At 37.7% G+C, this 72,089-nt stretch overlaps 3 protein-coding genes across 5 annotated transcripts in view; all 3 read left to right on the top strand.

Moving 5' to 3' along the window:
* INTU (inturned planar cell polarity protein) overlaps positions 1–4,558 on the top strand; it is an 88,957-nt gene extending 84,399 nt beyond the window's left edge. The window contains exons 15-16 of the mRNA XM_011978237.1: positions 1,708–1,865; positions 4,111–4,558. Coding sequence (XP_011833627.1) covers positions 1,708–1,865; positions 4,111–4,222 — 270 coding nt within the window. The 3' untranslated portion in view covers positions 4,223–4,558. The remainder of the gene's footprint in view (positions 1–1,707; positions 1,866–4,110) is intronic.
* A 13,354-nt stretch (positions 4,559–17,912) lies between these two features.
* SLC25A31 (solute carrier family 25 (mitochondrial carrier; adenine nucleotide translocator), member 31) lies at positions 17,913–50,670 on the top strand. The gene is made up of 6 exons (XM_011978236.1): positions 17,913–18,304; positions 31,742–31,869; positions 42,248–42,365; positions 45,041–45,195; positions 46,641–46,766; positions 49,772–50,670. The coding sequence occupies exons 1-6, from the start codon at positions 18,073–18,075 to the stop codon at positions 49,958–49,960; spliced, it is 948 nt and encodes a 315-aa protein (XP_011833626.1). The 5' UTR covers positions 17,913–18,072; the 3' UTR covers positions 49,961–50,670.
* Positions 50,671–58,472: 7,802 nt separating this feature from the next.
* The window catches only part of HSPA4L (heat shock 70kDa protein 4-like), a 58,601-nt gene continuing 44,984 nt past the window's right edge, over positions 58,473–72,089 (top strand). The window contains exons 1-3 of one of the 3 annotated variants that reach the window (XM_011978233.1): positions 58,473–58,714; positions 59,114–59,311; positions 70,455–70,512. In XM_011978233.1, the coding sequence (XP_011833623.1) occupies positions 59,205–59,311; positions 70,455–70,512 (165 nt within the window). In that variant the 5' untranslated portion in view covers positions 58,473–58,714; positions 59,114–59,204. Of the gene's footprint in view, positions 58,715–58,790; positions 59,312–60,239; positions 60,398–70,454; positions 70,513–72,089 lie in introns of those variants that run through there. The other 2 variants (XM_011978232.1, XM_011978235.1) reach the window with 2 other exon arrangements.

Genomic DNA, 72,089 nt, shown 5'->3' with positions numbered 1-72,089 from the left:
GGGATAGATTTTATCTTCTCTCCAGGCTCATTCAGCAGTAAAATTTTATGTCTTATAGGATTTTTTCTTTGAGTCCTCAGAAATTGTTATTCTGTAGAAATACTGTGTTTGACCATATATTCCTATATGCTTTGGGTTCTTATGCTCCTATTTTCCTTTTTAACATAACTGATAAATGTTATAAAGGAATATTTCATTTACTTATTTGATAATATTTAGTAATATAAATTAGTTTTCCCTATCTTATTTAAACATTGAGGTACCTACTCTGCACCAGACACTATTCTAGGAGCTTGGGATACAACAGTGGACAAAACAAAGTTTCTTCCTTCATGAAGCCTATTTTCTAATGGAGGAAAGAAAAGAATTAGAAAATAGTATGCTAAGAAGAACCAGTGTCAAGCAAAATAATAGAACATGGTAAGGATGAGAGGTGGGAGTGACTATTTTGAAAGGTCTCTGATCATGTCAAGTGATACTTGAACAGAGACCTGAATGAAGTAAGGGAGCAAGTCATGTGGCTCTCTCGGGGCAGAGCTTCCAGCAAGGGGAACAGCAAATGCAAAGCTGCAGAGCATTACTGCCTGAGCTCCGCCTCCTGTAAGGTCAGCTGTGGCATTAGATTCTTATAGGAGTGCAAACCCTACTGTGAACTGTCCATGCAAGGGATCTAGTTGCCCAGTTCTTACGCGATTCTAATGCCTGATGATCTGAGGTGGAACAGTTTCATCCCGAAATCATCCCCTAGGGGCTGGGAGAGTGCTGGAGCAGACTGAGAAGAGAGTGGAGGAAGAGATCACAAAGGTAGCAGGGCCAGCTTATGCATGGCCAGGTAGACTATGATAAGGACTTTAGGCTTTGTTCTGAAAGAGATGATACATTCTTGAACAGTTCTGCCCAAAGAAGGGACATGATCCATAATTTTTTTTAAAGAATCACTCAGGCTACTGTGGGTAGAACAGGAAACAGAATAGCAAGGGTGGAGGCAGGGACCAGTTAGGAGGCTTTCAAAATTCTGAAAGCAAGAAATGATTATAGCTTCTGGATTCTGGATATATTTTGGAGGGCAAACCAAAAGAATTTGTTGAAGGATTAGATAAAAGCTATGAAGGAAAGAAAAGGATCAAGAATCACTCCACTGTTTGGCCTGAAACTTATAAGAAATCTTTATAGTCCAAATGAGTCATTGTTTTGCTAATGCTTTTAATCAGTATGAAATTTAGAGATTATGGGTCAAAGGAAGACAAAATGCTGCTTTAAATATATATTTTTTCAATTTATTACAGAATTATCTGCTCATTTAGAACATATTTATTAAGCACCTACTATGAACCAGGCACTGCTGGTTTTAAAACACACAAAGATTGTATATTGTCTGTGCCCTGGGGAAAAAAGTTTATAATTTTCTATCTTCCACTGTGGAAGACAGGTCTATAAACTGCTAATATAATATAATGCACATACTAATAACATAGGGCTGTGAACAAAGTGTTCCCTAGAAAAGTCAAGGGACACTTTATCCATGAAGCCTCCTTTAGGATATGGTATTTAAATATTGAGGAAGAGTAGAAATTTTCCTGCAGATAAGAAGAATGTCATTGCAGGCACTTAAGTATTTGGATCAGCCAATTCAAATTAATCTGTGAAAACATTTTAAAGTAACACTAGTAATACCAGTTAATACTAACAATACTTATTAATTTACAGAAAAAGCAAGGACTAAATAGTAGAGACCGTTCAGATTCCGCAAAGTCGGTGTCTTCTCTTAACCCTGTTAAAGAACATGGTGTGTTGTTTGAATGTTCACCTGGAAACTGGACTGATCAGAAAAAAGCACCACCAGTTATGGCCTACTGGGTAGTAGGGTAAGTGGGAAAAAAAGTATTTGAAAGTAAAGTGTTAGAAAAATGAAAGAAAACTGATAAAGGAGATTAACATTTTAAAATGTAGGCACGGAATTTTTAATCTAGCTATAATATTTTAATATATTTTATTTTATTTGCTAAGTATCTCCTTTAAATCCCTTCCAAGTATTTTTCTATTAAAAATTACCTTACAAAATTAAATTTTAGTAATACAGTGAAAGAATAATTCCACAGTTTTTCTCCTCTTCCCTTTTTCCCCTGCTTCGTTCATTTCTTCCTCCTCTCTCCTTTCTTTCCCTCTTTCCATCCTCTCCCTTTTCTTCCCTTCCCCTCTCTCTGCCCTGTGCCACAAGACCATGCCCAATCAGGACCCTGCCCACCTTTGTTTCCATCTCCTGTCTTCCTTCCTCTTCTGTCTGCTGTGCACCAGCTGCATGAGTACCAATCAAATCTTGTTTCTGCTGTTCCTTCTGCGTGGGATATTCTATCCCTTGACCTTTGCACTTCTGCATCCTTGGTATTCAGACCAATGCTAACAGGTAGGTCATCTTGTCAGAGAGGATCCATGATCTCTTTCTCTCATCAAAGTGGCTACTCAGTTATTCTCTATATCACTCTTTTATTGTTTATTTTCTTGTCCTTCTCCACCTCCCACCCTCATTACAGTGGCAGCTTCATGAGGTCAGGAATTGTATCTGTCTTGTCCACCACTGGCACCTGCAACAGTACCTGGCACATAATATAGTCACTTGATAAATATATGATGGTTGAGTAGGTGAGACTGTGCCTGGCAAAATGTGGAACTGGTGGTGGGGTTGGTGGGCGGTGGGCGGTATGGCAAACACAGAGACATAGTCATTGCCTCTACGGGCCTTATATCTAGCAAAAGAATTATGAAATATGCTCAAATATCTATATATTTATATATCTATATTATATAGATATAGAGAGAAATCCTATATATGTGTGTGTTGTATATACATATATGTAAAATGAATTAGGTGATACAACCAAATGCTATAGGAATTCTGAGGAGGGGGCAAAATCTAATGAACAAAGACCCAAACAATGGAAATTATACAGCACAGCAGTGAGCAGACTGGTTTGCCAGGGTGGTAGAGGAATGACATATACAAAGATTAAGTGAAAGATCAAGTTGGGAACCTAAGTTAGGACCACTGCAGAAGGTTCTTTGAGTTGGAGTAAAGGTGGGTGGAGGAAAGGGCACAGAATTAGTTGGGAGTAGGGGTAGTGGACATGTACCAGGTAGTATTAAGCTGTATGATACACATTTTACAGACATTATCCAAAGCAGAAATTCCCATATGCTGGTCCATGGGATTTAGAATCACCTGGGTCACTTGTTAAAATCTGAGATCCCTGGGCCCCAGATCTACTAAATCAAAATCTATGAGAGTGGGAATCTGTATTTTTAGTAAGCTCCCTTGTGATTATCATATGAACCAGGCTTGGGAACATCAGTGTGAGCTTAATTCCATGTAGTTGTACTACTGGAAGATTAAACTGGGAGCAGCCAATGGAATGATGTGCACATGAGAGAGACTAGAAATGAGAAGACCAGTTAGGCACACATGTAGCTGTTCAGTGGAGTGTTAACTACGTTCATGACTATAGGAATAGAAAGAATCAAAAGATATTGAATTATGATAACGCAGATTTATGCAGAACAGAAATTTAAGAAAATCAGGCAGAATTATCTCCAGTTTAAATAGATCAATTTATATAAATTAGTATTGATTAAATAGATTCAAATTTTGACTCTTTAAGAAAATCAAATAAAATTTCAATGTTAATTCCAATTCAGTTCTGTTTGCCAAAAAAAGCTACCATATATTTAATGTTTTAATAAAAATTAAATGTTAGAAAGTAAAGAGCAATAAAATATTTAATAACTATTGTGCCTATGATGCTAGTGCTATTGCCTTTATTGTAATAACTAGATTTACTATTTAAAAACTTGGTGGTATTGTAATACATATTGATAAAATAGGATTATTACACTCCAGAACAATAAAAACTAATTGTCCTAAGGCATATATTATTTATTTAGAAATAAATCTAGCTGCTTTCTCCCTAGTATAGATTTAGATTTGTGGATTTTAAATTTACTACTGATACTTTCAGAAACAAAAAATTAATTGGACAGTTAGAGTTTTTGTTGTTGTTGTTGTTGTTGTTGTTGTTGTTTTAATTTCTGAAATGAGTGTGTTCTTTTCTTCTGCAGGAGACTTTTTCTTCATCCAAAACCTCAAGAACTTTATGTCTGTTTTCATGACTCAGTCACAGAAATTGCCATTGAAATAGCTTTTAAATTGTTCTTTGGGTTAACCTTGTAGCCGTGCTTTCTTGATGTGTAGAAATACATGCATAGAGGATTAAACACTGTCAGAATTGCTGAAATCAATACAAAAAGAGATAAAATTTAGCTTCTTTTTACCTTTCAGTATTGAACATAATATTGTTAAATATTGATATGAAATGCTGTTGGATTTGATATGTTAAATCTTAATGTAATATTGTAAGACTTTTGAGAATATACTTGATCAAAATGTGAAAGAAGGGATTGTTAACTTATTGCTATTTTGATATATAATGTTAATTTATTGACTAGTTTGAAATAATGTGAAGTTTTTTTATATAAGATTAATATAGGAAATGTTTACTCTTGAAAACTATCCAATTTGTTTATTTTTCTCAAAATTCATACTGATATCTGGTGAAACAATTATGATTGGGAGGAGGTGACCAGGTGCTGTAGCTAAGTAGTGCTATGACCATGAGCAAGTTTTTGTACCTCTCTAAGCTCAGAGTTTTCATGTAAAATGAGATGATTGCATTGAGGTTTCAAAAGTCCCTCTTAAGTAAAATGTGCTTTTATTTTATTTTAGTTTTAGTTTTGGTTCTGGGGTACATGTGCAGGATGTGCTGGTTTGTTACATAGGTAAACATGTGCCATGGCGGTTTGCTCCACCTATCAACCTGTCACCTAGGTATTAAGCCTAGCATGCATTAGCTATTTTCCCTAATACTCTCCCTACCCCCACAATAGGCCCCGGTGTGTATGGTTCCCCTCCCTTTGTCCATGTGTTCTCATGGTGAGCTCCCACTTACAAGTGAGAACCTACATTGTTTGGTTTTCTGTTCCTGCGTTAGTTTGCTGAGGATAATGGCTTCCAGCTTCATCCATGTCCCTGCAAAGGACATGATCTCATTCCCTTTTGTGGCTGCATAGTATTCCATGGTGTATATGTACCACATTTGCTTTATCCAGTCTATTGCTGATGGGCATTTGGGTTGATTCCATGTCTTTGCTACTGTAAATAGTGCTGTAATAAACATACATGTACATGTATCTTTATAGTAGAATGATTTATATTCCTTTGGGTAATGGGATTGCTGGGTCAAATGGCATTTCTGGTTCTAGATCTTTGAAGAAGCACCACACTGTCTTCCACAATGGTTGAACTAATTTACATTCCCAACAGTGTAAAAGCATTCCTATTTCCCCACAACCTTGCCAGCATCTGTTATTTCTTGACTTTTTAATAATGGCCACTCTGATTGGTGTGAGATGGTATCTCATTGTGGTTTCGATTTGCATTTCTCTAACAATCCGTGATATTGTGCTTTTTTTTTCATATGTTTGTTGGCTGCATGAATGTCTTCTTTTGGGAAGTGTCTGTTCATGTCCTTTGCCCAGTTTTTAATGTGGTTGTTTTTTTTTTTTTTTCTTGTAAATTTGTTTGAGTTCCTTATAGATTCTGAATATCAGATCATTGTCGGATGGATAGATTGCCAAAATTTTCTCCCACTCTGTAGGTTGCCTGTTCACTCTGATGATAGTTTCTTTTGCTGTGCAGAAGGTCTTTAGTTTAACTAGATCCCATTTGTCAAGTTTTGCTTTTATTGCAATTGCTTTTGTGATTGCATCATGGAATCTTCGCCCATGCCTATGCCTTGAATGGTATTGCCTAGATTTTCTTCTAGGGATTTTATAGTTTTGGGCTTTACATTTAAGCCTTTATTCCATCTTGAGTTAATCTTTGTATAAGGTGTGACGAATGGGTCCAGTTTCTATTTTCTGCATATGGATAGCCAGTTCTCCCAGGGCCATTTATTAAATAAGGAGTCCTTTCCTCATTGCTTGTTTTTCTCAGGTTTGTTGAAGATCACATGGTTGTAGATGTGCAATCTTATTTCTGAGTTCTCTATTCTGTTCCATTGGTCTATGTGTCAGTTTTTGTACCAGTAGCATGCTGTTTTGGTTATTGTAGTCTTACAGTACAGTTTGAAGTCTGGTAGTGTGATGCTTCCAGCTTTGGTCTTTTGGCTTAGGATTGCCTTGGCTATACAGGCTCTTTTTTTTGATTCCATATGAATTTTAAAATAGTTTTTTTCTAATTCTGTGAAGAATAACAATGGTAGTTTAATGGGAATAACATTGACTCTGTGAATTACTTTGGCCATACGGCTATTTTCATGATATTGATTCGTCCTGTCTATGAATATGGAGTATTTTTCCATTTGTTTGTGTCCTCTCTGGTTTCCTTGAGCAGTGGTTTGTGTTCTCCTTGAAGAGGTCCTTCACTTCCCTTGTTAGCTGTATTCCTAGGTATTTCATTCTCTTTGAAGCAGTTGTGAGTAAGAGTTTATTCATGATTTGGATCTCTGCTTGCCTGTTGGTGTATAGGAATGCTGGTGACTTCTGCACAATGATTTTGTATCTTGACACTTTGCTGAAGTTGCTTATCAGCTTAAGAAGCTTTTGGGCTGAGACAATGGGGTTTTCAAGATATAGGATAATGTCCTCTGCAAACAAAGATATTTTGACTTCCTCTCTTCCTGTTTGAATACCCTTTATTTCATTCTCTTGCCTGATTGCCCTAGCCAGAACTTCCAATACTATGTTGAATAGTGGTGAAAGAGGGCATCCTTGTCTTGTGCTGGTTTTCAAGGGGAATCCTTCCAGCTTTTGCCCATTCAGTATGATATTAGCTGTGCGTCTGTCATAAGTGGCTCTTATTATTTTGAAATATGTTCCTTCAATAACTAGTTTATTGAGAGTTTTTAACATGAAGGGATGTTGAATTTTATTGAAGGCCTTTTCTGCATCTATTGAGATAATCATGTGGTTTTTGTCTTTAGTTCTGTTTGTGTGATGAATTACGTTTATTGATTTGCATATGTTGAACCAGCCTCACATCCCGGGAATGAAGCCAACTTGATCATGGTGGATAAGCTTTTTGATGGGTTGCTGGATTCGGTTTGCCAGTATTTTATTGAGAATTTTTGCATTGATGTTCATCAGGGATATTGGCCTGAAGTTTTCTTTTTTTGTTGTATCTCTGCCAGGTTTTGATATCAGGATGATGCTGGCCTCATAGAATGAGTTAGGGAGGAGTCCCTCCTTTTCAGTTATTTGTAATAGTTTCCGAAGAAGTGGTATCAGCTTGTCTTTGTATTTCTGGTAGAATTCAGCTGTGGATCCTTCTGATCCTGGGCTTTTTTTTTGGTTTGTAGGCTATTAATTACTGCCTCAATTTCAGGACTTTTTATTGGTCTATTCAGCGATTCAGCTTTTCCTGGTTCAGTCTTGGGAGGGTGTATGTGTCCAGAATTTATCCCTTTCTTCTAGATTTTCGAGTTTATTTGCACAGAGCTGTTATAGTATTCTCTGATGGTTGTTTATATTTCTGTGGGATCAGTGGTAATATCCCCTTCATCATTTTTCATTGTGTCTATTTGATTCTTCTCTCTTCTTTATTAGTCTGGCTAATGGTCTATTTTGTTAATCTTTAAAAAAAAAAAAAAACCATGCCCCCAGATTCATTTATTTTTTGAAGGGTTTTTCATGTCTCTAGCTCCTTCATTTCCACTCTGATCTTGATTATTTCTTGTCTTCTGCTGGTTTTCGGGTTTGTTTGCTCTTGGGTCACTAGTTCTTTTAGTTGCGATACTAGGGTGTCAATTTGAGATCCTTCCAGCTTTTTGATGTGGGCATTTAGTGCTATAAATTTCCCTCTTAACAGTGCTTTAGCTGCACCCCAGAGATTCTGGTACATTATCTCTTTGTTTTCATTGGTTTCAAAGAACTTCTTGATTTCTCTCTTAATTTCATTATTTACCCAGGAGTCATTCAGGAGCAGGTGGTTCAATTTCCATGTAGTTGTGTGGTTTTGAGTGAGTTTCTTACTCTTGAGTTCCAATTTGATTGCACTGTGATCTGAGAGACTTTGTTATTATTTCAGTTCTTTTGCATTTGCTGAGGAGTGATTTACTTCTAACTGCATGATCAATTTTAGAGTAAGTGCCATGTGGCACCAAGAAGAATGTATATTATGTTGTTTGGGGGTGGAGAGATCTGTAGATATTTATCAGGTCTCACTTGATCCAGAGCTGAGTTCAAGTCCTGAATATCTTTGTTCATTTTCTGTCTCGATGATCTAATATTGACAGTGGGGTATTAAAGTCTCCCACTATTATTGTGTGGAAATCTAAGTCTCTTTGTGGGTCTCTAAGAACTTGTGTTATGAATCTGGATGCTCCTATATTGGGTGCATATATATTTAGGATAGTTAGCTCTTCTTGTTGAATTGACCCCTTTACCAATATGTAATGCCTTTCTCTTTTTTTTAATCTTCATTGGTTTAAAGTCTTTGTCAGAAACAAGTATTGCAACCTCTCCTTTTTTCTGTTTTCCTTTTGCTTGGTAGATTTTTATCCATCCTTTTCAGTCTGTGTGTGTCCTTGCATGTGAAATGGGTCTCTTGAATACAGCACACTGATGGATTTTGACTGTTTATCCAGCTTTCCACTCTGCATCTTTTATTTGGGGTATTTAGTGCATTTACATTTAAGGTTAATATTGTTATGTGTGAATTTTATTCTGACATCATGATACTAGTTGGTTATTTTGCTGACTTATTTATTTTTTTGCTTCATAGTGTTACTGATCTGTGTATTTCAGTGTGTTTTTTATAGTGGCTGATAACGGTTTTTCCTTTCCATATTTACTGCTTTCTTCAGGAGCACCTGCAAAGCAGGCCTGGTGGTGACAAATTCCCTCAACATTTGCTTGTCTGAAAAAGATTTTATTTCTCTTTCACTTATGAAGCTTAGTGTAGCCAGATATGAAATTCTAGGTTGGAAATTCTTTTCTTTAAGAATATTGAAAATTGGCCCCCAACCTCTTCTAGCTTATAAGGTTTCTGCTGAGAGGTCTGCTGTTAGTCTGATGGGCTTCCCTTTATAAGTGACCTGGCCCTTCTCTCTGACTGCCCTTAACATGTTGGGCATGATGGATGATTGACGTTCATCCATCTCAGCCTTAGCCCAGGTCTGTGCCCTTGCTGGAGACATGTTGCAATCTTTTGGAGAAGAGGCATTTTGACTTTCTGAGTTTTCCATATCTTTGCATTCTTTCTCATCTTCATGGGTTTATCTATCTTTGATGTTTGAGGCTGCTGACTTTTGGATGGGGTTTTTGTGGTGTCTTTTTTGTTGATGTTGTTGCACTCTGTTTTTCTTTTAGCAGTCAGACCCCTCTTCTGTAGGGCTGCTGCAGTTTGCCTGGGGTCCACTCCAGCCCCTATTCGCCTGGGTCTCTCACATGCCTGGAGATATCACCAGTGGAGACTGTAGACCAGCAAAGATGGCAGCCTGCTTCTTCCTCTGGGAGCTCTGTCCCAGAGGGGCACTGGCCTAATGCTAACCGGAAAGCTCCTGTATGAAGTGTCTGGAGACTCCTGTTGGGAGGTCTCAGTCAGGAGGAGCAGGGTCAGAGACCCACTTAAATAAGCAGTCTGTCTGCCCCTTGACAGGGCGGGTGTGCTACACTGAGGGGAATCCCCCTCATCTGGGCTGCCTTGACTCACCAGAGCCAGCAGGCAGAAAAGACTAAGATCACTGATCCACGATACTGCAGCCATCCCTCCTCCTAGGGGCTTCTCTCAGGGTTGTCAGTGTTTTGTCCATTAACCCCTGGCTGAGGATGCTGAGATTCTCACAGGGAAGCCCTGTCCAGTGAAGAGGAGTGAATCCGGGTCCCACCCCATCTCACCAGTGCCAGCAGCAAGGGAAACTGGCCAATTGGAGCCACAGTGATGGTGGGCTTCCCTACCTCCTTCCCCCACCTCCTCCCCCACTTCCAGAACTCAATCTTCTTAGGCAGTTTCTAGCTGCCGGGGGAGGATTCCAAGCCAGTGGGTTTTAGCTTATGGAGTTCTGTGAGGACAAGGCTGCTTGGCTGCCTGGCTTCAGCCCCCTCCCCATGAGAGTGAACAGATCTCCTGTCTCACGGGAGTTCCCAGAACCAGAATATGCAAATACTCCGGTGTCTCAGTGCTTACTCAAAGTGGCTGCCCACCCAAGCACAGCTTTGTGCTTGGGACCCAAAACTCTGGTAGCATGCACTCAGGAGGGGACCTCCTTATCTAAAGGTTGCAAGGATCTGTGGGAAAAGCCTGGTTTTCAGGAAGGGGAAGCAAAATCCTTTACCATCTCCCTTGGCTGGAGGAGGGAGTTGCCTTTGCCGTGTGCAGCTTCCGGATGGGGTCTTGCTCCACCCTGTTTTTGCTCACTCTCCGTGGGTCAGGCCAGCCACCTAGTCAGTCCCAATAAGAGAACTTTGGTACCTCAATTGAAGATGCAGAGTTCACTCACAGTTTTCTTCCTTCTCGGTGGGAGCTGCAGAGCAGCGCTGCCTCTCTCTGACCATCTTGGCTCTCTGTTCACTCTTTTTTTTTTGCTTCTTGCATATTGGTCACCTCCTAGATTAGCAATGTCCAAGTACTTATTCCTTATCAAATACTTTTCATTAATTTAACCCAGTACGTACCTCACTGTGGGGAAGGGGGGGAAAGATGAAAATTAAACTTTTTATTTATTTGATTCTGTTTAAGTTTCAGGTAAGCTCGATTTTGACTAAGATATATATACATGTATTTTTTTAACTATTTGTCAACTTTCATTGTTTTTGTTTTTGTTAAAATATATTCAGCAGCTGGGCTTGGTGGCTCATGCCTGTGATCTCAACACTTTGGGAGGCTGAGGCAGGTGGATCACTTGAGTCCAGGAGTTCAAGACCAGCCTGGGCAACATAGCAAAAACTCTGTCTCTACAAAAAATACAAAAATTAGCTGGGTGTGGTAGCACTCTCTTGTAACAGTCCCAGATACTTGGGAGGCTGAGGTGGGAGGATCACCTGACCTCAGTCGGTTGAGGCTGCAGTGAGTTATGATCATGCCACTGCACTCTAGCCTGGGCAACACAGTGAAACCCTGTCTCAAAAAAAAAAAAATCACATTCAAGTATATTACACATGCATTTTATATAATTCATGAATTTCAGGAAAGCTGCATGTAAATCTTTTTTTTAAACTAAATCATGTTAAAGACACTCAAAAAGTTAACTGAAATTCTATGGTGACTTCTTTTATAAAATACTAATTTTTGGCCGGGCGCGGTGGTGGCTCACACCTGTAATCCTAGCACTTTGGGAGGCCAAGGCAGGCGGATCATGAGGTCAGGAATTTGAGACCAGCCTGACCAACATGGTGAAACCCCATCTCTACAAAAAATACAAAAATTAGCTGGGCGTGGTGGTGCACACCTGTAATCTCAGCTACTTAGGAGGCTCAGGCAGGAGAATTGCTTGAACCCAGGAGGTGGAGGTTGCAGTGAGCCGAGATCACGCCACTGCACTTCTGCCTGGGGGACAGAGCGAGACTCCATCTCAAAAATATGTATATACTAATTTTCATCTTAGAAATATAGATCATTATGCATTGGGTTTTTTCAAAAGGGGGAACACTTTAGTGAACAATAGTTTACTTGACCTTTAGTTGGAAAAGAAAACTAATGGTGGATAATTTTCTGTGGCTATGAGAATTTGGTAGATTGAGAGAAAGGAAGAACATCAATACTGCATTTTTACTTGACATTTAACCTGTAGATCCTCCTAGAGGTTCGATGCCCCCAAGACATTCCAACACTGAGCTGTTTCTTCTTCAGGTCTTAAGCTTTGAAGACAAGCTATACCAGCACATCTAAAATCGGCCTCTGCATTTTTCTTAAACATGAGCTGTCCAGCTTAATCAAAACTAACTGCAAAACAGTGGGTGTACTGTTTGCAGTACAAATAGTGATTCATTTGGTCTTAAAAGAATCACTATTATCACTCTGTCATACTTTCAGAGATTTTCACCTAAGCATTTAAGTTGCAAACCACTACATATTTGTCCCATTAGTGACTAGTGGGCCTTAATTTTGGCATTCAAATTAGGGTAAAAAACCTTGGTTCTTGAAATGCTATAGAAAATAGATTGATGCCAGGCACAGTTGCTCACACCTGTAACCCCAGCACTTTCGGAGGCTGAGGCAGGCGGATCACTTGAGGCCAGGAGTTTGAGACCAGCCTGGTCAACATGGTGAAACCCAGTCTCTACTAAAAATACAAAAATAAAATAAAATAAAATAAAAGCCAGGCATGGTGGCAGGTGCCTGAAGTCCCAGCTATGTGGGAGGCTGAGACAGGAGAATTACTTGAACCCGGGAGGTAAAGGCTACAGTGAGCCTAGCTCGTGCCACTGTCACTCCAGTCTGGGCAACAGAACAAGGCGCTGTTTAAAAAAAAAAAAAAAAAGCTTGAAATATCCTCCCCTTAAGATCACAATATTGTCACATGCTACCATTTGACCCACAACTGCTGTCTTAGGGCTGCTTGTTTACATATATATGTATTAAGACACTTTGGTCAAAACAATTTATTAAATGTCTTAAATTTCTGGAAATGTCCCTGAAAATACCATGAACTACTTCTAATACTGATAATTATGAATAAATGTAGCTGTTGATCACCTCAGATTTTCATACAAACTGAACTAAGTTAGGGTTTTATCATAGGGTACTTTTTGTTTCATTTAATGAAATTTTGATGTGTTGAACTGCTTTCCTGGTGTCAGAGAAACATGAGACCATCACTCAACAATGGAAATAAAAAGGCAGAGCAGACTACTGATCTTAATAAAAAGAAAATTATTTGCTGTATTGTAGATGTGCACTGTAATTTCCATGTTAAAGAGGCACTGCATTTTTAATAAATAAAATCACACATCTTACTTTTTCATTTCTAAATGGATATTGAACTAAGCTCTGTAGGCAAACTTAGCTGCCTACTTTTCCAAATATGTTCAGAAGCACATCTGAAACATCAAACTGATTATCAGACAATAAAGTGCCTAATACTTTATTAAATAAAGGGGGACAAGATGATAGTGCAGATATCCTAGAAATATGCTTTAGAAGACACAGAAACATTGTTAAGTTGAATTTCATTAGTATCATGCAAATGTTCCCTTCCACCACCGACTATTAATGTGAAAAATGATATATAGCTAGCGTTTTTTAAAATATCAAATTCTCATTATCATGTTTTAGCCCCCCAAAATTACATTTTAGACTCTTACTTTCTCTCCCTCTCCCCTTTCTTTAGCTCTTGTTTTTGTCTTGCCAGAGAAGTGTAGCTAGTAAGGGAATGTTTCTTATTTGTGCCAAGGGACCATTGATGATGCTGTATAATGGCAAGATGGTATTTTGTAATAACTGCTTTTTTATATTTCTAATACAAATGAGCAAAGCTATGAAACCAATTTACTAGGTTTTTCTGCTTTGAACATTATTGTACATGTTAATTCTTTCTAAACAGTGCCTGGCACATATTGCTTGCTATGAAAGTGTTAGCTGCTACTGCTACCATTTATTATTATTATTATTAAATATCCATTGGTTGAAAACCAAGTAGTCAGCTAAATCATACCTGCTACTGTACAAAATGTTGGGGAAAAACTCAGAAAAATCATTTATCAATAAACAGTTTTGAGAACAAGAATTTATACTTTGGATATTTTAAAATTATTAAATGTTATTGAAACTTTATGCACCAAAACTGTATGAAATAATTTTGCAGAGTTGTGTTTCTATATTCTATGTAATTAAAGCTATTTTTATACTACATTGATAGTTTTAAATAAAACTGATTTGGAGGTTTGTTTGCAGTTGTATTGCCTTTTCATGCATTCATCCAACATGTATTTATTGCATATCTACCCTATGCCAAGCGCTGATCTGGATGCAGAGGCTATAGCAATGAATAAAAGAGCTAAAAATTCCTGCCCTCGTGGAGTTTATGTTCCAATGGGAGAGGCATACCACAGACAAGATAAGTAAGTAAAATATGTAAATGCTAAGAGAAAAAATCATGAAGCAAGAGAAGGGGATATAAGATGTGGCAGACAGGGTGACCAAGGAAAGGGTTGCTGAGGTGACTGCAGACCTGAAGTGAGGAAACTAATCATGCTGGTTTCTCCGGAGAGCAAAGTGAACAGAACAAAGGTCCAGAGACTACACTTTTAATATTAACATAAATCACTAGAATTTTTTTTCCTTCCCTTACCAGTAAGTAAAATCAATGCAGTAAATTACTCATTTTCAGCTCCGACCTATTGAAGAGTTGATTTAGTGCTCTTAACAAGGTTAAAAAGCTATTGGGCACAGTGGCTTACTACTGTAATCCCAGCACTTTGAAAGGCTGAGGCGGAAGGAATGCTTGAGTCCATGAGTTCAAGACAAGCTTGGGTTTGTCTTGATAGGGAGACCCCATCTCCACAAAAAATTTTAAAAATTAGCTGGATATGGTGTCTTTGCCTGTAGTCCTAGCTTCTTGGGAAGCTGAGGTGGGAGAATCACATGAGACCAGGACTTCAAGGCTTCAGTGTGCCATGATCTTGCCATTGCACTTCAGTCTGGGTGCAGAGTGAGACCCCGTTTCAACAAAAAGTTTTTTAAAAGGTTACAAAGCTACATTTCTAAGTTGATACTTTCACTTTTGTCTGTCTTCTACCGATGCATACATGTCAGAAATAAGTTTGATATCATAAAGGAATATGATATAAACATTGGCAACTATCAAATCAAATGTTAGAGGAGGGTAGAAAGAGAAAATTGCCCTGGGGAGCCGCAGAGCACTTCCTTTCTGTCCTCGGAGATGGTTCCTTTGACCTTTCTTGGCATCTTAAAAAGACACTCTTACCTGTAGTGATTCAAGTAATTTCCCCCTTAAATTTCTCCCTATGTGCCTGATAATGCTTCAAATTCCCTTGAAGGAGAATGAAACCTTTCATTTTTCAGATGTTTGCTAATAAAAAGCCAATTGTTTATTGAATTTACAATGAATTTGACAAAAGATTTTGAAGTCAATGCAATGGAAAGACTTTGTTTTGTTTAAGCCTAGGAATTAATTAATACTTTAGACACATTAACCTGGCTGCTGCGTGTGAAAGAGAGAGACAGAGATTTGAGTTGAAAAACCCAGTTAAGAGCTGAATAAGCCGGTCGGGTGCGGTAGCTCACGCCTGTAATCCCAGCACTTTGGGAGGCCAAGGCGGATGGATCACTTGAGGTCAGGAGTTTGAGACCAGCTTGGCCAACACGGTGAAACCCTGTCTCCACTAAAAATACAAAACTTAGCTGGGTGTTACGGTAGATGCCTATAATCCCAGCTATTTGGGAGGCGGAGGCAGGAGAATTGCTTGAAACCCGGGTTTCAGTGAGCCAATATTGCACCACTGAATTCCAGCCTGGGCAACAGAGCGAGACTCTGTCTCAAAAAAAAGTTGAATAAGCCACCATGGAAAGGAAGTAGCACCAAACATATGATATCAGTAGGACTTGCCAATTGATTTTATGTGAAGTAATCAAAATATTGACAACATTCCTGGTCTGGAATCCTGACCTAAATGGTTTTTTACTAGTGACAAGTACTAGTAGAAGGGTTATAACACACTTAAGACAAAGGAAAAATTAGAACCTAACATTCAAAAAAAGCTAAAAACTCATCTCACATTTTATAGACGTGTTGTAAGGCTCTGCAGGTCCTACAGAGTAAGAGGTGATAAGATGGGATCTCCATTTATTTAAAACCACCAAACAAGCTGTAAAAAGGGATATATTAAATGTTATTATAGAAGGATCTCCACGATATATTAAGTGAAAAAAGTGAGGTAGAAGAAAAAGACAAATGTTATGTACAGGCTAGATGTACCTCTACTGAGTATTTTTGCCAAAAGAAGTCAAACCTAAATCTGCCAACCGCCTCTAAATGAGTTCTCAAAGTGCAGTGTGGAAAACCCCTCTGTGTCACGGAGACAGGAACACCGTGAGGTCAAAGGTATTTTCTTAAACGATACTATTATTTGCCTTTTTCACTTTCATTCTGTCCTGAATAAACTGGAGTTTTCAGTGGCTACATATGTGATATTGCAACAGACTGAATGCAAAAGCAGTAATGTGAATCTAGCTGCCTTTTATTAAGCCATACATTAGAGATTCAAAAATATAAAACAATACTATTTTTCTACTACATTTTTTATTTAAAAGTCTTACTTATACTATCCTGTAATGGATTATTTTTATTTTAAATAAATTAAATGTTTTTAAATTGTGTTTTAATTTCTGAGTGGTAAATGCCAATATACATAACAAAAACAGAAGGTTCATTGTGTCTTCAATAATTTTTTTTAAGAGACAGGGCCCTGCTCTGTTGCCCAGGCTGGAGTGCAGTGGTGAGATCATAGCTCACGCAGCCTCCAACTCCTGGGATCAAGCAATCCTCCTGTCTCAGCCTCCTGAGTAGCTGTACTTAGGACTACAGGCTTGTGCAGCCATGCCCAGCTTATTTTTTTTTTTTTTTTTTTTTTTTTTTTTTTTGTAAAGGAGGGGTCTCACTATGTTGCCCAGGCTGGACTTGGCCCAAAGTTTTGGGATTACTGGTACCTGGCCTGCAATAATTTTTCAGTGAATAAAGAGGGGTCCCACAGTCGAAAAGTTTGTGAACTACTCTTCTAGATAGGTCATTGGCCCTCAACCCTAGAATTAGTATTACTTCAAACATTAGAATTACCTGGAGAATTTAAATACTGATGCCAGGCCTCACTTCTAGACGTCCTGATTTAATGGGCAGGGCCTAATCCCAAGCATCAATTTGAAAAACAAAACAAAACACCACTCATCCCTTTGAATGTGCAGTCTGGATTGAGAACCACTGCTCTGGATATTATCAATTTAAATACAATATGAAAAAGAAGAACATGTATTATGCTATGGGGGCACAATCAGCAAAATGACACAGAAAGTGACTAGACAAAGGATCCCTGCTTAATTAAAAGAACGGATTAAAGCAATTTCCAAGGGAATTTGAAGGATTAACAGGCACATAGGGAGAAATTTAAGGGGAACATTACTTGAATCACACTACAAATAAGACTGTCTTTTTTAAGATACCAAGAAAGGTCAAAGGAACCATCTCTGGTCAAAGAGAACATAACAGATTAAAACGATTAAGAAAATGAAGGGGATAATACTGGTAACTAAACTAAATTCTGGCCGGTGGCTCACGCCTGTAATCCCAGCACTTTGGGAGGCCGAGGCGGGTGGCTCACAAGGTCAGGAGATCGAGACTATCCTGGCTAACAAGGTGAAACCCCGTCTCTACTAAAAATACAAAATAATTAGCCTGGTGTGGTGGCGGGTGCCTGTAGTCCCACCTACTCTGGAGGCTGAGCCAGGAGAATGGCAAGAACCCAGCAAGAGGAGGCTGCAGTGAGCCGAGATGGCGCCACTGCACTCCAGCCTGGGTGACTATGTCTCAAAAAAAAAATAAACAAATAAAAAATTAAAATAAAAAACTAAATTCTGTTAATCTCACACCGCTGGTTGACTGCTCTGGCCTAGTCTCAGCTACTAAATTTCTTCATACAGAACTGGCTCTCCTGGGTTCCTCCACTCACTTTTCCTGCTCGGTGCTCACCGCCTCCGGACCCCTCCCTCATCAGAAAGCCCAGGCTCCGCTAGTAGAAGTGCGCAGGCATCACCGCGCATCCAGAAGCCACGTGTCAGGAGTCACGTGCCAGGCATCACGTGTCAGGCGCCACCTGTCAGGCGCCTAGTGGCTGGAGGCCGTTGGAGCGCCTGCGCAGCTTTTCCGAACGCCCCACGCCGGCGCGCAGCTCTCCCAGCGTCCCACGAGCCACTTTCTCGCCAGGACGATGCTACAGCGGTTTTCAGCTTCCCTTCATCGTCGCTCCCACACTCATTTTTAGCCACTGCTGCCGGTTTTTATATCCTTCTCCATCATGCATCGTGAGCCTCCGAAGAAGAAGGCAGAAAAGCGGCTGTTTGACGCCTCGTCTTTCGGGAAGGACCTTCTGGCCGGTGGAGTCGCGGCAGCTGTGTCCAAGACAGCGGTGGCGCCCATCGAGCGGGTGAAGCTGCTGCTGCAAGTGCAGGCGTCGTCGAAGCAGATCAGCCCGGAGGCGCGGTACAAAGGCATGGTGGACTGCCTGGTGCGGATTCCTCGCGAGCAGGGTGCGTAAAGGCAGGCCGCCCCGTCAGCCTCTCCCGGCGCCCCCATCAGCTTCCCAGAGAAGAGGGGTGGCTGGGAGGGGCACGATTGTGGGCCCCACAACCATGGTTACAGCTGTCGGTAATGAATTTGCTTCTTACCCTTCCAGAATTTAGTTTCTGAACCTAACAGGTTCTGCTTTTCCAGGGCTGCCTTGGTCCTGACCAAGTCCTGGTACAGGGGAAACCACTGCCTTATCTTTATCTAATCTGCTGCAGCGCGATTTACTCCTTGGTGCACCTGTACCAGGTCCAGAAGGAAAGTGGTTGACCTCCCAGGATTGAGGGAGATGCCCTTAGGCACTCTGCTATAACTAGTGTTGTAAGTTGCTTAAATATTTGTTGGTATAATCACCCCACTATGCTCCAGCGTTGGCAACAGAGCGAGACCTTGTCTCAAAAACTGTATGTGTATTTGTTGAAATAGTACGTCTAAGAGAAGTACAAATATGGAAGCACTGGGGCCTCCCAGTACTCTGAAACCTATTAGTGAAAAGAGGTTCTGCTTATTCTTGAACTACTGAAGACCAAGGAGGCACTTCGTTCTGCCCAAAATTCAAGGGGACGCTAAAACACACACACACACCCCCTTAGTCATCAAGATAAAAAGTATTTTAAGGCCAGGTGCGGTGGCTCGCGCCTATAATCCTAGCACTTTGGAAGGCCGAGGCGGGCAAATCACTTGAACTCGAGCTCAAGAGTTCTAGACGAGCCTGGCTAACATGTTGAAACCCCGTCTCTACTAAATATACAAAAATTAGCCGGGCGTGGTGGCGCACGCGTGTAGTCCCAACTACTTGGGGGACACGATGCGGGGGTTTCAGGGAGCCCAGATGGCGCCACCTCACTCCAGACTGGATGACGGAGTGAGACCCTGTCTCAAAAAAACAAAACTTTAGGGTCCTTCCCTTTTCGGAGCCCCTTTCTTTCACTAGAGAGAGAGCTGTTCTCTTTTCTCTTTATTTTGTCTGTTAAACCTCCACTCCTAAAAACAGAAAAAAAAAAAAAAAAAAACCTTTGAACTATTTTAATACAATCTTTTAAAAAATCAAGTCATGCAAAAAAAATTCATAACCAACACAATATATACAAGTTTAAAACAAAGATGGGATCAGTAGTACCAGCTTTTCTTTTTGCATCAAGTGCTGTCCTTATTTAAAATTTCATTTTTGTTCATCATGAGTTTTTTCTATTAATATTGGAATGATTTAAAGGAATAAATAACAAAAGTGCTTGTGAGCCATAGCTGCAAAATGGCTCCCAAGTTAGCTAAAGGGATAAGTTTATCAGATATTTTTTATAATCCACCCATATAGTTGGGTTTAATAGAAAAATCTGTATGATCTTTTAAAAAGAAATAGACCTATTTATTGTGTATTCTCAACAAGAAATGAAGTGGCTTCAACTCCAGCGCAGACCTTTCTTTTAGTCCTGTTCTAGGGCCAGATAATGTCCCATTCAAAAAAGCACCTTGTCCCTGGGAATGCTAGGGATGTGGTTACAACTTCCAGACCTGTGGCATGGAGTATATGGTGTAAGGGGTAGAAACTTAATGCATCGTCTGGGAGCTAAGCTCGGATCTTTCATAGTTTGCCTCTCTTCACTCTTTCATTTAATTGAAGCAAGCTTCTCATTTCGCCTGAGATTTTTTCAGGAAAAGCAAGGAACCTGTCTCTTCTTCATTTATATTCTAAGACTTCTGAAGAGAAGTAGGGGCCTGTTATTGGCTTTTCTGCTTTAAATATTTTGTCAGGTAAAATGAAGTATTCTGATCAGTTAGGGCTGACTAGTGCTAATTTATTTTATATTTTAAATGTTTTTCACAATATTTAAACCTAAACATATTCAGTATGGCTCTTGTAAGTTCATGTCATTCTCAAATTTATCCTGGTCCCTGCTTTCTTTACCTTCCAAGATGAGAGCATCATTAAGTAGAACTTGAAGATGTTTTTTGTTATATATAAAGCTTTATGAAGGTACCATGGTGTATCCTATGCTAAGAGATCAGTAATTTACAACAAGGATACTATTGCCATCTAGAGGCAATTTTGGAAACTTGTGGGGCAATTTTTTTTCTTTAGCACAAAGATAGAGGGTTGTAATCGTACATTACAATGATATGAAAGGCAAGGGCCAGGGATGTCAAACATCCTGCTGTTATATCCCAGCCAGTCATACACAGTGTATCCTGCAACCTGAATGACTTTTAGATCTCCCCTTGCATATTTGTGTAGCAGTGAAACATGTTTATGATTCTCTAAGCCTAGAAATAACTTAACTCTGATTTCCTTATAAACACACATTGTCTGGGGCATGGTTTTAGTATACACTGATTCCAGTAATGCAGCTACCATATAAGGAAGTAGAGGAAAGATTGTACTTTCTTCTCTTCAGAAGTTTACTAAGAATTGTTCATGGTTGCAAAAACTCATGTCAGCAACTCTGCTTATAGTATTTGGTCATTTATACAGGTTGAGTATCCGAAAAGCTTGGGACCAAAAGTTTTGGATTTTTTTATTTTTTCAGATTTTAGAATATTCGCATATTTACCAGATGAGCATCCCTAATTTAAAATCCAAAATGCTCTAATAAGCATTTCCTGTGCCCATCATGTCAGTGCTCAAAAAGTTTCAGATTTTGGAGAATTTTGGATTTTTGGATTAGTGGTGCTCAACCTATATCATCTGTGTTTGTAGCTATTGAATCTATGATGATTGTATGTGTACTTGTACACGTACTTATTTGACATATTTCAAAATGTCAATATGCAGTTAATTACAAATTATTATTTAAAAGTAGAAGCAAGCTTGACATATTTTGGTATGGTCATGACCTACCAACTTACTTATTTTAAAACATAAATTTCTTGCAATTTGCCTTCTCTTTCTTCTTTGAAAGTCAAGGCACATGCCCGTCTCAAGTGTTCTGAAGATTGTTTTTATGTTTTCTCTAATTTTATTCACAACTTGTCCTTTCTTTAGGCAATGTGAAATGAGCTGGAGGAAGAGACATGAACTCAGAATTCACATATAGGTGCTCTCTAGTTTCTTACCTTATCTCTGCTTTCTTTCCATTACAAGGATAGATCTCTGTATTCTTGCCTTGAGTATAGCTTTAAATATTGCTTTGAGTGTGTTTTGACACTTTTATAAGCTTTTCTTGGCTTATGAAAACTTCTGGATTTATCCTTATGTTATTCTTAAAGATTTATTATATTCTTTAGTTGGTTCTATCACCTTCCAGCTTTGTATGTGTACTTCTATTTAACGCTGTTTAAACCTTTATTATGCAAATAATGCATAATTATTGTAGAAAATTAGCAAATACAAAGAAGCAAAAAAAAAATAACATCACTGCTAAAGTCACCATAGTTAACATTTTGGTTTTTCACTGAGCAAAATATGCATATGTAAATATGTGTTTAATCAAAGAAACTGTCTTATTAGTATATTGTAAGTGTAGCCTTTTAAAGAACTGATCTTCTGGGTGTGGTGGCTCATGCCTGTAATCCCAGCACTTTGGGAGGCAGAGGTGGGCAGATCACTTGAGGCCAGGAGTTCAAGATCAGCCTGGCCGAGATGGTGAAACCCCATCTCTACTAAAAATACAAAAATTAGCTGGGCATGGTGGCGCATACCTGTAGTCCCAGTTACCTGGGAAGCTGAAGCACAAGAATCACTTGAACCTGGGAGGCACAGGCTTCAGTGAGCCAAGACTGTGCCACTGCACTCCAGCCTGGGTGACAGAGCAAGACTGTCTCAAAAAAAAAAAAAAAAAAAAAAAAAAGATCCATACAGTCTCATTGTTACAAGCCTATCAGAACTCTTCTCTTTTAGGAGCTCATGTCATGAGTTTATCAGCTTTCATCTAAGCGTTTCCCAAACCCATTTTTCTGAAGACTTAGAACAGTGAGTTTTTTTAATATCCTATGGTCCATCTTGAAGATGCTATTTTGGAGTATGGGAAGAAAATATTAGGTATTTTACTTATATGTACTTTAAGTAAAATACAAAATAAATTTTACTGATATTTAATATATAAATTGGCATTGTCACCTATGCTTGGGCCCAATGTCAGTTACATATCACAGGACGTTAAGGGATCCTGAAAAAACGAGTGGGAGTTATACAGGGTAGAGGGAATGACAAGCACCCTTCCTCAAGAATATATTATTGGTTATGTTTGCCCAATTAAGTGAATTTATAGATTCTGTTATCAGGTTTTAACTAAATCCTCAAAACATGGACAAAACTTTGAAAAAGATTCTGCCATGAAAACCAAATCAAGGATAACACCAGTATCAAATGATGAACCACAAGAAAAAGACATAGCTGATGCCATTTACTCCAAGAAATGGCGTATTATTTCATCATTCAGATTATATTCAGTGTAGAAACAATGACAGTCTAATTGGACCTGAGACAAGAAGAGTATTTGAAATATAGATTCCTATATACTGTTCTTAAAAATGAACCTCACCCTAGCAATGCCTTGAGATAATAGCAAATGATGGTGTGAAAACATCGTAATTAGCAAGATATTTGAAAATATTGTTTTTCATCTTTTAAATAAATATTTAACTTTGCTCTAGTATCATCTAACATTCAAGTTTCCCTAACAACGCTATCAAAATAGCCTTTTATTATTTCCAATCTTCATATATTGTTTTTTTCTTTACAGTTTTTTATTGCTAACAGACAGTTATTTGCTACCTATCTCCCTGGTCCCTCCCTCTTAAGATGTAAGCTCCGTAAGATCAGGAACATTGTTCCTAGTGCTATCTCCAGCAGGCACAAAATGTCTGCTGTGGAGGAGGTACCAAATAAAAGTTTTTAAATGAAAAATCTTTGTCTCATTCTTTAATTTATATTTTGGGTGTGTTTTACAGATGTACATAATATAGTAGTATAGTTGCAAAGGTATATAATTTATTAATGTATACTATTTGGAAGTCATGCAGACTTTTTTTTAACTGATAGGCATATCATCAAAAGATGTTGAACCTTCTCTGCAAAAAAAAAAAAGTCGGTTTAGACTATGTATCCAAATATGCCTAACGTTCTTGTTCTTGGCAAGGCCAGCCAATAAATGGCCCAGTAACTTTTTCCTGTCCCTTTTATTTCAATTCTTATTTATTTGTTCAAAACTAGGTTCAGAGCAGGTTTTTCTCATCCTTTTTAAATATCGAAGAAATTTTTTTCTTAGGAATTAGGTCAGAAACTTTTAAACTTTTATTTATTTATTTTTACTTTTAACAGAGAAAGAGGTCAACATCACTATATATTTCTGTACCAATTTTGTGATCTATATTAGGAAACCATCCATTTATTCTGTATGACTAGAGAGTCAAAACATTCCTGCCATTGTATCACTTCTGCTTTAACCTTGTTTTATTCTAACCAAAAAGTACTGTTTTATCCAAAATGGATTTTTATATAGCGGCATTAGAAGTGCAGTAACACTAGACCTGGAGTTAAATGGACCTAGAACCAAGTCTCAGCCTTTCCCATACCTTGTAACTTTGAACAGTTTTTATTTAACCTTTCTCAGCCCCAGTTTCCTCAGCGGTATACTGGTATAATAACTATACCTATCTGATATGGTAGTTGTGAGAATTAAGATAATGCATGTAAAATATTCAACGTGTGTCTATACCATAGTTAGTGCTCAAGTAATTGTAACTAATGTGTATGTGTGTGTTCCTGAATTTGTAAACATGTATTCCAGATGTTCATTTGTAAATGAAATAATTTGGGATAAACTTGCATTACACATAGAGTAGATTTTGTAATCTATCCAAGGGAACTGGAACCTATGTAGTACATAGCATATCTAAGTAGAGTTGAATTAAAATGCTGAAACCTGACTCCCAAATATAGTTAGAAATGCATTCAGAATTTTACTTAGGGGCTCCTCCTGCGTTGTACTCTTAGCAGGGACATTGGAGTTTCTAACAGCAAGGTACAGCAGGGGCAAAGAAGGAAATAAGAATAAGATGTTTTAGTGTGATCTATGGCAAAAGAGGTTAAAACATGAGTTCTTAACCTGACACCTGGAGCTTCAGGGAATTCAAGAATTCTGTGACATCTGTTTAAAACTATTTTATGTATGTGAGATTTTATATTTTTTCTGGTCCAACCCATTAAGAATTGCCGCTGTACTACTTTAACAGTTTTCCTATTACACTTCTAGGGATTTGTTTGTAAATTTTCATTGAGATATTGACATTTCTTTTGATATAAATGGTTTTATTCGTGCAAATACAATTTTTCTCGAAGGAACACATTCTTCAGCCAACTCTAGCAAACCTCTTTAGTCATAAATCTGACACTCTGTCATCATGGTTTCATGTTAGTTTCCAGATGTCTTTATCATTAAAACCTTCTGTTTATGTTCAGTACACTAGTCAAAGTTACAAACCTTTCTACTACTTTTTTTTTTTAGATAGGGTCCTGCTCCATCGCCCAGGCCGGACTGCAGGGCACAATCGTGACTCAACTGCAGCCTGGAGTTTTGGTGTTCAAGAACTCCCACCTCAGCCTCCTCAGTAGCAGGGAACACAGGCCATGCCACCATGGCAGCTAAGTTTGTTTGGGGTTTGTTTTTTTTAGAGACAGGGTCTCACTGTGTTACTCAGGCTGGTCTCAAACTTCTGGCCTCAAACAGTTCTTCCTCTTCAGCCTTCCAAGTCATTGGGGTTATAGGCATGAGCCACCATGCCTGGCTTGTACTACTATTATATATGATGCTCATTTTTATATACTCAGCAATATAATCATAATTACAGAATTATAACTAATAACTCCTAGTCTGAAACCCATAATATCTCATACCAGTCAGCTGAATTGGCCATTTCCAAAGTGACCATTAATAGTTAAAAAGTGATGTGTAAAATAGGCTTCAAAAGAGCCAGATTATTAGTTTTTTCCTTTAAACAGCTGATTTCAATTTTTTTTTTTTTTGGACAGGGTCTCACTCTGTCCCCCAGGCTGAAGTGTGGTGGCACAATCACAGCTCAGTGCAGCCTTGGCCTCCCAGGGTCAAGCGAGTCCCACCCCGGATTTAAGCATTTCTCATTCCTCAGCCTCCTGAGTAGCTGAGACTACAGACGTGCACCCCCACACCCAGCTAATTTTTTGTATTTTAGTAGAGATAGATTTCAGCGTGTTGCCCAGGCTGGTCTCAAATTAAGCTCAGGCAATCTACCTAGCTCAGCCTCCCAAAGTGCTACGATTATAGGTGTGAGCCACCATGCCTGGCTGAAATTGTTTAATTTCCATATAATTTATGGTTTTGAGATATCTTCTTGATATTGACTTCTATTTTTATTCTGTTGTGGTCTGAGAGTATGGTTGGTATAATTTAAATTTTGTGTATTTATAGAGACTTGCTTTATGGCTTAGCATGTGGTCAATCTTGGAGTATGTTCCATGTGTAGAAGAGAAGAATGTAATTCTCTGGTTGATGGGTGGAGTATTCTGTAGATGTCTGTTAGGTTCGAATGGTCAAGTGTGGAATTTTATTTGTTTGTTCATTTTCTGCCTTGATGGTCTGATGCTGTTGGTGGGGTGTTAAAGTCCCCCGCTCTTATTGTGTGACTGGCTAAGTCTTTTTGTAAGTGTAGAAGTACTTGTTTTATAAATCTGAGTGGTCCAAATGTTGGGTATGTATATATTTAGGATAGTTAAATCTTCTTGTTGAATTGAACCTTTTTCATTATGTAATGCACATCTTTGTCCTTTTTATTTTTGCTGGTTTAAACTCTGTTATATCTCATATAAGAATAATGATCCCTGCTCCTTTTTGTTTTTTATTTGCATGATCCTTTTCCAACCCTTTACTTTGAGCCTGTGGGTGTCGTTACATGTGAGATTGGTCTCTTGAAGACAGCAGACAGATGCATCTTGTTTTTTATCCAACTTGTCCCTCTGTACCTTTTAAATGGGCTGGTTAGATGTTTACATTGAAGGTTAATATTTGATATGTGAGGTTTTGATCATATTGTGAATTTGTTAGCTGGTTTCTTTGTATTTTATATTGTGTAGTTGCTTTCTAGGGTCTCTTGGCTATGTTCTTAATAGTGTTTTTGTGGTAGCGGATATTTTTCTTTCCTTTCCATATGTAGAGCTCCCTTAAGGATCTCTTGTCACCTGGTCTGGTGGTAACCAAATTCTCTTAGCACTTGCTTGCCTGGGTAAGATTTTATCTATTCTTCATGTATAAAATTTAGTTTGGTGTGATATGATATTCTTGGTTTGAATTTTTCTTTAAGAATGCTGAAAATAGGACCCCAATCTCTCCTGGCTTATAATGTTTCTGCTGAGAAGGCTACTGTTAGCTTGATGGGTTTCTCTTTGTACATGATCTGACCTTTTCCTTTAGCTCTCCTTAAGATTTTTTCTTTAGTGTTGACCTTGGACATTCTGGTGACTATATGCCTTGGTGATGTTCATTTTGTCCAGTATCTCACAGGTGTTCTCTGGATTTCTCATATCTGGACAAAGATTAGGGAAATTTTCTTGAAGTATTTCATCAAATATGTTTTTTGGATTGTTTGCTTTTTCTTTTTCTCTCTCAGGAATGCCAGTATCTTGTAGATTTGGCTGCTTTACATAATCTTATATTTCTCAAAGACTTTGTTCATTTATTAAAATTCTTTTTTTCTGTATTTTTGTCTAACTGGGTTAGTTAAAAAAGACCAGTCTTCAAGCTCTGCATTTCTTTCTTCTGCTTGGTCCAGTCAATTGATAATTTTTTAATTGTATTTTGAAATTTCTTAAGTAAGCTTTTCAATTCCATAAGATCTGATTGATTTCTTTTGAAGATGTTTATCTCTTCTTTCATTTCCCAGATTACTTTAGAAGTTTGTGTCTATTTTCAACGGTCTTCTGGATCTTGTTGAGAGCTTCCTTGCAATTCATGCTTTGAATTCTTAGTCATTTCTGAGTTTCCATTTTGGCTAGAAACCATTGCTTGACAGCTAGTGTGATCCTTTGGTAGTGTTATTACATTCACATTTTTTTGTGGTGCCCGATTTCTTGCCCTGTTCCTTCTCATCTGGGGACACTAGTGCTTCCAATTTTTGTAGTCATTTTAATGCAGGTAGGATTTTTTCTTCTTCTATGGGCTGTGGGATCCCACCTACAGGCCAGTAGATGGCATGTACAGCTAAGTCAACTGAGGCAAACACAGCTACATATATACTTAACCCTTATTTACTGGGAGAAAGGATGGGCCAGGCTGATGATTCAGGTGAGCAGATGGTCAGAATGCCTGGAAATCTGCCTGGTTGTGGAGCAGAGACAGCCCCACTTCACCACAATGTCTGCTCAGGAAAGATGGGGCAGCTCAGACTGCTGATCATGGCAAGTAGGTGCTCTGCCTGCCTGAGTGTGAAGCTGAGAAAGCCCCCTCCACACAGATCTCTGCAAAGGAAGGGTGGGGTGACTCAGGCTGCCAATGCAGGTGAGCAGATTCTTTGAATGCCTGGAGATCTGACTGTGTATGGAGCAGAGAGGGTCCCACGGCACCACAATCTCTGCACAGAAAGGGTAGAGTGGCTCAGGCTGCTCATCTAGATGAGTGGGTGCTCCAGATGCCTGGAGATCTCTTTGGTTTCTTTCATCAATTTTTAAAAACTTTTTGGCATACAGATCTGTCACCTCTTTGGTTAAATTTATTACTAATGTTTTGTTTATGCTATTGTGAATGATATTGTTTTATTACTTTTTCAGGTAGTTCATTGTTAGTATATAGAAACGTGATTGATTTTTCTGTGTTGATTTTATACCCTGAAACTTTACTGAATTATTAGTCTAATAGTTTGTTGGCATATTTAGAGTTTTCTGTATGTAAGATCATGTCATCTGCAAACAGAGACAGTTTAACTTCTTTTCAATTTGGATACTTTTCTTTCTTTTTTTTTTTTTTTTTCTAATTACTCTGGCTAGAACTTAAGGTACTATATTGAAACAAAGTGCAAAAGTGGATCGCCTTGTCTTATTCCTGATCTCAGAAGAAAGTTTTCAGCTTTTCTCCACAGAGTATGATATTATCTGTGAGCTTGTCATATATGACATTTACTGTGTTATAGTACATTGCTTCTATACCTAAGTTGTTGAAAGTTTTTATTAGGTAAAGATAAATTCTGTCAAATGCTTCTTCAGCATTTTTTGAGATGCTCATATGGTTTTTGTCCTTCATTCTGTTAATGTGGTATATCACATTTACCAATTTGTGCATGTTGAGCCATCCTTGCATCCCAAGGATAAATCCCACTTGGTTGTGGTGAATGATCCTTTTATCACTATATTGAATTCAATTTGGTAGTATTTTGTTGAGGATTTCTGCATGTTTGTTCATTGGAATATTGGCCTGCAATTTTCTTTTCTTGTAGTATTTTGGTTGGCTTTGGTACCAGGGTAATGTTGACCTTGTAAAAAGAATTTAGCAGAATTCAGCTGTGAAATCATCAGATCCTGGGCTTTTCTTTATTGTTAAGTTTGTGATTACTGATTCAGTTATTGTTTGTTCAAATATTTATTCATGATTCAGACTTGGTAGATTATGTTTCTATAAATTTATCAGTTTCATCTATATTATTTAATTTCTTGGTATATAATTGTTCATAGTAATCTCTTATGACCCTTTGTATTACTGTAGTATTAGTGGTAATGTATCTTCTTTCACTTATAATTTTACTTACATGAGTCTCCTCTCTTTTTTTCTTAAGTCTAGCTAGAGGTTTGTCACTTTTGTTTATCTTCTTCTAATAAAATACCAACCAGCACTGGATCTGAAAAAAATAAACTCTTAATTTGATTGATATTTCTCTATTACTTTTTATAGTCTCTATTTCATTTATTTCTGCCATTGAAACCAGCTCAATTGGCCCATGGAACTGATGTTTAGTGTTTATCATTAATAAACCAAGAAATTGACCTTCTCAGTCTTAAAACTTGAGAAACTCGTATTTGTCATATCTGAGTTCCTTTCTCAGGAAAACAACCTTTGGGCCTCCCAGATAGTATCAAGGAACAGAAACTTACCAGATCACCACATCTGGACATTGAGACACTGACCCCTCACCTGTCATGATTGCCTGATTGATTACTTGTTGACCAAGTCATTCTTCTTATTCCTCCCTAATTCTTGCTTTCCCACACATAGTTGCATTTATTTTCTGCTATATAAACTCCTAATTTTAGTGTGTGAAAGAGATGGATTTGAGATTGATCTGTTCTCCTCAGACACAGCACCCAAAAAAGCCTTCTTCCCTGGTAATACGCATCGTCTCTGTGATTGACTTTCTGTGCAATGAGCAGCAGGACCTAGACTAAACCCTTGGCATTTCGGTAACACTATTTTTTATTATTTCTCTCCTTCTTCTAACTTTGGACTTAGTTTGTTCTTTTTCTAGCTCCTTGTGGTATAATATTAGGTTATTTGAGATCTTTCTTCTTTATACACATGCATTTATTGCTATAAACTTCTCTCTTAACTGCTTTTGATGCATCTGTAAGTGTTGGTATGTTGTGTTTCAGTTTTATCCCAAGATTTAATTTTCCTATTCATTTCTTCTTTGACCCATTGGTTGTTAAGAGCATGTTGTTTAATTTCCACGTATTTGTGAACTTTTTAATTATCTTCCTGTTCAAAAATTGTTAGAGCAGTTTCTTTTTTAATAAAGCATCTATTATAATAATTTTAGAACTTTTCTGTGATTTGTTTCTCCAGAAATCCAGGCCTAGAGTAGAGTTTTGGAGTCAGACAGAAAGCCTGATTTTAAATCTTGTTTGGCTAGTAATCCTCAGACAGTTTTTCTTTTTTCTTTTCTTTTTTTTTTTTTTTTTTTGTTTTAAAGACAGGTTCTCATTCTGTCACCCATGCTGGAATGTGGTTGTGTGATCATAGCTCACTGCGGCCTCTACATCCTCAGCTCAAGAAATCCTCCTACTTCAGCCTCCTGAGTAGTTGGAACTACAGGCATGTGCCACTGCACATGGCTAATTTATTTTTTTAATTTTTTGTAGAGATGCGGTCTTACAGTGTTGCCCAGGCTGGTCTTGAATTCTTGAACTGAAGCAGTCCTACCATTTTGACCTCCCAAAGTGCTGGAATTACAGGCGTGAGCCACTGTACCTAGCCTAGTTTTTAAACTTTTTAAAGTTTCACTTTGTATATACTTAAAATGGGTGCTGTTAGAGAACCTACATAATAAGCATAATTGATTAAATGATATACATGTAAATTTTTTGCCAGTGACTGGTTCGTATAGTGAATGCTCAGTAAGTAGTAGTTGTTACCATCACATGTTGAATACCTGAGTAAAGATGGAGTCAGCTGTTGGAGTCAGATTATTTCTTTGCCATTAAATATGCTTCTGAATTGTTTTTGTGCAGTCACTTTATATTCAGCCTTGGGTTCACCAAGATTCTTAACTTTTTCCCACAGGGTTAATGTTACTTATTTAACAAATAAGTATCTTTCCCTCTATGTACTTACCTAATCTAACTTTGTTCAATTCTGAGCACTACCCCAGTTAACTGAGATTATTTTCTTCTGAATCTTTATTTTTAAAAGACTGATTCTGGGTATTCTCCAAACTGGTGCTAGAGGTATCCTGTTCAGAACAGCAAGGCCAAAGCATTTTACAATTTGTAATCTAGTGAAAACAACCAAGGCTATTGAAGAGCTAGCCTGCCATGCTCTAGGGCAGCTCTATATCATAAGGATAGTCCTGAATTTTAAGGGGTACACAATGAATTATATTCCCCAAGGTTGGTCAGTCCCTGGAGAATTCAGGTAGGGAGATTACAGGCCTCAAAGATTTCTTCCAATCTCTTCCTCAGTTGTCTAGAAACTGCCTAGAATTGAAATGGATCCCTTTTCTGGATAAGTTTTAACACCCATTCAAAAATGGTTCCAGATCATAAAGATAAGGGCACTTTAGATTCTTTTATCCTGTTCTCATTCTCATAAGTATATGTACAAATCAGTAAGTGGATTTATTCTGTCATACTCATTTGTATAACAGCCTTACCACCATAGGTGTTGTACATCAAGAATTGGGAGTGAGCCTAAGCGTTACTAGCCTTTGACAAATACTACTGAGCTCTGTTTTTCTGCTAGTAAAGAGCCCTATATTCAACTGATACCACTTTCCGTTAGTTTTTAGGTATTCAAAGCTCTTTATTTGAAATTTTTTTAAAAATGGAATGGGGTGCAATAGAGTTAACACTACCTTTTTATTTTTTAATGGAGACACACATTTTAGAAAACTTTTTCTCATAAGAAAGAGTATGTTTTAGATAGTTCATATCGCTAAATTTGTTAAAACTATGGCAATTGTTCAATAATAATACAATGTAGGTTTATGTATTTGTATGTTTCCTTCTATAGGTTTCTTCAGTTTTTGGCGTGGCAATTTGGCAAATGTTATTCGGTATTTTCCAACACAAGCTCTAAACTTTGCATTTAAGGACAAATACAAGCAGCTGTTCATGTCTGGAGTTAATAAAGAAAAACAGGTAATTATATTTTTTTTACTTTTTCCTTGCAATATAGAAATTTTCCATCCAATATAAATTTCCTATCCAATGTAAATAGATTTCACTGTCTCTACAATTTTCTTTAAAATGGTTAGATTTGTCTTAACTGTAATGTTTTATTTAGGGGGAAGGTGCTCAAGTAGTGGGAAAAAATAATGTGTGTATTGTTACAAAAATCGTAAGGGATCTTTTGTCTCAAGGCAGTATTTTTTCAATAAATATTACACTTAATGTAATTTCATCTTATCACTGTTTTGCACTGGGGAAACACAGCATTTTGTCTGCTTATTTTAAGCACAGAAAGAAATCAACAAGTACGTAGTTCCTATTACTGAGGTAATTTATATCCTGAAGAAGTAAATTATTTCTTCTTTGAGAATAAAGATATATTTAGGTGAGATTAAAGCATATAGGAAGTCCAAATTGAGCAAAACTGGAAAATGATAAATTTAAACTAGAGAATTCTTTTTATTGCAAGGATAATTTTTGGTTTTCAAAGTAATTACTCCCTTGGTTACAAAATCTCAATTTCAAACTTTCCTACTCATATAAACTACATGTCATTTATTCTGATTTCTATTTGTTTGGTTGTATCCAATACACTATACTATCTACATTACTCCCGAGATCTTCCCCTCACTCTTACAAAATCTCCGTTCCCCCTCATCTTTTGTCTTTTTCTCCCTGTCATTCCTCACCTCCCACTCCTGCCTCAGCCAACTAAGCTATCTTAGAAGGTTTTTTAAAAGCAAGTCTTTGTAGAACATTTCTTTGTTGCTGCTTCATTAAATTTCCTTTTATGCTCTGTATTCCCTTTTTTCACAGTTCTATTTTATTAAGTTGTTCATTGAATGCTTTGCGCTTTGGCCAGGGTGGTGGGGCGGGGTGAGGGGACGCAGGTAGAAAGGTAACCAGGAAAATTCCCTAGACTTAGAATTGGAAGGTTTAAGATTTGGATCTTATGTAGCTACATGAGGTTTTTTTACTTTTATTTTAGGTTTGGGGGTACATGTCAAGGTTTGCTTTATAGGTAAACTCGTGTCACAGGGGTTTTTTGTACAGATAATTTCATCACTCAAGTATTAAGCCTAGCACCCAATAGTTATTTTTCTTGCATCTCTCCATCCTCCCACCCCCCACCCTAAAGTAGATCCCAATATCTGTTTTTTTCCTTCTTTGTATTCATAAGTTCTCATCATTTAGCTCCCACTTATAAGTGAGAACATGTAGTATTTGGTTTTCTGTTCCTGCATTAGTTTGCTAAGGATAATAGCCTCCAGCTCTGTTCATGTTCCCACAAAAGATATGATTTTTTTTTTATGGCTGCATAGTATTGCATGTTATATATGTACCACATTTTCTTTATCCAATCTGCCATTTGTGGGCACTTAAGTTGATTCCAGGTTTTTGCTATTGTGAGTAGCGCTACAATGAACATTCGCATACATGTGTCTTTATAGTAGAATGATTTATGTTACTCTGGGTATATACCCAGTAATGATACTTCTGTTTTTAGCTCTTTGAGGAATCACTATACTGCTTTCCACAATGGTCCAACTAATTTACACTCCCACCAACAGTATATAAGTGTTCCCTTTTCTCCACAACCTCGCCATCTATTATTTTTTGACTTTTTAATAGTAGCCATTCTGACCATGAGACAGTATCACATTGTGGTTTTGATTTGCATTTTTCTGATGATCAGTGATACTGAGCCTTTTTCATATGGTTGTTGGCCATGTGTATGTCTTTTTTAAAAAAGTGTCTGTTCACGTCCTTTGCCCACTTTTTAGTGGGGTTGTTTTTCTGTTGCAAATTTTTTTTAAGTTCCTTGTAGATGCTAGTTAGTAGACCATTGTCAGTTTGCAAATATTTTCTCCCATTCTGTAGGTTGTCTGTTTACTCTGTTAATAGTTTCTTTTACTTTGCAGAAGCTCTTAAGTTTAGATCCTATTTGTCAATTTTTGCTTTTGTTGCAGTTGCTTTTGGTGTCTTTTTCATGAAATCTTTGCCCATTCCTATGTCAAGGATGATATTGCCTGGGTTGTCTTCCATGGTTTTTTTAGTTTTGGGTTTTACATTTAAGTCTTTAATCCATCTTGAGTTGATTTTTATATATAGTGTAAGGAAGGAGTCCAACTTTAATCTTCCGTATATGGCTAGCCCACCACTATATATTGAATAAGGAGTCCTTTCCTCATTACTTGTTTTTGTCAGCTTTGTCAAAGATTAAATGACTGTAGGTATGCAGTTTTATTTCTGGGCTCTCTATTCTGTTCCATTGGCCTTAGTACCATGCTGTTTTGGTTACTTTAGCCCAGTTCTATAGTTCGAAGTTAGGTAAAATGATACCTCTAGCTTCATTCTTTTTGCTTAGGATTGCCTTGGCCATTCGGGCTCTTTTTTGGTTACATATGAATTTTTAAATGGTTTTTTCTAGTTCTGTGAAGAATGACATTGGTAATTTGATAGGAATAGCATTGAATCTGTAAATTGCTTGGCGTGGTGGTGCATTCCTGTAATCCTAGCTACTAGAGAGGCTGAGGCAGGAGAATCGCTTGAACCCAGGTGGTGGAGGTTGCAGTGAGCCGAGATCGTGCCATTGCACTCCAGCCTGGTGACAGAGCAAGACCCCGTCTCAAAAAAAAAAACTAAAAATAGAACTCCCACAGTATTCAGCAGTCCCACTACTGGGTTATATATCCAAATGAGTTGAAATCAGCATGATGAAGAGAGATCTGCACAATCTGCAGTCTTGTTTATTGCAGCATTATTCACGATAGCTAGGATATGGAAGCAACCTAAGTGTCCACGAGCAGATGAATAGATAAAGAAAATGTATGTATTCAGTGGAATATTATTCAGCCTTATAGAAGACAGAAATTCTGTCATTTGTGACGTGGAATAACCAGCTAAGTGAAGTAAGCCAGGTGCAGAAAGACAAATACTGCTATTGACTTTTGTACATCCCACTTATATATGGAATTTTAAAATGTTGATCTCATAGAAGCAAAGTAGACTGGTAGTTTCTGGGGTGGATGGAGGGTCGGGAGATGAGGAATGGGGAGATGTTGCTCAAAGGGTACAAAATTTCATTTAGACAGGAGGAATAAGTTTTAGGGCTCTGTTGTACACCATAAGACTGTAGTCAATAATAATGTATATTTCAAAATTGCTAAAAGAGTAGGTTTTAAATGTTCTCACCACAAAAATTTAAGTATGCGATATATATGTTAATTAGCTTGGCACTCAACAATATAAATATATATCAAAATTCCACATTGTACCCCATAAATATATGCAATTGTCAACTAAAAAAATTTTTAAGTCATTGATACTTTTAGCCATTGTACCTAAAAAATTTTTAAGTCATTGATACAACACAGTAAGATATCACTAAATACCTACAATAATGACAACACCAAATTGGTCACAGTGCAGAGAAACCAAATCACTCTTACATTGCTGGTGGAATGTGAAATGACATTGCCACTCTGGAAAAAAGTATGGCGATTTCTTAGAAACTACATGCACCCACCATATGATGCATGTTTACACTTTTGGGTGGGAATTTATCCTGAAGAAATGAAAATTTATGTTTATACAAAAACCAGTGTACACAATGTTCAATAGCAGCTTTTCTTGCAATAGGCAAAATCTAGAAACAACTCAGATGTCCTTCAGTAGGCAAATGGTTAAACTATGGTAAATCACATCATGGGATATTACTCAGCAATAGAAAGGAAGAAAATTTTAAAATAATTGATTCAGGGGATACATGCACGTTTGTTTCATGGGCATATTGTGTAATGCTGGGGTTTGGGCATCTGTTGAACCCATCAACCAAATAGTCAACATACTACCCAACAGGTAGCTTTTTAACCCTTCCCCCCTTTCCTCCCTACTTTTAGAGTTGCCAGTGTCTATTGTTTCTACCTTTATGTCCACATGTACCCCCTGTTTAGCTCCCACTTACAAGTGAGAACATGCAGTATTTGATTTTTTGTTTCTGTATTAATTCACTTAGGATAATGTCCTCCAGCTGCATCCATGTTGCTGCCAAGGACATTATTTCATTCTTTTTATAAAGCTGCATGGTATTCCATGGTGTATATATATACCACATTTTCTTTATCCAGTCAACCGTTGATGGGCACTTAGGTTGATTCTATGACTTTGTTATTGTGATTCGTGCTAAGATAAACATACAAGTTCAGCTGTCTTTTTGATACAACAATTTCTCTTCTTTTGGATAGATAGCCAGTAATAGGATTGCATAGTAGTTCTATTTTTAGTTCTTTGAGATATTTCCATACTGTTTTCCGTGGGGGTTGAACTAATTTACATTCCCACCAACAATGTATAAGCATTCCCTTTTTTGCACAGGACTGACATCTATTATTTTATGACCTTTTAATAGCCTTTTTGACTAGTGTGAGATGGTATCTCATTGTGCTTTTAATATGCATTTATCTGATGATTAGTGTATTAGTCCATTTTCATGCTGCTGATAAAGACATACCTGAGACTGGGGAGAAAAAGAGATTTAATTGGATTTGCAATTCCACATGGCTGTGGAGGCCTCAGAATCATGGCGGGAGGTGAAAGGCACTTTTTAACATGATGGTGGCAAGAGAAAAATGAGGAGGAAGCAAAAGTGGAAACCCCTGATAAACCCATCAGATCTCATGAGACTTATTTACTATCATGAGAATAGCACAGGAAAGACTGACCCCCATGATTCAGTTACCTCCCCTGGGTCTTTCCCACAACATGTGGGAATTCTGGGAGATAGAATTCGAGATTTCGGTGAGGACACAGCGAAACCGTATCAGTTAATGATGTTGAACATTTTTTCATATTCCTATGTGTTTCATATGTTGACCAGTTGTATGTCATCTTTTGAGAAATGTCTGTTCATGTCCTTTGCCCATTTTTTAATAGAGCTATTTGGTTTTTTTCTGGTTGATTTATTTAAGTTCCTTATAGATTCTGGATATTAATCCTTTGTCAGGTGAATAGTTTGTACATATTTTCTCCCATTCTGCATGTTGTCTGTTTCCTCCACTGAATGTTGTGCAGAAGCTCTTTAAGTCCCATTTGTCAGTTTTTGTTTTTGTTGCATTTGCCTTTGAGGTCTAAGTCATCAACTCTTTGCCATGGCCAATGTTTAGAATTTTTCCTAGGTTTCTGTCTAGAATTTTTTTAGTTTGAGGTCTTACATTTAATTTTAGTCTTTAATTCATCTTGAATTAATATTTGTATATGGTGAAGGGTAGGGACCCAGTTTCATTCTTCTGCATATGGCTAGCCATTTTTCCCAGCACCATTTGTTGAATAGAGTGTCCTTTTCTCACTGTTTATTATTGTCAACTTTGTCAAAGATCAGTTGATTGTAGGTGTGTGGCCTTGTTTCTGGGTTCTTTATTCGGTTCCATTGGTCTATGTGTCTGTTTTTGTACTAGCACCATGCTGTTTTGGGTACTATAGCCTTGTAGTATAGTTTGATGTCAGGTAATGTGATGCCTATGGATTTGTTCTTTTTGCTTGGGATTCCTTTGGCAATTCAGTCTCTTTTTTTGGTTCCATGTGAATTTTAGAATGCTTTTTTCTAATTCTTTGAAAACTGATGTTGGTAATTTGATAGGAATTCTGTTGAATCTGTAATTGCTTTGGGCAGTATGGTCATTTTAATGATACTGATTCTTCCAATACATGAGCATGAAATGTTTCTCCATTTGTTTGTGTCATGTATGATTTCTTCCATCAATGTTTTGTAGTTCTCCTTGTAGGGATCTTTCGCCTCCTTGGTGAAATGTATTCCTATGTGTTTTTTTGTGTATGTGTGTGGCTACTATAAATGGGATTGAGTTCTTGATCTGAGTCTCATCTTGAATGCTATTGGTGTGTAGAAATGCTACTGACTTTTGTACATTGATTCTGTATCTGGAAACTTTACTGAAGTCATTTATCAGGTCTAGAGGTATATTTAGGGTTTGAGAGGTATATCTAGGGTTTCCTTGGTTAAGTTACTCATGTAATTTGACTTCCCGTTTTCCTATTTGGATGCCTTTTATTTCTTTCTCTTGCCTGATTGCTTTGGCTATGACTTTCATCACTATGTTGAATAGAAATGGTGAGAGTGGACATTCTTGTCTAGAAACAAAGTTTTGATAGGGCAAATATTGTATGATTCTACTTAAGTACTTAGTATAGACAAATTCATAGCAACAGAAGGCAGATTATAAATTAACAGGTGGTTAACCTCTGTTAAACTACTGAGAGGGGAGATGGGGAATTAGTGTTTAATGAGTTACAGAGTTCTGTTTAGGATGATGAAAAAGTTCTGGAAATAGTGACAAAGTTTAAACAACATTGCAGACATACTTAATGCCATTGAATTGTATACTTAAAATAGTTAAAATGGTAAATCTTGTATATATTTTATCAGTATACAAAAAAGGAACAAACTTTTGATATGTGCACCAACTTTGGGTTTTAAGGTAGAAAAACCCAATCTCAAAGGTTATATGCTGTCTGATTGCTTTTATATAACATTCTTGAAATGATGAAATTATAGTGATGGAAAAAAGAATACTGTTTGCCAGGGGGGAGAAAAGTGGCTGTGATTTTAAGAGTGGCATGAGGGATCCTTCTCGTGGAACTGTTGACCAATTTGAACATGTGACAAAACTGTGAATAAACACACAACTAAGTACACGTTAAACTGACAAAATCTGAATAGGGTAGGCCTTATCATGTCCATTTCTTGTACTACAGATATGCTGGTACACTGGGGATAATTCGTTGAATGATTTATAGTCTCTTTGTATATTACTCCTTATGATACATGTGAATCCAAAATTATCTCAAAATAAAAAGTTTTTTTAAAAATGGTAAGAGAAGCATGTGCCTACTATGTATTGTTTCACTGAATTTTCACTTCACTCTTTGAGGTAGTTATTTTTACGCAAAAGGTACAGATAAGGAGAGTAGGACTCAGAGCTTAAAGCATTTGCTCTGCTAGTTTGTTCCAATCTAACTCCTAAATTCACCTGAGGCGACTAGAATGGATGAGCCTCAGCTGGGCCTGGGCATAAACTGCTCCTCAGCCACCCATTAGCAGCTTTCAGCACAACCCTCAATGGGGAAGACTAGAGCTGTTCCCAGCTCTCTTCCCTGTCCAGACAAGTTGTTTTAAACAACTTTGGTCTCAGGGCATTTGTTGTTTGATGCATCATTGAGTCTTTTCACACAGTATTTGTCAACAATTAAAAATAAATAGGATTATTTTTCCTCAGAACTCTCAGACTTTCATCTTCTTCTCCCTTCCTGATTCTTCTCTCTGCCTCTTCTTTTAGCAATATAGTATGCTGGCCGTGGTGGCTCACGCCTTTAATCCCAGCACTTTGGGAGGCCGAGGAGGGCAGATCACAAGGTCAGGAGATCAAGACCATCCTGGTTAACACGGTGAAAACCTGTCTCTACTAAAAATACAAAAAATTAGCCAGGCATGGTGACGGGTGCCTGTAGTCCCAGCTACTCGGGAGGCTGAGGCAGGAGAATGGCGTGAACCCGGGAGGCAGAGCTTGCAGTGTGCGCAGATTGCGCCACTACACTCCAGCCTGAGGGAAAGAAAAAAAGACACCAATATAGTAATACTTTAAATTACTAACTTACGACAACCAAAACTCATTTATACTTATATACATACTACCTCTTATGGGTCTGTTTTATTTTCAATCTTACTTGTGGAGGGACAGGTTTTGTTACATAAATGCAGGATCATCACTTTTGTTACATAAATGCAGGATCATCACTCAGCATGGGCAGATTCTTACTGCCTTTCTCCCTCTATTTCTATCCTTCTTACCATCACTACATAGATTGGCCATACTGTTTATACATGTTGTGCCTGCCCCTGTCGTTTTTTCATAGCTCCCACTTTCTCTATCGGAAGTGTCCTGGTTTGAATGATAAAGTACACGATTATCCACCCCAAAAATCATTGATCTGCCTTCTTTCTTATCAAGAAAGAAAAAAAGATTAAGTAGAACTTAAGGTCTACTTTATAAATCTTTATGCCACATATCTTGTTTGGTTGACGTGCTTGGTTTTCAGAAGCAGAGATTGACTCAGATTACCTCAGGAAAAAGAGGATTTATTGTAATGATACAGTGGCACTTGAATTTCAACTACAGGCACCTCTATGGACCAAACTATACTCTCATCTTTCTCTCCCAAGTCACCTGGTCTTTCTCTCTACCCACTTTTCATGTGTATGTTTGCTCTGTTTTCTCATTATTGCCTACTGATGAGTAGATAATGTTCCTAAAATAGAATATTATTTGGCAATAAAAAGGAATGAAGTATTAATATATACTGCTACATGGATGAACCTTGAAAACATTATGCTAAATGAAGGAAACCAGTCACAAAAGAGTGTGTCTTGTGTGATTCCATTTATATGAAATGTCCAAGTAAGCAAATAATTAGAGACAAAAAGTAATTTAATGGTTGCCTAGGACTGAGGGAGGTAGGGAGGATGTGGAGTGACTTGTAACAGGCCTGGGGTTTCTTTTTGGTGGGATGAAAATATTCTAAACTGTGGTGATGGTTGCACAACTCTGTGAATATAGTAACGATTGAGTTGTATGCTTTACATAGGTGAATTTTATGATATGTGAATTATACTTAGTATAGCTGTTAAGGGAAAATAATGCTGACCTCAAGAAATTTATAGTCTGGGCTGGGCGTGGTGGCTCACACCTGTTATCCCAGCACTTTGGGAAGCCTAGATGGGCAGATCACGAAGTCAGGAGATGGAGACCATCCTGGCTAACACGGTGAAACCCCGTCTCTACTAAAAGTATATATATAAAAAATTAGTCGGGTGTGGTGGCGGGCACCTGTAATCTCAGCTACTCAGGAGGCTGAGGCAGAAGAATGGTGTGAACCCCGGAGGCGGAGCTTGCAGTGAGCCGAGATCGCGCCACTGCACTCCAGCCTGGGTGACAGAGCAAGAGTCTGTCTCAAAAAAAAAAAAAGAAAAAAAGGAAATTTATAGTCTGTAGGAGTATAAATGTACACAAATAATTATAAATTGAAAGTAGAAAATGGTTGTAAGTGCTATTTAAAAAATAAGAGTCTCTGCAGTGAGCCAAGATTGCCCCACTGTACTCCAGCCTGGGCAACAGAGCAAGACTCCGTCTCAAAAAAAATAAGAGTCTATAACATGTTAATACGTTTTACGTATTGGTCATGGGATTCAACTTGAATTCTCTGACAGAGATGAAGTATTTATGGGAAAAAGATATGATCATATACAGTTTCAGTAGATGGGTTGGAGATCAGATATTTCATGAGAGAAGTGGAACTTGAATTAGAGCATGAAGCAGTAACTATTTTTTTATTTAAAAAAGGAAGGGCATTCCAGGACTAGAGAACACTGAGAATTGCAAAGCTGTCTGACACTTTATTGTTAGAAATAAAAGCCAGAAAATAAAACAAGAAATTGAGCATGACTGGAATATTATTCACTTTAATGTATTTAATGCTTGCAGTGTCCTCATATCCTGGATTTTTCATAACAGCTCCAATTCAGATACTCCTTTCTTCTCCCATAAGCACTAGATGTTGAAAAGCATCTTACTGAGCCTGGGGAGGGCACATTTTAAATGTAGATCAAAAATAATTACACTTCTTCAATAGCTCATGTGAACTAGTAGACCAGTGAGGCCAACTTAAATTCCATACAACTACGTTATGATTGATGTCTGCCAATTTCCATGTTGTCATTTGAACATAATTAAATATATATTTTTGAGCTATTCAAATTTAATTCTATTTAAATTACAAAGTGAAGCTGGGGCATTATGAAGTATTTTAGGTTGGTGCAAAAAGTAACTGCAGTTTTTTGCCATACTACTACTTACTGTACCCTTCCCAGTAAAAGGTCACAACTAAAGCCTCCATATGTGCCTGATATTATAATCATAGCAAGCACTATTATTAAGAATGTATGTAGCTATTAATAAAAAAGAGTATGTGTGTAAAGAGTTGATTATGCGACCTATTTTGCTAATTTGGGCTGCTTTGCTGGAGAACATTAAAATATCCTGGAATTTCAGTATGTCAGCATCTAAACTGTGTCTTCCAGACTGCATGAAACAAAGGCTACGTGGCTGTGAAGAGAAAATATTTTGGATAGCATGGTATGCATTATTATAGATGTTTACTTTATAAAAGTAGCTTATAAATCTGTTGTTTTAACATTTATAAAAACAAGAATTTACCAGGTATCTTAAACAGTTAGATTCTGTGGTTTAATAATCACTTTTAAATTAATATGTTTCAGTTCTGGAGGTGGTTTTTGGCAAACCTGGCTTCTGGTGGAGCTGCTGGAGCAACATCCTTATGTGTAGTATATCCTCTAGATTTTGCCCGAACCCGATTAGGTGTCGATATTGGAAAAGGTATGAGATTTTTAGAAATACTAACTTTTCCCTTCTTTGCATTTGGAACCATGTGTTATTTATTATCATTAATTGTGCTATGATAGTGTTACCAGATAAAGTCTACAAACTTTGTTCTCAACCAAATGGTAGAGGCATAGGGCCTAAAGTATATTACTTGCTGCTTTTCCCTTAAAAAAGGGAAGGAGGGAAAGCCTGTTGTAACAAAAAAGTGAGTGTTAAAAACTGCTTATAACTTAGTCCCATTTTTCTTCCTAGAAAACCCTTCCTAGATTTTTTTCCATGCAGTTAGTCCTGTCTCAGCTATGGCTCCTTTCTAGGATAGATGCACAAGTCTCATCCTAGGGAGTCCCTTTGCCTCTATCCTTACTTAAATATCACATCTTCCCTTCTTTGTTATTACACCCTTTTTTTTTTTTTTGGAAGAGTATGTTATTTGGTAACTTTTTGAGAAAGGGTGAAAAAAATAAAATAATCTCTTACATATCTAAAAAAAAGTATTTGTCTTACCCTCTCAAAAAGAGTAAGACATATATAAAAGTCTGAGTTTAAAATTATTTTCCTTCACAATTATGAAAAATTACCCTGACTTCTAGTTTCTGATGTTGCTCTTAAGATACCAATTTGCTTACCCTGGATCCTTTAGTATATGTTTTTTCTTTTTAGTTTCTTTCTATCCCTGATGATCTTATATTTCACAGTAAAATATCTCTATGTGAGTCTTTTTGCAGTGTTTGAGTGTTTGCAGAGATCGCACAACTGGCCCAGTTAAATCTGGAACCTTGTGTTCAGTTCTGTGGGTGGCAGCACAGTAAGTCATTTGGCTGCTCAGGGTGAGGTTGTGGATATTGAGCATCTCCCTGTTCCTTTGCTTTCATCCTGGAAGTAGTAGTTAGTTCCTCTGATTTCTAAGTCTTTCTGAGATTATTGTGATCAAATGGCTTGCTTCCCAACAATATCTTCCTCTGTAAGAAAATAGGTTCAGGTTTTTCTGCTCTATTTGGTGAGTTACCACTCCTCCCTATTCTCTCCATCTGGCAAAATTTTGTGGATTTCGTTCTGTCATGTTCTCTTCTTGGCCTATCTGGCTTTAAACCTGTTTTATTTCATTATTGTTAATGTAATAGAGTTTCTTCAGGGTACAGAGATTCATTCAACAAATATTGAGTGCCTTCTGGATTACAGGGTGCCTGCAGATACAGGGTGTGTGTGAGTGTGTGTATGTATATATATGCACACATATTCACACCCCACCCCCCATATAAGACATAGAGCTCACGCCTCGTGTACCTAAGAGTCTAGTGGAGGATACAAGTAATAATAAATGAATAAATGACTAAAATATATTGTCACTTAATGATAAATGCTAGGGAAAAAAGTTAGAAGAGAGTGATACCAATTTTCAATAAGTGATCAGAAAATGTCTCAGAAGGGGTGGCAGTTTGAACAAAAATAAAAATGTGAGTTTCATCTATTTAACTGGAAGTTGAAATTTTATTTTTATTAATAAAGGTAAAATAAATCAATATTATCTTGCTTTAAGTCCCATAGTTTTATTTTCTCTTTCAAATCAGGAGGATTTAGTTTATTTTTAGAAGATTACATTGTACATGTATAATAGTTTTAAAATATTGTCAAGGAATTCTTGGTCAAGGGAAAAGAAAAATAAAACCAGAAAATACTAGAAAAATATGACCCCTTCATGTGAAATGTTAACTATCTTAAACTATCCTTACAAGTTTTTAGCTTTATCTTTTTGCTTTTCAACAGTCCCAGAGTTTTTCATTTTTTTTTTTTTTTTTTTTTTGAGACAGGGTCTCGTTCTGTCACCCAGGCTGGAGTACAGTGGCATGATCTCAGCTCACTACAGCCTCTGCCTCCCAGGTTCAAGCAGTTCTCCTGCCTCAGCCTCTGGGTAGGGATTACAGGCACCCACCACCACACCCGGCTAATTTTTGTATTTTTAGTTGAGACAGGGTTTCACCATCTTGGCCAGGCTGGTCTTGAACTCCTGACGTCATGATCTACCCACCTCGGCCTCCCAGAGTGCTGGGATTACAGATGTGAGCCACAGTGCCCTGTCGAGTTTTTCATTTCTAAGTGTTTGTTTGTTTTGTTTTGTTTTGTTTTAATAGAGACAGGGTCTTACTCTGTTGCCTAGGCTGGAATACAATCATAGCTCAGTGAAACCTCCAACTCCTAGTCTCAAGTGATCACCTAACTCAGCCTCCTGGCTAACATTTTTTTATTTTTTGTAGTGGCAGGGTCTCACTATGTTGCCCAGGCTGGTCTTGAACTCCTGGCCTCAAGCAGTCCTTCTGCCTCGGCCTCCCAAAGTGCTGGAATTACAGGCATGAACCATCTCACCTGGCCCATTTCAAATTATTTTCTGAACTTCAATTAGTAACTTCTGGTAACTGTAATAAAATGCTTTAAGGCAAGTTGTTTGAAGTAAATTGTTTTCATGAGAGATTAATATTTTCCATAATTTCTTTTGAGATATTACTTGAAATCTTGATTATCTGTAAAAGAATGGGAGGATTTTGATTTGTGCCTTCTTTGTTAGATTTGTAAGTGGGAATTTCAGACCATTTAGATCTGTGAAGGTTTATTTTGATTAAAGTGTTTATTGGATATATAATGTTGCTAATAAATTTTAAATGGCTTTATTTTAGGTCCTGAAGAGCGACAATTCAAGGGTTTAGGTGACTGTATTATGAAAATAGCAAAATCAGATGGAATTGCTGGTTTATACCAAGGGTTTGGTGTTTCAGTACAGGGCATCATTGTGTACCGAGCCTCTTATTTTGGAGCTTATGACACAGTTAAGGTAATCTGGGGGCTTTAACTTGGACATATTACATATATGGTTTCCATTTATTTAATTAGTAATGTTTTCAGCAGATATGTTACTTTTAATTATAAAAATAAAAATCAGTGATGAAATAAAGAGAGACATGAAATTCTGCTTAATCATGATTTTGCCATAACCTAATTAAATTATAACTGCAGTGTGGATCTGACTTTAGTTATAAAGCATGTATCTAAGTTTTTGAGATGTTTTCACTATACATCACATTGCAAATGAAAAACATGCTAATTAAGCTTACATCATAATCAAATCATTGGTATATGGAAAGGCATCTTCTAGCAGTTTTTCTGATTTCATATTAACCCTATTATCACTTTTTATACGCAAATAAATGTTGTCATTTTGAGAAGTAGGCAAAGCAAATTAATTAAATAAATGCTACTGTAGCTTGGTTATCTCCTGGATACTGTTAGATTCTGTGTTGTATTCTCCAGGTTGTTCTGAAATTTACCTTTTCATTTCAGATTTTAAGAACACTTCCATGTGGTAGGAAAAATAAAAATTGTAATAATGGCTACCAATTTTTAGCTATTACTTAGTTCTAGGAATCTTTTTTAAGTAGTTTACATCTTAAATCTCAGAAATCACCAGTAAAGAACTTACCCATGTAACCAAAACACTACCTGTTCCCCAAAAACCTATTGAAATAAAAAAAAAACAAGAAAATAAAGATATTTCTAGTTGTTTAAAATAAATAATAAAAAAATAAAATCCCCCCTTTGTTTAAAGATAAATAGCCTAGGAATTGCTAAGTAAATAGCCTAGGAATGGTAAGTAATTTACTTGTTAAAGGCAAGCAAAAAAACCCATGTTCTTGATGCCTACATTATAATGCTTCCAAAAGGAAGTAATGAAATCTGGACAGATCAGTTTTTAGTGTATTTTTTAGACTGCTATGTTAATGAAAATTACAGGATCTCATACATTTATTTAATCACAAAAAATGTTATGTGCATACTCTGTCTCTAGTTTTCTTTGTTATCACCTGCAGTAGTGAAATTTAGGAACGTTTTTCCACTAGCTTAAGGTTTTAAAGCTGCTCATCAAATACGTGTTGATGATTAAAGCAAGCATTTTTTTCACTTTTTTTCAACCCCACAAGGAAGAGCCATGGAAGAACTTCTTTCTTGTCAATGTCTGCTATCTTCCCTAGTTTTATGTGCATTAGTAACAAATTCTTATCATGGCAAATATGCTTTATATTTTTGAAATATACTTTTGAAATATAGTCATGTGTGGCAATCCACTTTTTGTTGATCTGCTACTATTAAATCCAGCTTTTTTATTGCATTTTAAGTATAATTGGACCCTCTTTCATATATTTATAAAAATTATCCTTTAACTGACGAATTTAAGATATTTTAGAAATTTGGATAGTTACTTGGTACATTTTTCTTTTCTAGGGTTTATTACCAAAGCCAAAGAAAACTCCATTTCTTGTCTCCTTTTTCATTGCTCAAGTTGTGACTACATGCTCTGGAATACTTTCTTATCCCTTTGACACAGTTAGAAGACGTATGATGATGCAGGTATTTTATGTTATTGTTTCTAAGCTTAGTTGAGTTTTTAATATCTCTGATATTTGGGTATAGTCAAATTTAAGAGAAATTTTGGCTGAAAGGCATAGATCATTTGTTTTACTTAGCTAAAATAAATACATGATGTATTCTGTCTTATCTTCTTTCCTATCCTAAAATAACCATCAGCCAGCAAAGCTTCTTCCTCACCTACCATCAAAACAGAAATGCCTACTATTCCTGTAGCATATATTGCTTGGAAGGTAGAGGGTTATGGCAGAAATTGGATGTTTTTTTTTTTTTTTTTTTTTTTTTTTTTTTTGAGATGGAGTCTGGCTCTGTTGCCCAGGCTGGAGTGCAGTGGCCAGATCTCAGCTCACTGCTAGCTCCGCCTCCGGGTTTACGCCATTCTCCTGCCTCAGCCTCCCGAGTAGCTGGGACTACAGGCACCCGCCACCTCGCCCGGCTAGTTTTTTGTGTTTTTGAGTAGAGACGGGGTTTCACCGTGTTAGCCAGTATGGTCTTGATCTCCTGACCTAGTGATCCGCCCGTCTCGGCCTCCCAAAGTGCTGGGATTACAGGCTTGAGCCACCGTGCCCGGCCGAGTATGTCTATCTTAACTGAAATACTATATTAAGTAGAATGAGCCTAGTCATGAGCCATTGAAATATTTCATTGTTTATTGTAATATATTTTTAAGAAAGTAAATAATTTTGACTCCAAGGACAAAAACTTGTTTGTAATGGTTTATGTTCTAAATATAAATCCCTAAACCAAATTTTTGATGAATTTGATCTCTATTGTTATTACCAGTTGACCATCCCAAATCTGAAAATCCTAAATCCAGAACACCCCAAAATTCAAAATGTTTTGAGCACCAACATGATGCTCAAGGGAAATGCCCATTGGAGCTTTTTGGATTTCAGATGCTCAGCTGGTAAGTATACAAAGCAAATATTTCAAAATCTGAAAAAATTCAAAAAACTTCTGGTTCCAAGCATTTCAAATAAGGGATACCAACCTGTACTTATTGCATTCATTCATTCAGCAAATATTTGCATGCTTTATCTATGCTACGCTCTGGTGAAAGAAAAAGACAAAATCTGCACCCAAATTCATAGTCTAATATTGAAGACAACAGTTAATGGTTTAAATACAAATGTGTGTAGGTTCCAGGAATACATAGAGGAGGGTTGCCCAGACGCTTAAAATGATCAGACGTGGTCTCTTAGAGAGCTAAATCTCAGTGAGTAGGCTTACTTCAGTCAGTGAGAGAACATTCTAAGCATAGGGGGAAAATCGTACACAGAAATAAGGCTTGAGAAGTAGTTCAGTATAGCCAGGTCATAAGTTTTATGAGGGCAAGTGAAAATAATGAGGTCAGAAAACTAGAATTGTAATATTGTGCTTATTATATGCTTTATACTGTCCTAAGAATTCTATACTTTTACTCATTAAATTCTCAAAACACTGAAGTGTAGTTACTATCATTATCCTCATGTTTATTGACTACAGAATGGTCCTGGAAGGACCAGTAAGCAATCTGGCAGGATAAAACTAACCTGTTACTTCATTTCAGGATAATACTTAGTTATTCCATTTATGTCTGTGTTTCTTCTCTTTCTATAGTTAGTTCTAATTTAGCACATTGAGAAACTTTTTAAAATGGAAAATTAATATGCATGTAGACTATGGATTGGGTCAATGGTATTAAATTTCCTGAATTTGATAACTATACTTTGGATATGTAAGAAAATATCCTAATATTTAGAAAATACGCACTTGAGCCTAATATTTAGAAAATATGCACTCACGCCTGTAATCCCAACACTTTGGGAGGCTGAGGCGGGCGGATCATGAGGTCAGGAGATTGAGACCATCCTGGCTAACATGGTGAAACCGCGTCTTCTATTAAAAATGCAAAAAATTAGCTGGGCGTGGTGGCAGGTGCCTGTAGTCCCAGCCACTCTGGAGGCTGAGGCAGGAGAATAGTGTGAACCAGGAGGCAGAGCTTGCCGTGAGCTGAGATGGCACCACTGCACTCCAGGCTAGGCAACAGAGCGAGACTCTGTCTCAAAAAAAAAAAAGAAAAAAAAAGAAAATATGCACTTGAGTGTTTAAGGATAAAGGGCATGATGTCTGCAACCTAATCTCAACAATAGTACAGAGAAAAAAAAGTGGGAATATGATGTCTTATATATCTGTATGTGTGTATTAGTTTGCTAGGGCTGGTATCATCCACAAAAGTGTTTTGCTTAAACAACAAATTTATTTTCTCACAGTTCTGAAGGCTACAAGTCTGAGATCAACATGTCAGCAGACTTGGTTTCCTCTGAAGACCTCTCTCCTTGTCTTATAAATGGCTATCTTCTTCCTGTGTTTTCACAGGGTTCTTCCTCCTCTGTTCCTCCTTTTTTTTTTTTTTTTTTGAGACAGGGTCTTACCCTGTCGCCCAGGCCAGAGTGCAATGATGTGATCATGGCTCACTGCAACCTTGACTTCCCAGGCTCAGGTGATCCTCCCACTTCAGCCTCCCGGGTAGCTGGGACCACAGGCATATGCCAGCACACCCAGCTAATTTTTTGTATTTTTTGTTGAGATGGCATTTTGCCCCCATATTGCCCAGGGTGGTCTCAAACTCTTGGGCTCAAGCGATCTTCCTGCCTCGGCCTCCCAAAGTGCTGAGATTACAGGCATGAGCCACCATGCGTAGCCCATATGGCATTTTTCTATTTTGCTATTGATTTCTCAGTTGATTGCAGTGTAGTGAGAGGATAAATCGTGGTCTATGTGATGACAGCCTTTGACATTTGTTACACCTAATGTATGGTCAGTTTTCAAGTGTGCCTGAAAAGTATGAATGTTCTCTAACCACTAGGGACAGTAGTCATATATGCCTATTAACACAGTGCTACTCAACACAGTATTTATCTTATCTATCCTTAGTGCTAATAGAAGACTATCTTAAGATAAAAGATATTCAGATAATGGAAAACCCTTTGTCTTTCTTTATATAGAGTGGTGAGGCTAAACGGCAATATAAAGGAACCTTAGACTGCTTTGTGAAGATATACCAACATGAGGGAATCAATTCCTTTTTTCGTGGCGCTTTCTCCAATGTTCTTCGTGGTACAGGGGGTGCTTTGGTGTTGGTATTATATGATAAAATTAAAGAATTCTTTCATATCGATATTGGTGGTAGGTAATTGGGAGAGTAAATTAAGAAATACATGGATTTAACTTGTTTAACATACAAATTACATAGCTGCCATTTGCTTACATTTTGATAGTGTGTTGTTATTGTCTGTATTTTGTTAAAGTGTTAGTTCTGCAATAAAGCATATATTTTTTCAAGGATTTAAATACTAAAAATCAGATAAATGTGGATTTTCTTCCCACTTAGACTCAAACACATTTTAGTGTGATATTTCATTTATTATAGGTAGTATATTTTGTTAGTTTAAAATTCTTTTTATGATTAAAAATTAAAACGTATAATGCTGAAATCTAAGAAATGAAAGTATCTTCTTTTAAATTGCTATTCATTTAGTATACCTGTTTTCCCATCTTTTAAAGTCATATGGTATGACATATTTCTTAAAAGCTTATCAATAGATATCATCATATCTCTAGGCACAAATAAGCTTTGTTCTATATCTCTTCTAAGACAGCTGTTATTACTGTGTACAATATCTATAGTATCAGCCTTTGATTATAGATGTGATCATTTAAAATTTGATAATGACTTTAGTGACATTATAAAACTGAAACTGGAAAATAAAAATGGCTTATCTGCTAATGTTTATCTTTAAAATAAAATCTTGCTAGTGTGAATATATCGTAGAACAAAAAATATCCTCTTGAAAATTAGTTTGTATATTTTGTTGACAATAAAGGAAGTTTAAAACTGTTAAAATCTTTTTTTCCCTGACTCTGACTTTATTAGTAAGCAGAGTATAGCAAAATTTTTGTCAGAACTGGCTTAACTAAAGAGAAAGGTATTTCTCAATGGATAGATATAAACAGCATTCCAAGGTTTTGTACGGGAGTTTGTCTTGTTTTTCAGAGCTGTTGTAGAATACAGTATGTTTGAAATCCCCAAGTTTTTTATGTTCTAATGAGTAAAGGGATGTTAAGCTAGTGGGGATAAACTATAGACAGATTTTGTGAGGCTGTGAATGGGCAAAATGAGGTGGGTGAACTTCATCGTGCACAGGGACAGTGTATTTCAAGGACAATAATACAGACCACACTTTTAAATATATTGGTGTTATCACTTAAGAGGAAAAACATCAAACTCTAAACATCATTTCTTGCAGTGGTCAACATAACAGAGTTATAGGAACAAAATAGAAAATAGTTTCCTTTCCTTCTACACTATCAAATGGTTCAAAGAAAGATGGTTAAAATAACCAAATATGAGGAATAGTTTCCCATATAAAGAGTAAGATAATATAAAAGTTTTCAATTTGTACAGAGGCATGCATAGAGGAAAAAAGGCTCGAAACCCTGAATTGGCATGGATAGAGGGCAAAGAGGAATTTAATCGCTAAATTGCTAGACAAATTGCTATTCTTTGAAGCCTAAAAGATGTATAGTTAGAACAAAAAGTAAAAATATTACTTAGTAGCCTGGACAGAGCTAAAACTGTATAAACTACATTAAACTGTTATTAATGAGAGAGCGTTTATAATGAGCAAAATCATAACGTGATTATATAAGGAAATTATTTTTTAAAATCAACATTGGAAAATGAATAAAAATATATTTAAAATATGTACAGTTTTTATCTTAAATGACTAGTGCTGCATCTTTTTTTTTTCTGTAGAAGAGAGCTGGAGTACTGCATCTTTTACAGTGTCTTATTAGATAGGATTTTTAATTTCCTGCCCTAAAACTATCTCCCCAAATAATACCTAAAATTCCATACTCAGAGCTTCATTCTCTTAATTTATTAAAATACACCCTCCATAAAACAAGATGACCTTTTAAGTTGATAGTCATTTATACTTACTGAAACTACATTTATTTTGATGAATTTTACATTGTTTTCTCATTATGCTAGAGAAAGTGGAGGGGGGAATGAAAATAACACATTGTCTGGTTAGTAAGAGGCCAAAAACCCCTGAAGAGATTTTTGCTATTTTATATTCCTACTCTAGATTCATGCTTTCTAGTAAAACTTAGAACTTTGGCACCCTCACATTAAATTTTCTGAAACAGTTCCTTTGTTCATATATAAACATTATGCTACACAAGTAAGAAATTGATACCTTAATTCCTCATTAGCTGATAGATCGAAATGTAGATTCAGAAGGGCTCCTTTTCTTCCACCACTTCTTAAATGTTAGTATTCTCCAGGGGCCAGTCCTTTGCTCTTTTCTCACTTTATATATGGTAGATTGTGCTGACACAGATGCCCCTCCCCCACCAAGAACATGCTGGATAAAATATATCCAAAAAGATTTGGTTTTGTTTTGTATTGTTTTAAATAGGGAACTAGCATATCAAGAGATGTCAGAAATAAGATACTCAAGGACAGGAGGGTAACTGGGAGCTAACATTGTAGTAGCCCACAGATTTCAGAAACAAATAGACACTAAGGGTGATTTTGACACCCACATGTGTAGATAGGAGTTAAGGAATTGGGGACCTGGTAGAGTAGGCGGTTGAAACTGAAACATACCATGCCTACCAACCACACAAACTGTCCAGTGAAGCTACAAACTTGGGTCCAGGCACGGGATGCGAGGCAGGCGGCTGGTTTGAGGCCAGGAATTCAAGACCAGCCTGGGCAACATACCAAGACCCCCGTCTCTGAAAAAAAAAATATATATATATAAAATATGTATATGTGTGTGTATATATATATTATGTGTATGTGTGTGTGTATATATATATATTAGCCAAGTATGCTGGCACATGCCTGTAGTCCCAGCTACTCAGGAGAGTGAGGTGCGAGGATCACTTGAGCCCAAGGGGCTGATGCTGCAGTGAGCGAAGATCATGCCACTGATCTACAGCTTTGGCCACAGAGCAAGACTGTTTAAAGAAAAAAAAGCTACAATCTTAAAAAGAGTGTTTTATTTAAGAAGAGACGCTAGAAAAATAGGCAACAAATCATAGTGGAAAATAATTGCCAACTACCCCAACAGTGAATAGGGAAAGAAGAACCCACCTGTGATGTCTCTGGTTTGGGGGTTAACAATTTTAAAAATTAAAAAGCCACCTGTGAGAAATGAAAACCCCACAAGCTTGTGCCACAACCAAGTATGGAACACATGTATATTTAAACTATATACTACAGGAACTCCAAGCCAAACCATTAAAACTGTTATAGGACCAGTGAAGCCCTTGGGGCATTGGCAAAAACAAATACAAAACCTCTCTGAAACGCTTCTACAACGTAGGCCACGAAAAATCCTACAGAAAAACTAGCCTTCAATGAAGATGAACTGATGAGTCATCTGAGAAAGCATTGTGTGGCAAAGGTGGTAGACATGACAAACAGAATTAGCACCCCAAGAACTAAAAATGTGATGAAACACTCTAAAAGAAACTATAGAATGTTTAAAATGATTAATAGAGTTTTTAAATAATTAGATTCATTTTTTAATAAAAATAGTACAGTATGAAAGGACAGGCAAGTTTGAAAAAACATCTAGAAATTGTAAGTACAGTGTTTGAAATTAAAAACATGACAAAGGAGAGTCTAAAGGTCATAGTGGTTTGAATACGTTTTACATATTCTAATAAGAGATCCAGAAGAAACTGAAAAAGGGTATGAGAGACAACAAAAGAATAATGCCTGATACTTTTCCAGAATCTCAAGAACCCATTTGTCTTCAGGTTAACAAAAAACTCTGAGTGAATAAATAAAAAATCTACAATTAAAGACATAATAAAATTGCCAAGTGTCAAAGAAAAGACAAAAAAAGGAACATTATACTCAATAATGGATGACAAAAGATTGGAAAATACTGTCAAAATTTCTAGTCAGCTAAGTTATTAAACAGTTCCATGACAATAATATTTTCAAACAAACAAAATAGTTCACCATTCAGAAATCTTTGCTTAGCAGTCCCCAAACTTTTCGGTATGAGGGACCAGTTTCATGGAAGACAGTGTTTCCACAAATTGGGGGAAGATGTTCGGAATGAAACTGTTCCACCTCAGATCATCTGGCACTAGATTCTCGTAAGGAGCATGAAATTTAGATCCCTTGCATGCGCAGTTCACAATAGGGTTCACATTCCTATGAGAATCTAATGCCACCTGAGAGGAGGCAGAGCTGAGGTGGTCACGCTTGCCTGCCCTCTGCTCACCTGCCGTGTGCCCATGCCCAGTTCATAACAGGTCACTGACCAGTTGGCTGCTTGGGGACTGGGAACCCCTGCCTTTGCTGAAAGGAAACCGAACTCAAGAGGAAGTCAAGTTGAATGCAAGCAGCAACAAAGTAAAGAAATCGGTAAACATGTTAGTAGACCTAGATAAACACTGCCTGTGAAAGGAAAAATACATACTTTTTGGTGAGAGGAGTGACTTATCTTGAATTTCAGAATAATTTAGCCTCTTTCTCACTTTTCTTGGGAGCCTACACATATTCTTTTCTCTTGTCCTTTGATATGAGTTTATAGGAGAAGACCCCAATGAAACATTAGTATTACTGTGACTAGATAAGTCTACTTAATTCTGGGGTGCAATAATTAACAAACCCATCAGCACCTAAGACATTTCTCTAATGTTAATGTTAGGTACACAGCTAAGGCTAGTCCTCAGAGAAGCAGCCTGCCTACAAAATCACACCTATAGGCAAAAATAGAGCAGCCTAGGGAAAACTCAGGCTGCACCTGCACAGATAAGCAGGCAGGGTCCAGCACAGAAGCCTTTTGTTCTTTGTGTGATTGGCAGGCTCCCAGGAAAAAGTGTCCTCACCTTTTCGGGCATGTACACAGTGGGCTCCATGGGAACTTGCGCAGGGAGAAGGAGGGCTTGCCTAAATTAAGCCCAGTTATAGAAACAAGAGAAGTGGCACTTTGTGCGTGCCTAGAGACATACCCACAACTACATAAGATAAGGGGAGTTGCACAGACAGCTTTACTAATAGGAGAAATTACTCAAATAGCTACAGAGATGAGAGGAGTTTCTTATAAAAGCTTTTGAATTCAACTGTAAAAACAGCAACCCACTAGGGCTCCCCTCTCCACTGTGCAGAGGTTTCTTCTTTTGCATATTAAACTTTCGCTCCTGCCGGGCGCGGTGGCTCAAGCCTGTAATCCCAGCACTTTGGGAGGCCGAGACGGGTGGATCACGAGGTCAGGAGATCGAGACCATCCTGGCTAACACGGTGAAACCCCGTCTCTACTAAAAACTACATAAAAAACTAGCCGGGCGAGGTGGCGGGCGCCTGTAGTCCCAGCTGCGTGGGAGGCTGAGGCAGGAGAATGGCGTAAACCCGGGAGGCGGAGCTTGCAGTGAGCTGAGATCCGGCCACTGCACTCCAGCCTGGGAGACAGAGCTAGACTCCGTCTCAAAAAAAATAAAATAAAATAAAAATAAACTTTCGCTCCCATCTCACCCTTTGCATCCACGCTCCTTCGGTCGTGAGACAACGAACTGGGATAACACCTTAGACAACAAGACCAGGGACCATTGACCTGTTTCATTTTTATCCCCGTTGCCTACTCTCCAACTTCAATTCTTTGAAAATTCAGGTAGGAGTATAGCTAAAATGGTATGTAGAAGTAAATTGACGGATTCAAGTGTATGTATTAGAAAACAAGAAACTGAAAATTAATGAACTAGAAAAAGAATAAACAAAAATAGAGAGTGAAACAGAGCAAATGGAACAGAAAACAAAGACAATTAAGGCGGGTAAGAAAACCAAAAGCTGGTTCTTTTAACAAACCATACTGACAGGAACCAAGAAAAGGAAGAGATTAAAATAAACAATATTAAGAATGAAAAAGATGTACATATAACTACTGAAGAAATTTTTTAATAATGAACTTTGTGCCAACAAACTTGATAACCTAGACGAAATGGTAAATTTGTAATAAAAATATAAATAACCAATAATGATTCAAGAATAATAGAAAACATAGACCATAACCACTAAAGAAATTTAATCATTCATCATAAACCTCATTAACACTAGGCTAAGATGGTTTACAGGCTTTTTTTTTTTTTTTTTGTAGTCCAGGCTGGAGTGCAATGGTGCAATCCCAGCTCACCACAACCTCCACCTCCGAGGTTCAAGCAATTCTCCTGCCTCAGCCTCCTGTGTAGCTGGAATTACAGGCATGTGCCACCACACCCAGCTAACTTTGTATTTTTAGCAAAGACGGGGTTTCGCCATGTTGGTCAGGCTGGTCTCAAACTCCGACTTTCAGGTGATCCGCCTGCCTAGGCCCCCAAAGTGCTGGAATTATAGGTGTGAGCCACTGCTCCCAGCCGGTTTACAGGCTTTTCTTACCAAAACTATCAGAAGGGAACAAAAAAGAGGCAACCCCTTTGGCTTCTTCTATGAGGCGATAATCTTGACGCCAATAAAAACAGTAAAGAAAGAAAAATTAAAGGCCAGTTTCATTTATGAATATAGATGTAAATATCCTACATAAAATAATCACAAACCAAAACAATCAGAACCATTATGGCCTTTCTGGTTTATCCCAGGGATACAAGAATGTTAGAAAACTCTAGTAACGTTATTCATTGCATTAACAAATTAAAGAGCAACACACAGGTTATTAGATGATGGTTAACATTTGTTAAGTTTCAGTATCCACTTACAGGCGTGTAAGTGGATTTTATGAGAAAATCTCTTAGCAAAGTAGGAATAGAAGATAATTGTGTTAACTTTCTTACACCATAAACACAAAAGTATTTAATGTTAGGGACAAGACAAGGATGCTTACCACTACTGTTTATTTTCAAAATTTTACTGGAGCACTTAAGGAACATAATCCAGACAAAACAATAAGAAACAGAAGAAATAAAAATGAAGAAATTCATTATTTCCCAGGCCATATTGTTCTATACACAGAAAATCCAAAAAATTCTGCAAATACTAGTATAAGAGAATACAGCAAGGTTGCTGGATACATGACCAATGTACATAAATCAGGATCCTTCTTACATTGTAACAGCAGCTAAGCATAGCTAGCATTTATTGACTGTCTGGTGCCAGGGGCTGATGCAGTGCTTACATGATTTAATCATAAAAGCAGCCCATTAGGCATATTTGTCTTCATTTTAACAGACTGAACCTGTGACTTGGAGCGTTAAGTAACTTGCCAAAGGTTCTACAGATAGTAAGTTAGGCAAGCCTGGTACTACAACCCAAATCTGTGTGACCCCAAAGCTTGTCATGGTTTTAACCACATCCTGCCAGTAATTGTAAGGAACGTGATGATAACACCACTTTGCTCCTGGCCTCAACTTTCTTTTTACTTTGATATTTTAAGTGGTATTTTTAATAGGAAAAAAAAAACATTCTAGACAACATGAATAAACTAATGGAATTAGATAAATTAATTGTACTAGGAGCATTTCAGGATATTTCTGGAATAAATCTAGACAGAGGTGGCCCCAAAACGGCGATGTCAGAAGAGGTGCGTGAGGAGAACTGGTGTGGAAGCCACGGGCGCCCAGTAGGACCGGGGCCCAGGGTTCAGTCGCAGGGCAGCGCCCAATCTCTGTTCTGTTCACGCGCTGCCCGCTGGGACGCCGAGTTCTGCGGTGTCTCAGAGCGCAGCTTCGCCCAGGCGCTCCACGTCTCCTGAGTGCTCATGAAGGGAAGAGAGGCCTGATTGACTTCTTCAATGTAGAGACCAAAGCCCAAGCAATACTGTACAATCCAGTTGCCTCAGTATTGCCCTTGAAAATGGATTTCACGTTCATTCTAACAGCAGCAGGAACTATAGCCATCCTTGCTGCTGCTGCTACTGTAGCAACATTATTAATAGCAAAAAATCTGAGTTCTTTAAAGAAGTGGACAACTAGGGATAATCAGAGTACTAAAGAATCTGGCAAACAAAACAAACAAAAAACAACACGCCTATTTTCAAGATGGCAACCAAAATGGAACAGGAAAACACACAAGGAATTGGATGAGAAGGAACTGAGATCAGATGAAGAGGACGGGGAGGAACGGGGAACAGACCAAGGACTCGGAGAGAAGGAACAGGACACACATGTAAAAGTGAACGAAAAGCAACAGGGCAGCCAAATTTCGTAAGTGTAACATAAAACTTGGTTAATTACAAACAGACAACACATGCCGATCAAACGAAGAGGGAGGGCGCTGGACCACACTGGGCTCTTTTTTGAGGACCACAGGGCAGTGGCTGGAGGCTAAAGCAGACTTGGCTGGTGTGAGTGGCACACTTAAGGTCACTTTCCTGTAAAACTGGTTTCCAGAGACAAGGGTCAGCAGCGGGGCCAGCATCTTTTACAACGGTGTGAGGAAAGGTACGTGGAGGGAAAGTTGTCAGTGTACTCTTATATCTTGACAGAAGTTTGACTTTTGATATTTCAAATCCTGCTGAGGAAAAAAGAAAAAAAGCCTAAAATGTGCTCATCCCGCTTTCGCACAAGATCAGCAGCTCCCTCGGAGCTGGGCAGGGCGGTGCAGCGGGCACCGCACAATGCGCGCCACCTCACAGAGCCGGGCGCGGCAGGCCTCGAGCCACAAGGGGAGTGCGCAGGCCGGCACACGGGCCCCTCCGGGAGGCGAGGCCTAGGGGCGAGCCCTTCTGAGAGCAGGGGGTGAGGGGGCGGCGCCCGCCAGTCAGGACAGCATCCTGCCGCCCTGACAAGCACGCCTCCAGTTGCCAAAACCACCCAAAAATGTGCCTCAAAACACGTTTGCAAAGCCCCGAGCCGGCCGGTCGCCTGCCTCTCACCTAGCCCGACCACCCGACGTCCTGCTGCCGCGCGAGGGCGAGCGAACCAACTCTGCTTCCTCTCCTCCTTTCCCCGATCCTCCCCGCCCCCGCCTTCCCGCTTCTCCCGCCCCCGATGGCTCAGCAGCCTCCATTTTCCAGATCTTTCTCGAACCCGCAGCTCCTTGGGCAGCCGTTGCCCGAGTGCTGACGGAAGCGGCCGAAGTCCGGGCCGGGAGCGGGCTCGGGCGCGGAGCGGAGGCTCGCGCGCCTCCCGGGCGGCCGAGCGCGCAGGCGCAGGTCCCAGTAACCGCCGGTTGGAGGCGGCCGATCCGCAGTAGGGAGAGACCCAGGCGGCGGGACGCGACGCAGGCTGCGGCGGGGACGGCATCTGCTCCTTCGGGGGGTTTCCGACTCCCTGCCCTAGATTTTCTGCTTTGCGACTTGGGGTCCCCTCTCGTTTGCTTCTCGTAGGAGTCGCAATCCCAGCAGCAATAGCCCAGAAGAGGACGCGGTTCCCGTACCGAAGGCTTCACCACCAGCAGCCGGACCATCACGCGGCGGGATGTCTGTGGTTGGCATTGACCTCGGCTTTCTCAACTGCTACATCGCTGTAGCGAGGAGTGGCGGCATCGAGACCATCGCCAATGAGTACAGCGACAGGTGTACCCCGTAAGTGCCTCTGCTGAGCATCACCTCGACCCTAAGAAATGTTTTTCTCTCCCGCCCTTAACGTTTGTCCTGTCTGCTGGCTTCCTCGGATTTTCCCCTAATGTGTGCCGAACCCCGAGATGACAGGTGCAGCCAGTCAACCGCAGTCCCTAGAGACCGCCGGGTGGCGGTCGGACTTCCTTGCCCCGCAGAGCTTCTTTTCCTTCAAGGACGAGGGACCGCACTAGTTTGCGCAGCTCTTTTTTCTGTAGCCACGCACGCACGTCCCCTGCCTCCTCGTGCCGCTGTCCCCCAACGCCTCTTTTGCTTGCGAGAAAGAGGTTGCTGTGGGACAGCCCCTGGCGTCCGGAACCTCCAGAAAGGTCTCCGGTTGCCTCTAATGAGGTTTGTGTGGGATTATCAGCCGCGGGCAAGCAGCCCCGCACTAGCTGAGTAGAGTTCTTAATCCTGCCCTCCCTGCTTTCCCCGTCCCTCTGGGTGACAGCTTTTTCTCAGAAAAGTAAAAAGTCAGCTTCGGCTGCACACGTCAGAGATGAATTGCAGGTTCGTCTGGCCCCGAAAGCCTTTTTTTTTTTTTTTTTTTTTTTTTGAGGGCGAGGAGTGAAGCTTGTGGGGTTTTACAAAACCCAGTGCCCTTGAGAACTGGAGGTAATGGAGCCGGTTTCCAGGACCAGGTCAATGGTGTATTGATAGGGAGAGCATTGATAGGGAGAGCCTGGGGATGGGAGTCACTGGCCTCATGCATTGGTAACTACGTCAGTTGCTGGAATGCGGCGGGGTTGGGTCGGACCAAAAGCGTGTTTCTGCAAAGTGAATTGTCGGAGTCGGGGGCAGCTGTCCCGTATAAACATGACTGTGGAGTGATTCTATTATGAACGCTTGATGAAAGGCTTAGGAGCGGCGTTATGTCATGGAAACATGTTTCCACATGTTCCGTTGTTTCTCTGGCCTGGGAAGTTTGTTGGCAAGGAATATAATGAAGTAATTCTGTAATATGAAAAACTAGCTGCTGCTTATAGGCTGCTGTTACTGGTAATTTTATGAGGAAATCAACTGTATGAAACTTGTATTACTTTTTACGGGAAGGTAATGTGGCATCTTAATTTGACCGTTCTGAATGGTCCAAAATATACCTAAGCTATACTAAAACAAAGTCAGTGTCCAAATGGTCTTTAAATACCTCATTTACTATTCTGTGGACAGCTTTAAAATATGGCAAAGAGATATTGAAGAGTAACTCACTTGAAGCAGTCTGTCTTTGATTTCTTTCAAAGAAGATTCTAGAAGGTTTTATACCTTTTTTCTTAGATGTACACATTTCTTCTATTGAAATTTTAAACGTTTTGGACGTTTATATTTTCAGTATATGGGCATGGATAGGGTAATCCTCCATACTGTTTGAACTCTTCTACTTTTTACATCTTTTTCTGGCTTTTATGCGCAATGGGAGGCCAAAACAGTAACTGTGAAGTCGATGAATTCGTCTCTGCAAGGTTTTGTATTAAGCCACAACAAATACTGGCTTTCGCCAGAAAAGGACCGGAAATTTCACTCTCCACCTTCAGCAGAGTAGGGGTTAAAAATGGGAGCAATCTTTGGCTTCAGTGACTCTCAGTCTATAGAGAAAAAACTGAGAGGTAGTGTGGACATTCTTTTAGCCCTTAAAGCCATATCCCAAAAGATCAGAAACCAGAACAGTAAGAAACATCGATCTACATTTCCAGGCTGAGAAATCTCTTTAGTAGTGAGTGAACCTGTGACTCTTTAAAGAGCCTGGCCGGCCAGACTTTGAGAGTTCTTTTAAAAGTGGGCTTCTAGAGTCTTCTAAAAGTCTCTTTGTTACTGTACTTAGGCATATTGGCTGGTTCTGTGTGGCTGAGAAGTAATGTGATGTTTCTGATTTGTGAGCTAGAAAGCCAATAGTAATATCTAGATTTAATGAGCCTAATCTAAACTAGAAAGTTCTTAAAGTGAAAGGATGTTTCTCACTTAGCTTGCATCAGCAAGTCTTCTCTCCATGGCTGGGCACTGTCATTTACTTCAAAAGTGTATTTTTTTGTTGTTTCTGAACAAAAGTCCTTCATAGTAGTCTAGTTCTCTTACACTATGTATTACTTTGTGGGTCCAGATGTTGAGGAAAAACATAGCCCTTCCAGACCTCAGGACATTTATCCATCAATTCAACACCGATCATGCAAAAAGCATTGTAACTATTAGATAACCTTTAACTTTTCTAATACACCACAGTATTTAATAACACACATATATAAAATGTTACCTTTGCAAATAAAATGTTTTTCATATTCCAATTGCTTACATCAAGGTAATGTGACATATTTCTAAGATGCGAATACATTATAAAATGATCCTGTGAGAAGGGGAAAGAAATGTTCAATTTAGTTGTTTTCAGCATTCATACTTTTTACATTTCTTTCATTAGCATACTTGATTGCTTACAGTTGAGAGGATCCTGTATAAACCAAGGACAGTTTAATGAAAAAGAACCAAGTTTTGGCCTGTAATTAAGGGACAAAAGACAAGTTAATTTAACCTATTTTTTCAGATTCACCTTCTGTAAAGTTGGAGTGGTTATACTAGCCTCTCATCTCCTGTTGAAGAGGGAGAGAGAAATTATGCATAAACTGAAGAGACAAAATACTTTTTCTGAACATTTTCTTATTGAAAAATTATTACATATGCTCATTATAAAAAATACTGGCACATTAAAAGATGAAATTAAAAATTGTAATTCCTCCAGATGGTTTTCTGTGTGTTTTCAAAGGGAAGGGGAAGTATACACTTTATGTTTAGTAACCTTTTTCTTTTTTTTTTTTTTTTTAAGACGTGGTCTTGCTCTTGTTGCCCAGGCTAGAGTGCAGTGGCGTGTTTTCAGCTCACTGCAACTTCCGCCTCCTGGGTTCAAGCGATTCTCCTGCCTCAGCCTCCCAAGTAGCTGAAATTACAGGCACCCACCACCACACCCAGTTAATTTTTGTATTTTTAGTAGAGACGGGTTTTCACCATGTTGTCCAGGCTGGTGTCAAACTCCTGACTTCAGGTGATCCATCCACCTCGGCCTCCCAAAGTGCTGGGATTACAGGTGTGAACCACTGCACCCAGCCTATGTTTGGTAACCTTTTTCTATGTAAAACATACGTATTTCTATACTATCAGTTGTAGTGTCTGTATAATCATGGTAATTTAATCCATACCCTGTTAGACATTCAAGTTGTTTATAATACTTTATAAACAGTGTTGCAATAACTATCTTTGTGACTAAATTTTTGATCCAGTAAATTCCTAGAAGTAGAATTCCTGAGTGTCCACGTTTTTAAAAGTCTGGTACATGTCTGTTATTGTTCACTTAAGTATGGATGTGGGGATTAGAATTTCCATCCCAGGCTTAAATATACCAAGGTGATTAGTTTCACACATGAGGAAAAAAGCGATAGCCAAGAATCATCATTAAGTATCAAATTAAAGCATGTGGTAAACTGGAATAGAGATTGCTATGTGCTAAGCAAGCATTGTCATATGTATCACAATTCTATGAGTTTGATCATACTAGCTATCTTTTTTTCCATAAGAAGCGTAAAGCAAAGTTAAATAACTTGGCCAAGAATTAGTAAAACAGTGAATTGGACTCTGTTTCAGGCCTCTCTGACCCTAGAACCCAAATGTCTTTCCAGTATCCGTTGTTGTAAGTATGGCATATGTGTAACTAGGTTAATGATGAAAGGAACAAATTACCTGGTTGAGCAGTTATTGTACAGGAAAGCATCTTTGCTCTACTATCAGTAAAAGTCTAATTTTATCTAGTTTCTAAGAAATACTATCTGTTTAAAAAACATTATTTTAATAATTCTTAAAAATTTTTTTGACACAGGGTCTTGGTCTGTTGCCCAGGCTGGAGTACAGTGGTGCAGTCGTAGCTCACTGCAGCCTTGAGTTCCTGGGCTCAAAGGATCCTCCCACCTCAGCTTCCTGAGTAGCTGGGAGTACAGGTGCATGCCACCATGCCCCACTATTTTTTTTTTTCCAACAGAAATAAGGTCTTGCCATATTTCCTAGACTAGTCTCGAACTCCTGGCCTCAAACCATCCTCCCATCTTGGCCTCCCAAAGTGCTGGGATTATAGGTGTGAACCAACGTGCCCAGCCGGTAATTCTTTTAAGTCATGTTAAGGACATGTAAAAATCTTACTTTGTTTTTAAAATTCATAAAAAATACATAACAAAACAAATATTAGTGTGAACATTTGGAGAAAAAGTAGTGTGGAAGACAATAAACTATTAATAATGGATATATACTTCTCAGAGATAGAATTATGAAGGAGGTGCTTTTTATTTATGGTCTGTAATGAATACTTTGTAGGAGGGAATATGGATTTTCTTTAAATGAAACTGAAGATTTTTGTTAGGTATATTTTATCATCAAAATTCTGCATGGTTCTTCAACATTTCCTATTTCTTTACTAGTGTATGAATAATCTGGAAATATGGGAAAATGCTGTTTAAATGCTGTGTTTCAGATGAATGAGACCCCTCTTAAATGCATGAAAATAGAAATCACTTTGTTGCGTTAAAAACAACAGCACATAGAAAATGTTAAACTCCAGAGGTTAACTGTAACTATAATAGATGGGCATTTTCTGGTGCTGGCAGTTTGGGATGAAGAAGAGGCTTTTACCTTTTTTTGTTAAGTATTCTTTTTACTACAAGAGTTGGTTTTATATGTTTTACTATTTGAGCTTATATTTTATTTAAAATATTTTAAATGCTGAAGAATTACACAAAGTTAAGTCTCCCCCTTTATCCCTTCCCAACCACCTCCTAAAGTTTTATTTGTTTCTAGCTATACAAGTATGTGATTATATGTATGTAACTGGGATTTTTTTTAACAAAAGCAGAATTACATTACATTCTGCTTTCATTAAAAAATATTTTTTAAATATTTTGTAAATTGTTTTCTTTTCACCTCAAAATATTGTGGATATCTTCTCAAACTTATGGCTTTAATTTACCTCATTCTTTTTGCTAGCTGTATAATATCCCATTGATATATTGACTGTTATGGACATTTCAAGTTAATATTTTGCTAGTGACATACAAAAATTCAGTTAATACCTTTGCTTTTTTTAAATCAAATTTGCTGAGAAGAGTGAAAAGCCAGGTGATTTCTAAATGTTTAACATTGAACTGACTTCGTTAAGCACTGAAAAAAAAAAGGTTTAACATAGCACTGACAGTCTTTTATTATGTTCATTATAAATTAATGAGTATAGTTGTGTTGTGATAAAACTTTATTTACAAAAATAGGTTGCAGGTTGTGGTAGTTTTCAAACTCCTGGTCTAAGCAATTATAACCAAAAGAATTTTAACATTGTTATGCATTGATATTTGTGTTTGAACCAAGTGAATTATAGGTAATATGAGTTTTTCAAATAATGTATCTAATATAATAATAGTTAAATAATGTATCAAATTTAATGTAGCTAGTATACCTAATCAGCTTTTAAAATATTGTCTACCTATGTAAATATTTGTGTGGTTTCTCCTAATGGCTTCAAGCTGATTTATTTATCATTACATTTACTAAGCATTTGAAAATTCTTAAATTATTATTGTTTATATATTGTTAAATGTTTAATTCTTTGTCCATAATGAAAAGCTGAAAGCTTTGTTATTACTAAATCATATGTGCCTAGAGGTCTTATTTTTAAATAGCAAGCTAGAAAGCAAATTGCAACAGTGAGCTTTTTTGAGAGCATTCTTCCCCCTCCCTGTTCTAGGGCAACATTTTTTCCAAATAATTTGAGAAACAATATCCAGATGTTTTCTTTGCTGTAGAATTTTGTAGTTCCCTTAATTTGTTCATAAGCATTGAAATTCTCCCAGAAAGGGATGTTTTTCCCAACCTTATTTGAACGTCTGAGGAACTATGTTTCATAGAGCACTATTTTGGAAATGTTGTTCTAGGGCAGAGGTTCTCAACTGGAGGTGATTTTGCCTCTGAAGCGATAACTGACAGAATGAGATATTTTGGGGTATGTCACAACTGAGATCAAAAGAGGAGGTACTGCTGGCATCTAGTGGTTGGAGGCAAGGAATACTCCTAATATCCTACAGTGCACACAGTACAGCCCCAGTGACCCAACAAAGAATTACCTGGGCCAAGATGTCAGTAGTGCCAAGGTAGAGAAATCCTGCTCCGTAGACATCTTGGCAAGCATAGTTGAAACTATTTGTTCAGCCCGTGATTTAAACCTATGGATTACACTGATAGTAGAGGGTGAAGAGTAATTGTGGTTTTATGGAACTGGCAAGGAAAAGAAAAGGGCTGCTTTTAAAGCTTAGAGAGTGAGGACTGAATCTTAATGGAGAATAATAAGGAGCAAACAAACTTAGTGCTGAGCTCTTAGGCAACAAATCTCTTCTGGTAGTATGTATTTTCTCCAACCTAATCATGCTTGGCCTTATAAAAGTAAGCTTTTTGAGAGAGGAAGAAAATCCTGAATTTTAAGGAGAAAATACAGATACAGCTTTCTTAAAGTAGCATCTTGTCCTCTGATTTTTATGCCCCTCTCTTACTAAAAGGAACATAGGACGTTTAGAAATCTTCATTGTTTAGAATTTCGTGGTATTTTCTGATAATCTGAGATTACCACACAATAGCAAAAGCAGATTGGATATTATAGATTTAAACTGCATTGAAAACCCTCCCTTTATGTTAGCCATAAAATGACATTTCTAAATAGTAGTTGAAATAATCAATACAAAGTAAATATAGATTATGCTGTATACACTTGGATAAACTGTATCTTTTTCTGTGAAAACTCTTACATCAGCCTAATATGTGTTATAATGTGTCTATTTCCCTTGCTATTACTAATGTAAAAGTTTTGAGAGCAAATAGGTGTTTAATTTATTTGGGTTTTTCTGAAAGTACTTGGCAGATATTTTTTATTTAATGATTGTAACATCCTGGAATGTATTTGAAAGAAAATCGAAGGAGTTTGAAGGGTGCCTTTATGAAGTGGGTTTTCTATATATTTGAAACTGGGCATTTCCAAACCTGGTTAAATGACAGATTTTTTTAACTTTAAAAATTGTCTGCTTTTAACTTCAGAGAATATCTGATACTGGTAACTGTTTAGCTTTCTTTGTGAAGTGATACATGTATGAAACATATTTCAAGGAACCAGCGCTTAATGGTAGTTGAATCTGAATCTTATTTAGCTCTACTGTTCTAACAAAAATTAAACTCTTGAGAATCAACCTACAAATAAAATGTTCAGTGTAGTCAAGTGATGGTAGCCTACTGTTGAAAAATTAGAAGTATTTGGAAGTGTTTCCAAATAATGGAGTTGGGAGCAAGATGGGCTATAAAGTAGACTGAGAAATGGCAAACCTATATTTTCTCTAATAGATGAGTTTTAGGATGGAATGCCAACATCCATACATTACCATATTGGATATGTAAGTTTTTACTCTGGCAGAGATAATATGTTGAATCAAGGAGTTATTTATAAGATATGTGAAGATGTCATCTAAGCCACTGATTCCTGCTGTACCCTTATTTTCCTGTTTTTTACCAAATCACAACTAAAGACCAGTAACTTCCATTTCCTCTTTAATCTGATCATCACTTTTAACATTTCAGTTATAAGTATATATTTGCTTGGATGCCTCAAAGTTACCTCAAGCCTACCGTGTTCAAAATAGAGTTTGTGACTGTCCTGTTCCCAAACCTATCTTTCTTAGAAAATTTTCTGTCTCATTGAGTGCAACTAGAAACCTAGACGTTATTCTTGTCACTTGCCTTTTCCTACTCTCTAGACCAACACTTCCCATTAAAAGCATATGAGCTACATAGGTAATTTTAAATGTTTTAATAGAGCCAGGTACAGTGGCTCACACCTGTAATCCCAGCACTTTGGGAGGCCAAGGCAGGTGGATCACTTGAGCCTAGGAGACTAGCCTGGGCAACATGGTGAAACCCCATCTCTACAAAAAATTTTAAAAATCAACCTGTAGTCCCCAGCTGCTCAGGAGGCTGAGATAGGAGGATCGCTTGAGCCCTGCAAGTCAAGGCCGCAGTGAGCCAAGATTGTGCCACTGCAGTCCAGCCTGAGTGACACAGCAAGACCCTGTCTCCAAGAAAAAAAAAATTCCAATAGTTACATTAAAAAGGCAAAATGAAGCAAGTGAGATTAATTTTAATATATTTTATTTAATTCAGTGTATCCAAAATTTTATCTCAATATATAATCAATATTTTTAAATTGAGATATTTACTTTTTTAGTATTAAATTTTTAGAATCTAGAGCACAGATGTCCAACCATTTGGCTTCCCTGAGCCCCATTGGAAGAAGAAGAATTGTCTTGGGCCACATATAAAGTACACTAACACCGAAGATAGCTGATGAGCTAGAAGAAAGGTCCATGCATAATTTTTGTGATATCTGCCACCACAGACAAAAAAGTACCTGCATTCAAACGGTTGGACACCCATGGTCTAGAGTTTATTTTACACTTTGTATACGCACATCTCAATTCAGACTAGCCACATTTCATGTGCATAATAACCACATATGGCTGGTGGCTAGTGGCTAACATATGGGATGGTGAAGATCTAGTCTGTCACCAAGTCCTTTAAGTTTCCTCCTAAATATCTCTTCTTTCTTCTTGTGTCCCAGCTGTCACCATCCTGATATAGATTACTGGTAACTTTTTGCTCTCCTCTCGTCAGTTAACACTATGTTCAATATGATCTCCAACAAACTCTCTACCACTTTATCCCACATCATTTACTCTTCCTTAAAATCTTACTTCCTTGAGTAAGCCTTTCCTGACTCTCCTCCTCTAGGTTAATTCTTGCTGTTACAAACTTTTGTAGCACCGTGGTCACCTTCCGTTATAGCATCTGGTTTACTTTCTTTTGTGTGAGTCTGTAGCATTGTGAGATCCAAGAGAGCCAAAACCATATTTTCTTTCATTATTATATCCCTAGCAACTAACAGTGTGCCAGGCATATCATAACTATTAACAGATATGTGTTAAGTTGACTAAATTAACTTTTTAACTGTTTGCTTTCCCTGAAAATCCAGTAGTCCCCAGCAGAACAGTATGTTGTTCAGCCCTGGGAAAGCACTGCTCTGGAATATTGCATCTCCAGTTTGTATTATATAACAGTAGGTAGGGTCCTCTCCATCATTCAGAAATGTTTAATGAATCCTCATTGAAATTTAATCCTCATTAACTGAATAAATTTTAAGATTATAATCTGGCACCTGAGACTATATAATCTGGCCTTGATACTATCTTATCAAATTGTCCTATGAAACTAGCCAAGTTATATTCTTTTTGTTTTCTCCCTGGCCGAGTCCAAATTACATTCTTCTAGTCCTCAAATAAACATTACCTTAGGAACCATTATTCCATTCATTAGGTAGTTTTATTATGTCCTAGAAAAAGATCTAGGCTAGAAGATCTAGGCTAGTGCTATCCAGTAGACCTTTCTGTTGTATATTTGTTCTGTGTATATTCAGTTCTCTGTATATCTGCTACCTACAAGTGGCTGTTGAGCACCTGAAATGTGACTAGTCCTGAGAAACTGAATATTCTAGTTAATTTAAATTGTACTAGCACCACATGACTTGTGGCTACCATATTAGATAGTGCAGATCAAGGCAGTGGATACCTGTTACGTCGCCTTCATGGAGTTCACATTCTGGCTTCTGGTACTGAGATACAGTCACTAAATGAATTGTATGAGATGGTAATACATACTATGGAGAAAAATAAAATTGGGTAAACAGTGTCAGGTATGTGTTGGGGAGGAGCAGGAATGTTGTTTATTTAGGATGGTGAGGATAGGTGTTTCCGATAAGCTGACATTTGAGCAGAGACCTGAAAGCAGTGAAAGCACAGGCCTTATGGATGCATTTTCTTAACACTTCAGAAAGAGAGAACAGCATTTACAAAGGCCCTGAGGCAAAAGGGTGCTTGGCGTATTCTAGAAATAGCAAGGAGATCAGTATGCCTCCTAGATTGAATTTGCAGGGTAGAGCAGCCAAGGACCAGACCATGAAAGGCTTTATTGGCTGTTAGGGGGACCCAAGCTTTTATTTTGTGAGATAGGACACCACTGGAGGATTATTTCATGATCAGAGAACAGCAGCGTTTCATGATCTTAGTTTTTAAGTGGATCACTTTGACTACTACATGGAGAACAGACTTACATTCCTATATATCAGGAATGTCTTTTTCTGCAAGACAAATAGGTATTAAATTTTTCTGTCCTTTCAAGTCTTAATTCAAGAAGTCACCTCTGTTGTCTAGAAGTGATTATTCTATTCTTTGCTACTATTATTCTTAATTCTATATATTCTATTGATTTTTTTTTCCAATAGACTATACATTCTCCAAGACAGGGATTGTGACTTGTATACACAGAGTACCTATAAATATTTGTTGATTGAATGTCGTTTTCTGTAGTTATAACTGAAATCATGGAAACATTTTCTTGAATCATAACATGAAATGGTATTTTGATGAAGATGTTATTCTGTGCTTGCTCTATGTTATTATTCTATGCTATTACATTTAAATGTGGTCGTTAAAATACAATAATTTACATAATGTTTACTATGTGCCAAGTATTGTTCAAAGAATTTACCTATATCCATTCTCTTAATTCTCACATAATCATATGAGCAGATGTTATCACTATCTTCTAGATGAGAAGCCGAAGCACCTAATGGTTATGTAATTTCCACAAGGTTAAGTGGCAAAGCCAGGATTTGGCCTTTTTAACTGTTTACCTTCCCCTGAAAATCCATTGGTCAACATGGTTGAGTTTTCTTCTAAGGGGTCATAAATCAATATAATTTGAAAAACAGTTTTGGAGATCAACATTGTATTGCCAGCTATTAGGACATTTTTTTTTTAATTGTAACATTCTGACCATCATTTTATTATATAGGGAAGCTTTAAAATAAATTTTTGATTTGCGTAACCTATTTTAAAAATAATATATTGTTATATTTCTCCTTTTAAATTTATTTTTGTGTAAGGAGAAGCAAAATAATAGCACAATAATAGAAAAGTACCGTGGAACAAACTTTGTTTTTCTGGTTTAGGGCCTGTATATCATTGGGATCAAGAACTCGAGCCATTGGAAATGCAGCAAAGAGCCAGGTAAATTGTTAATGTGGATGTTTTGACTTACAGGAAGAATTAACTGAATATTGGTAACTAAGTTCCATAAGTTATATTGTTAAGAGTGAATAAGACAGTGAGGAAAATAGGACAGGTACTTTGTTTTTAGATATAATTTGCTTTGAGTTGTAAAATATTTCTTGAATTTTATTTTTTTTTAAATATTTTTTAGTTGTGAAGTTAGGGTGTGCTACTATGTGACATCAGTTTTTCCCTGAATGGTGTCTCAGGTGACCATCCAGGAAATAATGAGGGATATTCTGTCTAGAACATACATTTGAATGACAGGTAAGTAACATCTTTGTAAAATAAGGTGAGAAAAATGAAAGAACTAATTTCCAGAGTAACTCAATGTGGTACCACTAATTTACATAGAATTTGTTGAAGTATTTGTATTTTTAGGCTTTTGTATTCCTTATGATTAGAACGTTGACTTTTAACATCCCATGTTATAGATCGATTTTCCTTTGACTTTGATTACTTCCCTGAACCAAAAGCCCTTAACAATTACTTCTTGCATTTTATATATATCTGGGTCTTATATCTCACATTCTGGCTGACCTTCTAAGTGTGTCACAGATAATCAGAGTCTCTAAAAGCAACCTTTAAAGTCATTTCTCCTAAGGAGCTAAAGAGAACAACATAGTAATTCAGCATCCCTATAGTTTTCATCTCATAATTGAAGATCAAGGTCTATTTGACTTTAGAGGTCACTAGGATTATAGCAACTGGATCTCAGTAATATTCTGTAATTTGAACTGCATATTCTAGTTAAAGAAAAAATGCCTTGCAAAAATGCAAGCCATTTACAAATTAAGACACTTTCACTTAGCACTATGCTACATGGAAGGGATTTTAATTTACTAGCCTAGGAGCAATCCACAGCAATGGAAGCAACATACTAGCACATGAAGATTTTCATAAAGAATTAGATATGGAGAGAAAAAGAAAAACTAGACAATAATAAACCAGTTTAAATTAAAACACAGAAATGGAAGTGGAAAGAAATAATCAAAGATACAGGTTGCATATCCCTTATAAGAAATGCTTGGGACCAGAAGTATTCAGATTTTGTATTTTTTCAGATTTTGGAATGTTTGCATGGTACAGGTTGACCATCCCAAATCCTGAAATCCAAAATGCTCCAAAATCTGAAACTTTCTAAGTGACAACATGATGCGCAATGGAAATGCTCAGTGAAGTATTATATTTCAGATTTTTGGATTTGGGATGCTCAGCTCATACTGATTCACTAGAGCAAAAGTGCTGAGGAAAACCAAAAAGATGAGTTGTAGATATTTGTTATTTGAAATGTTTTAAAGGTTTGTTCTTTCTCTTCCGAAGACATTAATTTTGAATCCTAACATTCCCAGGATAGGTGGAGAATTTGGGAGGCAAGTGTTAAAATGTGTACATTCTCATTGTATGACTTTACCATCAGTTGGAAACCAGAAAAATGAATGATTATGTGTAATCCTAAACTTGGATGTGTAGGATAAAGGAACTTGGTGGTTGTCAAGTATTAGAATAGAATTTTATTTTGCATTTATTAAGTA

Source organism: Mandrillus leucophaeus, unplaced genomic scaffold, assembly GCF_000951045.1.
Source record: "Mandrillus leucophaeus isolate KB7577 unplaced genomic scaffold, Mleu.le_1.0 Scaffold191, whole genome shotgun sequence".
Taxonomy (NCBI): Eukaryota; Metazoa; Chordata; class Mammalia; order Primates; family Cercopithecidae; genus Mandrillus; species Mandrillus leucophaeus.
Note: the sequence above shows the minus strand (reverse complement) of the source record. Positions and strands in the feature narration are given on the sequence as shown.

Bases quoted from the DNA above. Each gene is read 5' to 3' on its own strand.
- SLC25A31 (XM_011978236.1), top strand. From the start codon at position 18,073: ATGCATCGTGAGCCTCCGAAGAAGAAGGCAGAAAAGCGGCTGTTTGAC. The intron at 31,870-42,247 runs GTAATTATATTT...AATATGTTTCAG, and splicing joins GAGTTAATAAAGAAAAACAG to TTCTGGAGGTGGTTTTTGGC. The intron at 42,366-45,040 runs GTATGAGATTTT...GCTTTATTTTAG, and splicing joins AGGTGTCGATATTGGAAAAG to GTCCTGAAGAGCGACAATTC.